Here is a 72089-nt window from a genome sequence, read left to right as displayed (position 1 = left end):
AAGTGAAATTATCTTGATCTCAAGAAGTAAATTGTTGGCGGTGATTGGTTCAGGATGGCAGAGTAGAAGGACATGTGCTCACTCCCTCTTGCAAGAGCACCAGAATCACAACTAACTGCTGAACAATCATTGCAGGAAGACACTGGACCTCACTGAAAAAGATACCCCACATCCAAAGACAAAGGAGAAGCTGCAATGAGATGGTAGGAGGGGTGCAGTCACAATGAAATCAAATCCCATAAACACTGGGTGGGTGACTCACAAACTGGAGAACAGTTATACCACAGAAGTCCACTCACTGGAATGAAGGTTCTGAGCCCCATGTCACACTTCCCAAACTGGGGGTCCATCAGCGGGAGGATGAATTCCTAGAATCAGACTTCGAAGGCTAGCGGGATTTGATTGCAGGACTTCAACAGGACTGGGGGAAACAGAGACTCCACACTTGGAGGGCACACACAAAGTAGTGTGCTCGTCGGGACCCAGGGGAAGGAGCAGTGACCCCATAGGAGACTGAACCAGACCTCCATGCTAGTGTTGGAGGGTCTCCTGCAGAGATGGGGGGTGGCTGTGGCTCACTGTGAGGACAAGGACACTGGCAGCAGAAGTTCTGGGAAGTATTCCTTGGCATGAGCCCTCCCAGAGTCCACATTAGTCTCACCAAAGAGCCTATAGCCTCCAGTGCTGGGTTGCCTCAGGCCAAACAGCCCAAGAGGGAGGGAACCCAGCCCCACCCATCAGCAGACAAATGGATTAAAGTTTTACTGAGCTCTGCCCACCAGAGCAACACCCAGCTCTACCCACCAACAATCCCTCCATTAGGAAGCATGCACAAGCCTCTTAGAGAGCCTCATCCACCGAAGGGCAGGCACCAGAAGCAAGAACTACAACCCTGCACCTGCAGAATGAAAACCACAATCACAGAAAGACAGTTGAAATGAAAAGGCAGAGGGCAGTTGTACTAGATGAAGGAACAAGATAAAACCCCAGAAAAACAATTAAATGAAGTGGAGATAGGCATCCTTACAGAAAAAGAATTCAGAATAATGATAGTGAAGATGATCCAGGACCTCGGAAAAAGAATGGAGGCAAAATTTGAGAAGATTCAAGAAATGTTTAACAAAGACCTAGAAGAATCAAAGAACAAACCAACAGAAATGAACAATACAATAACTGAAATGAAAAATACACTAGAAGAAATCAATAGCAGAATAACTGAGGCAGAAGAACAGATAAGTGACATGGAAGACAGAATGGTGGAATTCACGGCCGCAGAACAGAAAAAAGAGAAAAGAATGAAAAGAAATGAAGACAGCCTAAGCGACCTCTGGGGCAACATTAAATGCACCAACATTCACATTACAGGGTTCCCAGAAGGAGAAGTGAGAGAGAAAGGACCTGAGAAAATTTTTGAAGAGATTATAGTCAAAAACTTCTGTAACATGGGAAAGGAAATAGCCACCCAAGTCGAGGAAGGGCAGGCAGTCCCAGGCAGGATAAATCCAAGGAGAAACACGCCAAGACACATAGTAATCAAATTGACAAAAATTAAAGACAAAGACAAATTATTAAAAGCAACAAGGGAAAAATGACAAATAACATACAAGGGAACTTCCATAGTGTTAACACCTGATTTCTCAGTAGAAACTCTACAAGCCAGAAGGGAGTGGCATGATCTATTGAAAGTGATGAAAGGGAAGAACTTACAACCAAGATTACTCTACATGGCAAGGATCTCATTCAGATTCAACAGAGAAATTAAAAGCTTTACAGACAAGCAAAAGCTAAGAGAGTTCAGCACCACCAAACCAGCTCTACAAATGCTAAAGGAACTTCTCTAAGTGGGAAATACAAGAGAATAAAAGGACCTACAAAAACAAACCCAAAACAATTAGAAAATGGTAATAGAAACATACATATTGATAATTACCTTAAGTGTAAATGGATTAAATGCTCCAACAAAAGACACAGGCTCGCGGAATAGATACAAAAACAAGACCCATATATATGCTGTCTACAGGAGACCCACTTCAGACCTAGGGACACATACAGACTGAAAGTGAGTGGAAAAAGATATTCCACGTAAATGGAGATCAAAAGAAAGCTGGAGTAGCAATAGTCATATCAGATAAAAGAGACTTTAAGGTAAAGAATATTACAAGAGACAAGGAAGGACACTACATAATGATCAAGGGATCAATCCAAGAAGAAGATGTAACAATTATAAATATGTATGCACCCAGCATAGGAGCACCACAATACATAAGGCAACTGCTAACAGCTATAAAAGGGGAAATTGACGGTAACACAATAATAGTGGGGGACTTTAACACCTCACTTACACCAATAGACAGATCATCCAGACAGAAAATTAATAAGGAAACACAAGCTTTAAGTGACACAATAGACCAGATAGATTTAATGGATATTTGTAGGACATTCATCCAAAAACAGCAGATTACACTTTCTTCTCAAGTGCACATGGAACATTCTCCAGGATAAATTACATCTTGGGTCACAAATCAAGCCTTAGTAAATTTAAGAAAATTGAAATCACATTAAGCATCTTTTCTGACCATAACGCTATGAGATTAGAAATCAATTACAGGGAATAAAAAAACACAAAAACATGGAGACTAAACAATATTTTACTAAATAACCAAGAGATCAATGAAGAAATCAAGGAGGAAATCAAAAAACACCTAGAGACAGATGACAATGACAACACGATGATCCAAAACCGATGTGATGCAGCAAAAGCAGTTCTAAGAGGGAAATTTATAGCTATACAAGCCTACCTCAAGAAACAAGAAAAATCTCAATTAAACAATCTAACCTTACACCTAAAGGAGGTAGAGAAAGAAGAACAAACAAAATCCAAAGTTAGTAGAAGGAAAGAAATCATAAAGATCAGAGCAGAAATAAATGAAATAGAAACAAAGAAAACAATAACAAAGATCAATAAAACTAAAAGCTGGTTCTTTGAGAAGATAAACAAAATTGATAAACCATTAGCCAAACTCATCAAGAAAGAGAGGGAGAGGACTCAAATCAATAAAATTAGAAATGAAATAGGAGAAGTTACAACAGACACTGCTGAAATACAAAGCATCATAAGAGACTACAAACAGAAACTGTATACCAATAAAATGGACAACTTGAAAGAAATGGACAAATTCTTAGAGAGGTATAACCTTCCAGGATTGAACCAGGAAGAAATAGAAAATACGAACAGACCAATCACAAGTAATGAAACTGAAACAGTGATTAAAAATCTTCCGACAAACAAAAGTCCAGGACCAGATGGTTTCACAGGTGAATTCTATCAAACATTTAGAGAAGGGCTAACACTCATACTTCTCAAACTCTTCCAAAAAATTTGCAGAGAAAGAAACACTCCCAGAATCATTCTATGAGGCCACCATCACCCTGAGAGCAAAACCAGATAATGATACTACAAAAAAAGAAAATTACAGACCAGTATCACTGATGAACATAGATGCAAAAATCCCCAACGAAATGGTAGCAAACAGAGTCCAACAACACATTAAAAGGATCATACACCATGATCAAGTGGGATTTATCCCAGGGATGCAAGGATTCTTCAATATACACAAATCAATCGATATGATACACCATATTAGCAAATTGAAGAATAAAAACCATGTGATCATCTCAATAGAGGCAGAAAAAGCTTTTGACAAAATCCAACACCCATTTATGATGAAAACTCTCCAGAAAGTTGGCACAGAGGGAACGTATCTCAACATAATAAAGGCCATATACCACAAACCCACAGCAAACATCATTCTCAATGGTGAAAAGTTGAAAGCATTTCCTCTAAGATCAGGAACAAGACAAGGATGTCCACTCTCACCACTCTTCTTCAACATAGTTTTGGAAGTCCTAGCCACAGCAATCAGAGAAGAAAAAGTAATAAAAGGAATCCAAATTGGAAAAGAAGTAAAACTGTCACTGTTTGCAGATGACATGATACTGTACATAGAGAACCCTAAAGATGTCACCAGAAAACTACTAGAGCTAATCAGTGAATTTGGTAAAGTTGCAGGATACAAAATTAATGCACAGAAATCTCTTACATTCCTATACATTAATGATGAAAACTCTGAAAGAGAAATTAAGGAAGCACTCCCATTTATCATTGCAACAAAAAGAATAAAATACCTAGGAATAAACCTACCTGAGAAGATAAAAGACCTGTACTCAGAAAACGATAAGACACTGATGAAAGAAATCAAAGATGACGCAAATAGATGGAGAGATATACCATGTTCTTGGATTAGAAGAATGAATATTGTGAAAATGACTATACTACCCAAAGCAATCTACAGTTTCAATGCAATCCCTATCAAATTACCAATGGCATTTTTTTTTTTTACAGAAGTAGAACAAAAATCTTAAAGTTTGTATGGAGACAGAAAGGCCCAGAATAGCCAAAGCAATCTTGAGGGAAAAAACGGAGCTAGAGGAATCAGACTCCTTGACTTCAGACTATACTACAAAACTACAGTAATCAAGAAAATATGGTACTGGCACAAAAACAGAAATATAGATCAATGGAACAGGATAGAAAGTCCAGAGATTAAACCCACGCACCTGTGGTCAACTAATCTATGACAAAGGAGGCAAGGATATACAACGGAGAAAAGACAGTCTCTTCAATAAATGGTGCTGGGGAAATTGGACAACTACATATAAAAGAATGAAATTAGAACACTCCCTAATACCATACACAAAAATAAACTCAAAATGGATTAAAGACCTAAATGTAAGACTGGACACTATAAAACTCTTAGAGGAAAACATAGGCAGAGCACTCTTTGATATAAATCACAGCAAGATCTTTTACGATCCATCTCCTAGAGTAACGGAAATAAAAATCAAAATAAACAAATGGTACCTAATGAGACTTAAAAGCTTTTGCACAGCAAAGGAAACTGTAAACAAGACGAAAAGACAACCCTCAGAATAGGAGAAAATATTTGCAAACAAATCAGTGGACAAAGGATTAATCTCCAAAATATATAAACAGCTCATGCAACTCAATATTAAAAAAACAAAGAACCCAATCAAAAAATGGGCAGAAGACCTAAATATACATTTCTCCAAAGAAGACTTACAGATGGCCAAGAGGCAAATGAAAAGATGCTCAACATCAACTAGTTATTAGAGAAATGCAAATCAAAAGTACAATGAGGTATCACCTCACGACAGTTAGAGTGGGCATCGTCCGAAAATCTACAAACAACAAATGGTGGAGAGCATGTGGAGAAAAGGGAACCCTCTTGCACTGTTGGTGGGAGTGTAAATTGGTACAGCCATTATGTTGAACAGTATGGAGATTCCTTAAAAAACTAAAAATAGAATTACCATATGACCCAGCAATCCCACTACTGGGCATACACCCAGAGAAAACCATAATTCAGAAAGGCACATGCACCCCAATGTTCATTGCAGCACTATTTACAGTAGCCAGGTCATGGAAGCAACCTAAATGCCCATCAACAGATGAATGGATAAAGAAGATGTGATACACATATACAATGGAATATTACTCAGCCATAAAAAGAAATGAAATTGGGTCATTTGTAGAGACGTGGACAGACCTAGAGGCTGTCATGCAGAGTGAAGTAAGTCAGAAAGAGAAAAACAAATACCATATGCTAACACATATATGTAGAATCTAAAAAAATAGTACAGATAAACCGGTTTGCAAGGCAGAAATAGAGACACAGATGTAGAGAACGTATGGACTCCAAGGGGAGACAGTGGGGTGGTGATGGTGGTGTGATGAATTGGGAGATTGGGATTGGCATATATACACTAGTATGTGTTAAATAGATAACTAATAAGAACCTGCTGTATAAAAATAAAATAAAATTCCAAAAAAAAAGAAGTAAGTTGTAACAATTTTTTAAATTCTATCATACCCAAAGTAGTATTTCATTAAGAGGCAGAGGTGAATTTCAAATAGAAGTTGTGAACAGAATCTTGAATTGTTTTATTATCCAGCTGGTGAAAGGAGGTAGAGGTGACACATATTAAGCTCCTTGCTCTTTGGACAGGAGATATTAACATTGAAAATGAAAACATAAAACTCATAATATGTCAGTATAATTACAGAGTTGACAAACTACTTAATGATTCTCATCAACTCAAAGAATGTTTAAGATTGGTCACTGCATAAGAAAATGTAAAATGTCCTGAAAACTTCAACCTCACAAACGAAGAAACAAGAAGTTTTGCCATGCTTTACAATTACCTTAAAAATTTCCATGTTAGCAATAACAAGTTATGAAACAGGACAGTTTCTAAAGCATTAATTTAAAAACTTTGTTTTTGGTCAAATTTGCTGGAAAAGACTAAATTATCTTTTTATCCTCTGAATAGAATTGGTATGACAAAACTTTTGTCATATAAAGAGGTACTCAAGAAATGTGCAGCCAAAATATGTCAGAAAATACCATTTAAAGTGGTGTGTTAAACAGTTATTTCATAGAGCATGTTATGTTTTTCTGGATTTTCTGCTCTTTGTGATATTTGCCAGCTTTTAAACGTTTATATTTTAAAATATTTAACCTTATATTCATAATATTATATTCTTTTTGTTAAGGAAGACTCCTTCTATAACTTGCTAAAGCTTGGGACCCCCCAGAGTTCTGGGTCTACCCCTCGCTGGCTTGTTATAAATCCTCAGGGAAGAATTTTCCCTGTGCACACAGGGCCAAGAAGAGGCAGGCAAGCATCCTTGCTCTCTCCCTCTGCTGCAGATTTGCTTCTCCCTGAGATGAGACCTTTGCGATCCCTGCTTATGTCTCCGTCTCCTGTGTCATCATGAAATGCCTGATCTCCAAGGTCACCAGCAGACCTGGTACTTACTTATACCCCCAGATTTCCCCAATTTTTGTTTTTGCATTGTGGATTCCTTTCTTGCTTGCTAGTTCCACAATACATTTAGAAAGTTTTTTAACTCATTTCCCCCCTCCCCAGCATTTTAGTTGCCTTTAGTAAAAGAACCTTTTAGATATGTAATCCAGTATCCTTCCAGAAATGAAAATGCCTGCAAATCTAATGTTCAATACTTTATAAAATATTTACCTGATTTTCACCTGTATTGGCAGGCATTTTTTTCTTGATACATCACTATCTTTTCCTCTATAAGGTTATTATAATGACAATGTGCACTATACAATTTCCTTAATTCTAAGACAATATTTAACATCATTTATCACTTACGTCATGACTTTTACCTAATAGTGATCATCACCCCTTTGTAATAAGCCAAAGTTATGACATTTCTATCAGTTCTCAGCTGCCAGCAACCCATCAGAGGTAAATGGGGTGATTTTAGATATGAATCACTAAAAATATTAAAGAAGACAAATTATAGCACTCATGTTCACATTGAGGGACCCTTGGCAAGCTGATTAGTTCTCACCAGCTTTGCTGAAAAGAGACCAAGACGGGCAGGCTGCTGTCTCTTTAGCCCCCAGCCTTCACCCAGGACTGTGGCAGAGGTTACTGCAGTGATTATGACATTTAAGATTACACACACACATACAAACACAAACAGAATATGAAGGTGGATGAAATGAATGACCCAGATCCAAGGAGGGATTCAGGTTCTCTTTCCTTCCCTGTCAAAGGTGGGCTGCAGAAGGAATTCAATCTCCTTACTCCTTTATAGGTTGGGACAGGTATTTATATTGTGTTTAGCATCCAAATCAAAGAATAAAACATTTTCCCTTGAGGGGTTGCTTCAGTGGTCAGAGAAATCACAACTTCTACTTCTTTATTTTATTTTAATAGCATTTACATCATTCAAAGCATCACCTCTGCTTTTCTTCATGCCCCAAAGGACCATAGACACCTGACTGTCTGTTTGCATCCACTCTTTTGACTTACTTGCCTTTTTGTTCATAAATTGTGAAGAATAAGTGTACCAGAACATTTCTGGAATTTGTGTATAGAATTTTTTATCCTCAGAGGAGGTACTCTGTTTATTTAATAACTTCAGGCAAAAATTCACCACAGGATCTCACGGTGAACTGAGTTCTGGGACCAGGTGGAATTGAACGTGGCTCCCAGAGCACACCAGCTGCCTTCATGATAAATGGGATTTTCATGAAGTCTCCTTCCACATGTCATAGTCCAGAGGTGCCCAAGAGCCGTGCTTCAAAGCCTGCTGAAAGGGAATTCTATCTATCATGGCCACTGCCAGCCAATCACAGCACCATTGCCCTTTCAAAATGGTTGATGGATCAATGGTTCTACTAACTGTGAATATTTGCTTTATATTCTAGAGTCTGTGGATACAGAGATGACAGGGCATAATTCCTGCCCTACAAGAGTTTATTTTATAGTCCATTTCTAGTAGAAAGAAAAGGCAGCCAGCATTTACTGAGGGCCTGTCATGTTCGGCAGCTCACAAGATATTACTTAAATCTCATGGTAACTATAAATATCATGACTTAGGAGTCAAACCCAGTTTTGTCTGATTGCAAAGCGGATACTCTTGCCCCTACATCCTTGTGCATTGGTCAATTGCATACTTTGATTGCCAGTTCCTAAATTTTGGCTGAAAAGACTTTTTTTTCTTTTATCTTCCTTTCCTCTGAGCTTCCTTTCAGAAGCTTGAAAATACATATGTGTAATATACATTTGTATATGAAGATCACATACATACATGTATGTGTGTGAATACATAGTAATCATGGAGTCAAGTGACATTATTTGTGTCTTCAGTTAATTATTTGCAATTGTTATAGCAAAAGACATAGGTAGCAAACTTCTTTTATTATTCAACTTATAAATTAATGATGTCTTGGGAAGCATTTTCTGTTATGTGGATGTTATATTTTGAGGAATTTTTGGATCTATGTGATTGTAGAATCAATGAATTGTCAGCTGTAGTGGGCTTTATTTTACTTATTTTACCTGCGAAATCATAAAGGAAATGAGGTTTATGCTTAAGTTAACTGCTAACTCATTAAAATGAAGCTAAATAATCAGGTTTGTATTAACTGTTAAACCACTGGATGAAGACTGTACATGAGTTTTATATTATGTGCCAAGTTTAATTGGTTGGTGGCAGCTGTCTGGAGTAGGAAGATTTAAAATTTTATTTTATTATATTTTTCAGAAAAAATTTGAGGCCATGTCTTGCTCAGAGAGATAAAGTATACTGAGGGATTAGTCAGATGCCTGCCCTCAGGGCCTTGGTAAAACTACTAGTTAAAAAGTTTATAAATGTTTCGTTTGGAACTCGGAACTCGTGAATTATTTAGAAAGGACAGGTTGATCTGTTTATCTCTATTTCAAATACCATTATAGAAGAAAAAATATCTAAGGCAGCAACAGTATTCCTGCCTCTGAAGGACGTTGGGATAAGAATCTTGTTAATAAAATGTACTCATACGGTTGAAAAGCCAAATTTTAGATTCATTAATGATATTCCTGAAAAAAAAGACAGTTAAATAAATGTCTTTATGTGAGACTTTGATTTAAAAAATCAATATTATCAACTGTTTTATACTGATAATAATTCTTTAAAATGAAAATGCTGAGATAGTAAATAAATTAATTACTGGGTTATTTTCTTATCACCATGTATCTTCTATAAGCCCTCTCTGCGTATCACTTATGAATGCGTTCAGTTGCTAAGAACAGAAAATCTGATTTGGGGGCGGCTTTAATAAACAAAAGTTTGATTTTACTCATACAGTGAGAATTGGGTAGCTAAGGTTGCTGAGGTTGGCTCAGCCATTCCATAGGGCTCTGAAGAGCTCAGCTCTTCCTAGCACTCTGCTCCCATCATCTTGAATTCTTGTCCCCATATGGCTGTGACAAACCAAGACACCAAATCCACATTCCAAAGAATGATCAAAAGGGCAAAAGGCCTTCTCATGAGAAGCCTTGGTCTTTTTACTTGGTTTGGAATAGGATGCCTCTACCCAGCAAACTTTTCCTTACATCTCTTTGCCAGAAGTGGGTCACTTGTCTACCCTGCGTCCATCATTGGCAAATAGGACTCATCATAACTGGCTTGATCCCCAGGGGTTGGGAGAGGCTTCCCTTCCCAGCGATCAAGAGATCTCCACCCACTCCCTCAACATGAAAGTGGCACAGTGGCTGTGAGCAATAAACACCATCATCCACAAAGAGCAAACCTATTTTAGGGGATTTAGAATATCATTTGAATCAGAGCATAATTTCGTTTTTGAAATAGCTTGAGATAAATACTTGCCAAATTTGGGGGGTTTGAAACATAGACTTTTGTTCTTGCAAACAAAAACAAATAGGTAAAGAGATACCATCTTATCAAGTGATTGTTAGAAGAGATAAATCATATCATTAGTCTGTATCAGCCAAGAAATCCTGAACTACGTCTAAATAAAGCAAAGCTAAAGCTAAATTGGTCGGTTTCCATATAAAAAAATCTTGAAAAAACTCTTGGTTATGTTTGATGTTGTATTTTTCTCATAGTATAAGACACTATTTTAAAATTAAGAGTATATTTCACTGCAGTCCATATCACAGAGCTGTGTTTGTGAGAGAATGTGCCAGAATGATCCCTAATAACTTTCTTAGAATTTTAAAAACTGGGTGGTAAGTCAGATACAGTGAAATATTTGAGATGTTACCCCAATTGCAAACTAAGTTAGCTCGCCACGGTTTTGTATATTTATACTGCAGAAGACACCACACCGTTGGTCAGTTAGAGACACTCAACAGAAACAGCAGCCAAGCAGCATACCTGTATCCTGATTCCTGCAAGACAGTGTGATACTTGTCAGCTGTTTATCTCCACAGGAGAAGGGCCTGAAATTAGGAGACGAAGATTTTTATGGGGCTGCTAGCACATCTGCCTGTCTTACCCTTTGGAGAGAAATATCACTCAATACATGGGAATGTAAGCAAATCTCTCCAGAGAGGAAAGAGGAGCAGTGAATCTTTTCTGTGCAGGGATATCTCCAGATCTCTCCAGAGGAATACATTATCTCTAGTTTCCAAGGCTATTTGCTGTACAAACAAGCCACAAAGGAATATAACATTGTATTGATGTTCTGAAATCTTAGTTTCGATGGAAGTTAGTAACTTCCACAGACTAATGGGGTTTAGTATTGAAACCCAATGATAAGAAAGTAAACGACTTTAATCACTGTATATGATGAGACATCAAATTTTTTATCAAAGATTTTTCTTAAGTCAATGGGGAATTCCCTTCCACCTCTCTGCCAGTCCATTTTACAGTCAACACCACCAAGGCAAACCTCGAGAGGGGAAGGAGAAGGGAAAGTAAACTGTGTGTCTTTCTCTGTCTGACTTACTTCACTTAGTATGATAATCTCTAGGTCTGTCCACGTCACTGCAAATGGCATTATTTCGTTCTTTTTTTATGGCCGAGTAGTATTCCATTGTATATATGTACCACATCTGCTTTATCCATTCATCTGTCAATGGACATTTAGGTTTTTTCCGTGTTTTGGCTATTGTAAATACTGCTGCACTGAATACTGGGGTGCATGCATCTTTTCAAATTATGGTTTTCTCCAGATATATGCCCAGGAGTGGGATTGCTGGATCATCTGGTAGTTCTATTTTTAGTTTTTTAAGGAACCTCCATACTGTTCTCCATAGTGGTTGTATCAATTTACATTCCCACCAACAGTGTAGGAGGGTTCCCTTTTCTCCACACCCTCTCCAGCATTTATTGTTTGTAGACTTTTTGGTGATGTCCATTCTGACCAATGTGAGGTGATACCTCATTGTAGTTTTGATTTTCATTTCTCTAATAATTAGTGATGTTGAACGTCTTTTCATGTGCTTTTTGGCCATCCGTATGTCTTCTTTGGAGAAATGTCTATTTAGATCTTCTGCCTATTTTTTTGGTTGGGTTGTTTGGTTTTTTTGATATTGAGCTTCCTGAGCTGTTTTGTATATTTTGGAGATTAATCCCTTGTTGATCACTTCACTTGCAAATATTTTCTTCTACTCTGTGGGTTGTCTTTTTGATTTGTTTATGGTTTTCTTTGCTGTGCAAAAACTTTTAAGTTTAGTTAGGACCCATTTGTTTATTTTTGTTTCTATCTTCATTACTCTAGGAAGTGGATGAAAAAAGATCTTACTGCAATTTATGTCAGAGAGTGTTCTGCCTTTTTTCCTCTAAGAGCATTTGATCTTACATTTAAGTCTTTAATCCATTTCGAGTTTATTTTTGTGTGTGGTGTTAGAGAATGTTCTAATTTCATTTTTTTACATATAGCTGTCCAGTTTCCCCAGCACTACTTATTGAAGAGACTGTCTTTTCTCCACTGTATATTCTTGCCTCCTTTGTCAAAGATTAGGTGACCATAGGTGCGTGGGTTTACCTCTGGACTTACTATCCTGTTCCATTGATCTATATTTATGTTTTTGTGCCAGTACCATACCGCCTTTATTACTATAGCTTTGTAGTATAGTTTGAAGCCATAATGCTTCAATGCTACAAAAAAAGAAAGAAAGTAAACTGTGTGGTTTAGATTCATCTTACACAATGGAGACTCAGTTGATGCCTTTTTACTGTAATAGGACTTGAAAGGTTATACAACTTGTCTTAGTCTGTTCAGGCTGCTCTAACAAAATACCTTAGACTGGGAAGCTTATAAACAGCAGACATTTATTTCTCATAGTTCTGGAGGCTGGGAAGTCCAAGGTCGAGGTACCAGCAGATTTGGCATCAGGTGTGAACCCTCTTCTTGGTTTGCAGACAGCCACTTTCTTGCTGTATCCTCACATGGTGGAGAGAGAGAAAGAGAAGTTCTGGAATCTCTTCCTCTTAGAAAGGCACTGATCCCATTGTGTGGGGGCCCCTCCCTCATGACTCCACCTCAACCTACTCACCCCCCAAAGGGTCAACCTCCAAATACCATTATATTGGAGATCAGGGCTGCAGGTAATTTGGGAGCTATACAAACATTCAGTCCATAGCACTACTCTTTGCACAATGAGTCTTTTTTTTTTTTTTTTTTTGGGGTAAATTGTTTTCACCCAAAACCACACTAAATAAATATGATATAAGAAATAATATTTCCACATTGGATTTTCTAGTGAAGAAATCTCACCGATTTTCTTAATTGAAGTATTTCAAGTCGGAAACTATCAAATGAAGCAATTTGATATATGTCCTATCTTTGGATGTCCCCCAATATCTTGATTTGTTTTTACATGCCAAGCAGAAGGATGAAGGGTTAGCATTTCTGTGCCACTTTATGGCTATTTTACCATGTTTTGAGGCTCTCTTGTGTTTAGCTTACACATGTCTGTAAAGGTGATAGAACATTACTTTTAAGTTCAAGATAATTTTGAGCAGGCAAAAAGTTAAAAAGTTAATGAAGAAAGTGTTGTCAAAAAAGGAACGATTACAATAAACTTTCATGTCACACTTTTTACTCAAAATATGTTAATCTTTTTTTACCTACATTCACTTGTTTTCATTGATTAATTTTTATATTTTACTATCTGTAAAATTACTAGGGTATCTTGGGTTGTGATGGAACATATTATGCTTTTCTTCTATTAAAATTTAACAGTTTTTCTCTTAATGGCAAGGTTGTCAGGAATGAATTAAAGTAATTGAGCGGGAAATGGGTTTGTTTATCAGTTTGTGGAACTGTACTCCTATGAAATCTCCACCATCTCCTTCTCTCTCAGCCAGTTCTGAGAGTGAATGCGAGATGGTTCCCAGCTTTAGAATTATTATTGGATTCTCTCTTTAACATTTCCTCCCTGCTAAAAATTCTTTGAGTATACTGCCATTGTCCTGTCATCATTGAGCGTTGCTTTGATGGTGATGTCAAAAATAGAAAAGAGGATTGAGGACCTGAGTTACAATGAGGACTAGAGTTTGTTATAGAAAAGGCTTTTCTGTTTCATTTTAGGGAAGAAATATACTTGTTTATTCAGGTCTAAGAGGAGATGTGTGGGATCCCTGGACAGGCTAATAATTTTGATGCTTCATTATCCAACAAATGCTCCCTATTTGTGCAACTTTTATTAAAGGCTGTGAGGAAAAAAGGCGGGGAGGAAGGCCCCCTAGTGGCTGCCTCTTCATATCTTCTACTGGCCCCAGCCTTTCAGTTCTGGCTGCAAACTTGCACTATCAACTCAGCAAAAGAAAAGACCTGCCCTTCACAGGACCCACTGTCCCAAGAAAGCCATTTGGACTCACCCTTTGCTAATGAAGTCTGACACTTAAAGATCTCAGCACTCAACAAAACCATTTATCCAAGTATTTCTTCCAATCAAACACAATGCTCTCGCTGCGAGGATTCTGGTAAATGAGATTTTTCTCCATCTTGCTAGGTTTTGAACATCTTGTATAGATTGGCTCTCCATGCAGATGCCAAGTTGGCCTGCCTTTTAATCTGTCACTGCAGCCGCTCACTCAACACATTCTCCCCAAGCACCAACTCTGTGCCATGCATTGTGAAGGTATTGGAGTGTAGCCATGGCCCACTCGCACACAGAGCTTACAATCTAGCCTGGGAGGCTGACAGTGGAGCAGGTTCAGGCACAAGGTGTGTTCGGTGCTCTGAGGTCGAGGGAGCACTTGACCTGGTCTGAAGAGGGCAGGGTCAGGCTGGGGAGGGTAAGACTGATTCAGGCAGAGGGAACAGCTGAGGAAGGACCAGAGGTGAGAGAGCCAGAGAGAGAGAGAGCGAGCCCTCTAGGAACTGGAAAAGTCCAGTGGGACTAAGGTGTGGGAAGAAATGGGAGTGAAGGGCTATGTAGGGCAGGGTCTTAAAGGAACTCAAGCCCCATGCTAAGATGCCACGGTGTCCCTAAGAACAGGGGAGCATTCCTGAAAGGTTTGGAGCAGAGCAGTGTTGTGAACAAACTGCGTTTTTGGAGGGCTGCTCTTGTTATAGGGTGAACAAGAGAACGTGAAGGCAATGCTAGAGACCCAGAGACCTCTGGTGACTGTCTTTGTTACCAAACTCAGGTCCAGCTGCTCACCACTTGAAAATCAATATCCGAGAGGCAAGTGTTGGTAGAAATAGAAACCGTTGCTTTTAATCGGAAAGCCAGCAATCTCGGGAGAAGGCAGAATTGTGTCCCCAAAGACCAATTCCAAAGAATCTGCTCGGCAATGAAAGTTTTAAAAGGGAAAAAGGGAAGGAATCTCAGTTAATCATTGAGGTAGGGGGGTCAGAGTCATAGCCATCTCCCACTGTGTGCAGGTTTGTCAACTCCTTGTGGTCTTTCCTTAGATGGTATCTTGTTTGTACAGTTTGTTCACATGATTACTGAAGGGGAAGCCAGGGGAGAGATCTGGTCATCTGTTAATTACTATTCTTCATTTCTACTTCTTTGATGTATGGAAAGAACCAACAGGTTAGTTAGGCAAGGTATTGTGTGATCCAAAGATTTTAAAGGTGTGCTAGGGCCAGAGATGAGTAGGGCACGGGGGCGCCTGGTTAAGTTAGTTACAATGTAGCCTTGCTAAAGTGACAACACAAAAGGGGGTTTCCTGCTGAGGGCTATTTCCTGCAAAAGAGCTGCTTAAGTCTTAGGTCTGGACCCCAGAAGCTGGCTCAAAGGTGAGGACTTTGTATCAATGATTTGTGAAGGCAGTGCTGCCTGAGGAGACCTGTAAGGATGTTGGGGAAGCAAGACAGGAGGGAAAAGAAGCCTCGAGAGGGTACATGTTCAGGCAGAGTCCCAGGTGCAAGGCTCCCAATGGGAGCCTTGGGAGCAAACTGTACTTCAGTGTTTGACCTCAGAGCAAGATGGCTGGGCCCTCAGGCTCCTGCCAGCCAGTCATCCACCTGCTGCGGGTCCTCCCCAGAGAGATGTAACCCCCCTGGCACTGCCAGCTCTCCTCATCTGTGGGTGACACAGTCCAGCAGACCAGGGCAGTCCTCTGAAGACAGCTATCTAGCACAGCTGCAAGAAAGCATGCAGATGCTGAAAGAGGCACACCAAATGGGGGAAAGGACTCCAGGGGATCTGGGTAGAGCAGCAGCTGTGTCCCTACAGAGGCAGTTTTAGTAATTCAGAAGGCAGGAGACATAGCCAGAGAGAATGGTTTTTATGGCCATAGGGAAAGACACATTTGAAAGATATGGAAATATATGTGGCGACAGAATATAGGGATTGTATTAGTAATTAGCTTATCTGTTTAAAAATTTTATTCATAAGTATTGCATGCTCTTTTCTAAATGACAATAAGAATATATAATAAACAATAAATGTATAACAATTCTATTTAAGTAATTCAGAATAATATTTATGAAGAGAGTGCTGCAGTGAGCAGAAAGTCCAAGGCTCTTTTTCTATAAAATTTAAAAGAACATGTGGCACTAGCCATTTTGCTAAGGGTGATATACAGACGGCATATAAATACTTACCAATTCAAAAAAAGGGAGAAAATCAAGAGTGTAAAATTAACTGAGAGCAGATCAGTACTAAAGAGATAAACATATAATATGCCATTTCCCCAACGATTTCACATGCATCTTAATAATGCTGCTGCTTTTTGATGAGTCCTGAACAGTGGATTCAGTCAGGTTACCCAGTGAGATTCAGAAGGTAGAGCTGGACTTCTCTTCCATAATGCTTTTTGGCTAATTGCTCAGAGTTGATTTAATAAAAGGAAGACAACATACTAAATTTTTTTGAAAGTCTGTTTGGTTGAATTTCCTTGGAAAAAGCAAAGAGATGAATTGAGAAATTCATTTCATTAGCCGATATTAAAATTCTCCTATCTCACTGAAATATTTCATTGGCTTTCAAGTTGATTTCCCTAATGGAGAGCCCAGCTAGAAGACCATGTAGGAAAACTGATATACTGTTATAATATAAAACTGAATTATTGAAATAATTCAATAATTTCCCCTAAAGCTCCTTGGAGAAATGCATATCTGGAAAAGGGAGTTTTTATTTAACGTTCTCAAAATAGCACTCAAATAACTCAGAAAACGGGTTTATCAATGAACTGCTTGCCTAATGTGCATTTTACAAAAAATGGGCAGCATTGGCTGAAAAACATTCCTACATCTCTGGGAACCAGTAACATTTCTTTAGAAAAAGGGAATCAAGTTCTAGGAGGAGCTAGCACAGTTCTTAGGTCCATTGGAGGAAGTCCGTGTTGCCTAGAAAAAGACATGCAACGTGGAAGGAGACTAGGTCTCTTACTTAACCATCCATCACGCTCAGACGGATCAGTATTTTCTCTTAGCCTTGACTTCATTAACCTTGGAGAATGGGAAGACGCCCCCTTGTGGTGTGTGATATAATCGGACTGTTGCTTACAAGGTAACTGGATTCAACCCTCGTGGTTAGTCATCGTCCTGAGCTTCGAGATGCGGTAGTGGGTGGGGCTTGAGGGGCTGGAAGCCCCCTGGAGTCCCTTCTGTGGCAGAGTGGGGAGTGAGACGAGAGACTAAAGAGGGTAGATAGTTGTGGGCAATCTAAGCTCATGCAGAGGCTTTTCTGGGGATTCTTTCCCAGCCTCCATGTGACTCTGTTATTTAGAGGATCGATGAAATAGCATTGCTTTATTCATTGGCGGGGGTGGGGAACGAGGAGTATCTGCACCATCAAAACAGCTGCCTCCGAAGTAAGATGCTGGCTATCCAAAATGTCACCTACAACAGCGGTCCCCAGCCTTTTTGGCACCAGGCACCCGTTTCATGGAGAACAATTTTTTCCGGGAGGCGGGGGATGGTTCAGGCGGTAATGCGAGCGATGGGGAGCCGTGGGGAGCGCCAGATGAGGTTTCGTTCACCTCCTGCTGTGCGGCCTGGTTCCTGACAGGCTGTGGGCCGGGGGTTGGGGACCCCTGTCCTACAACACACCAAATTCTCAGTTTCTTAAAAAAATGGAAATAGCTGATTACTTGGGTGTCAATTACTATAAGTTCAAGATACTACTGAAGTTATAAAGCAGTTTTATCTTAAATTTGTATAAAGCAACCCTATTTAAAAATCTGTGGCCACTTAACCTGAATGGAAGCCTCATTGGCACCTGTCTGTCTGTCTTATTCTGTGCCAACCATTTGTCCAATTTCCCTTAATTATCAAATGACAACATTTCCTCATTCCTCTTAAGCCCCTAATTCAACCAACACCCATCGTATGTCTCAGACCTTGCTACCAACGGCGGGTTATCATGTGTGAGCTCCCTCTCCTTCCTGCCCCCCGTGCTACACATTTTTCTTTTTTTTCTGGGCACAGTGTGCAGCATGTGAGATCTTAGTTCCCTGACCAGGGATTGAACCCACGCCCCCTGCATTGGGAGCACGGAGTCTTAACCACTGGACCACCAGGGAAGTTGCTACACATTTTTCTGTACACAGTTACCCTTTCCTTCTTTCCTCCATGCTCAAAGGAAGAGTCTGCCTCTTCTTCTCTTCAAGCCCATCTTTGCATCATTACCTTTCTGCCAGTAGTATCACAGAAAATGTGGTTAGAAAGCCTTACCCATCATTTCTATTAAATATTGTAAACTGCTCCACGTTAGGAAAAATGTTCTCTAAGTTGCTTGAAAAGCTGACTGATCTCTCCTTGGATAGTACCGGAGGCACCTGGAATTATTTTAGCAATCATTTTTCTCCGTGCCACATTTCTACATTGGTCCTTAGATTTGTGTCATATTTTCCATGGTGTAGTCTATTTTCCATGTTTGCAAGTGAGGTTGCATCAGCTATATTTAATGTAGATGTTTCCCGGGGACGTGGAAGATAGCAGAGGTCTATTTATCTCATTAACTGTTGCATTTCCTCAAAGTTTAGGACTAGACTATCTCCTTTTCTCACCTGTATCCCCTCCCTAGCCCATCTCATTGACACTGGACGACTCGGCTACTAACTGTGTGCTGACTGCCCACAGACAGTTATCTCTACCCTGAAACCCTCTCAGAACTCCTCCTTACATATACAGTGGTTTATTTGATGCTTGGTTTGTCATTCATAAGTGTTGAATGAATAAACGAGCAAACCAGTTACATGTTCTTAAATCCCACTTTGGGGGAAGCGTGAAGAGAACCAGCAAATTATTTTAAACACATTCCGTGTACTCAAAACCCTAGGACCTAGCTCACCTTCTGTCTGAACTTAAACAATTTTTATTTTTATTTTTAGATTTGTGACTTCCACAGATTCAAGAATGTTTTGCCCAAAAGTTGCCTCTGGCCTTTCACTGTAGGTTTTGTGTGCTGTAGTAACTACTGTGGAGCCCTCTGTGTCATGGAGTGAAACAGTCTTGGGGTGGATGTAGATTTGCCTTTCTACCTGCCATAACTCCAGCACCACTATCCATGGACTGCCTGAATGCCATATACCCTCATGATATTGTGTGATGTTCCAGATGAGGAACTGACTTATAGCAAGAGAAGAAAAGCAATGGGCTGATGCATGTGGGATTCACTAGTCTGATCATGCAGTCTGTTTCCCATGTAGAGAATGTGCCCTTAATGGAATGACAGCATGGTTTGCTGAGAACCATTATGGCACCAGCTGGGAGACCACACACTGTGGGATTGCATGCTGTCTTATAAAACAAGTATGTGTGAGTGACCTATATAGGATGCAGGGTTTTTTCATAGCCTACATGTGGGCTCAAGAACCAAGTGATGAAAGGGGGAAGTGTGCTCATCACTATTTTTCCTAATGAATCAATTGGAAAAGATGTGCTCTCTTTTCCTGTTTCTCTAGGATCTGCCAGTATGAAGGTTTTAACACTTTAGAAGTGAAAGCTTCTATACCAAATGCTTCCCTTGAATTGTAAGCTGAGACTGCCCCCTGGCTCTTTGGGGCTTCTGTGGCCTTTGAGTGAATGGGTCAAAGTTGGTCGCAGCGTTGGCTTTGATAATGGGTACTGGCCATCAAGGAGACACAGGGCTACTACTGTACAATGGGGGCTGGAGGAGTGAGTGTGGTACTTGGGGTATCCCTGTGATGGTCAGAACCCTCAGAGATGGAGGTCAGCCATGTCTCCATTTACAGATCTGCTGAGGTCATAATAAATGGGAGTGAGGCCCAGGAGAAAGAAGTCACAGATATCAACTATTGCCAAGGGACTAGTTGTAAAAATGAGGGCTGTAACCCTGTAGTTTCTACCCATACTTCCTTCCTTGCAATGATTTGTTTGTATGTAAGCCGGTTTTAAAATTTATACTATGTATTACCTTAATTATCTTTCTTTTCCTGTATGCCATCGTGGTATACAGCGTGTGTTAGACATGGTTCACTCTCTGGTTGAGACCAAAGGAGAATATGGAGATGGAATCATGGCAGAACAGGAAGCACTGCCATCACCCAGGGGTCCTCAACTAGATCTGGGTGCTGTGAACAATGAAGATTTTAAGTTTTCTCACTTTGGGAAGAGTACTTTAGAAAGGAGAGGTAAATGCATTGCACCAACCAGGGGCGATCTCAGAGTTTGGTTTGGGAAGTAGGGTATTGAGCAGTTGCAGGAGAGGACCAGGCCGGTCATCTGTGTTTTCTGTTTGCTACTTGGCATCCTAACCCTGCTTCTATGTTTGGCAAGTCCCCTTTGATAAGTGCTCATAGGAGGCAGATTCTATTTCTACTTAGAGTTTCCGTTTTTTTTTTTTTTTTTTTTTTTTTTTGAGGTACGCGGGCCTCTCACTGTTGTGGCCTCCCTTGTTGCGGAGCACAGGCTCTGGATGCGCAGGCTCAGCGGCCATGGCTCACGGGCCCAGCCGTTCCGCGGCATGTGGGATCTTCCCGGACCGGGGCACAAACCCGTTTCCCCTGCATTGGCAGGCGGACTCCCAACCACTGCGCCACCAGGCAAGCCCTCTACTTAGATTTTGAAAAGGTTTGGTGCTCTGTTGTACAGCATTCTTGGCCCCAAGAGGCAAGCACCCGGATTAGCTGTGGCCCATCACACTTACTTGGTCTGGATTTGAGTCAGTGAAGAAGAAATTTTGCAACTGAGCAGCACCCAGAGGCTGCCATCTGAGTGGAAGGGAAAGTGTGGTCCCTTCCAGACTGGATCTGTGCAAAGGTGTGGCATGGCTGCGGCCCACCTGCCCATGTTACCTGCTGCTTTCTGAGCTCTGTTCCCTGGCCTTCGCGGTAATTCTGGAAGCTACCTAATATCTTTTCAATGGATTATTTTTCTGTTTACATCATCCAGAATCACTTTCTGTTTCTTCCAACCAAGAAGCTTGCGTTCAGGACCCCACAGGAGCACTTTTTTTTTTTTAAATTGGAGTATAGTTGATTTTCAATGTTGTGTTAGTTTCAGGTGTACAGCGAAGTGCTTTTTTATACATATACATGTATCTATTCTTTTTCAGATTCTTTTCCAATTTAGGTTGTTACATAATATTGAGCAGAGTTCCCTGTGCTGTACAGGAGGTCCTTGTTGGTTATCTCTTGTATTATATATAGTGGTGCATATCCGTTAATCCCAAACTCCCAGGAGCACCCTAAGCCCCATCTCTGAGGCTCTGGCATTCTGAACCCACGCTCGTGTGGGAGGCAGTCTACATCTCCAGAGGAACCCAGGACCCAGCTCACTGCAAAGCCTCCAGAAAGGCCCGCTGGGTTGCGTAAAAGAGGCATTTGTGAACAGCTGCTTCTCCTCAGTGGTGGAGGAGTGTGGTCGGTCCTGCGGTTGCCTGAGGACATGATTCACAGAGACTGTGTCAGTGTTCTGAGTCACAGGAAACCTCAGGTGGGCTGTGGAGGCCCAGGAAATGTTTGTGGTATTTCCATCCTGATGTTGCAATAGGAATACGATCTATAAATCCTGCCTGCTGGCCTCAAAATGCCAAAGAGGCATTAACATAAACGTTTCAAAAAATGAGTGAGTGAACCAAAGAGGGGTTAAGTAGAAGGAAGAGAGGGCCAAAAACATGTGGCTGTTCTCTCATTCACTAAGGTGAAAAGGATCGAAGGGTGGGTAGGGGTTTTGTTGGTTCCTTAGAGTGAAAATCAACAAGAGCTTATTACACAAAAAGGAAGAAAAGTTTCCAAGTTAGCAAAAAATGGATGAATCCTCTTCTGAGCACCTTGTGAGGTCACTAGCTAATCACAGGGCTTGGCTAAAATGGGCAATGTGAATTATCTAGTTGTTTATTGGAAAAAAGTTAAGTAGAGCTTGCTTATCTGTTTTTTAATGTGAAGAATAGGTGGTTATTCAGAATTCTCATGAATAGGGAAGAACTATGGAAAATGTAACCACCATGAAGGCAAATCAGATAGTAGAGGTGAGAATGGGGAGTGTTTATGGTCTTAGGAAGACAAATGAAAACGATTTTAGATTGCCTTGAACCTGAAAGGTGCAGAAGTTCAAGCTTTAAAAGGGGAATTCTGTGACACAGTCAGAGAAAAAGCCAGCATTGAAAATGTATATATCTAAAGATATATTGTGAAGTACATACTTTACAAGGGTAATTCTACCAAAGCCTAAGACTCATTTTGGCTCTTGAGGTGCAGAAAGAAATTATAATGAAAATAAAAATAAGGATACAAGACTTTATGCTCATCCACAGTACTAGCTAATATAAAATAGTTTATAGTCCCAGGATTAAGCTTGTGGTGTGGCTGAGTTAGCAAAAGCTTGAAATTGCTCAGGCCTGGGTCTGAATCCTGGTTCTGTCACCTTGGGTTTGCTAGGGCTGCTGTAACAAAGTACTACTGACTTGGTGCCTTAAATAGCAGAAATGTATTTCTCCCAATTCTGGAGGCTAGAAGTCTGAGATAAGGTGTCAGCAGAGTTGGTTCCTTCTAGGGGTCACATGGGAATGGTCTGTCTAGGCCTTTCTCCATGGTCTGTAGATGGCCGTCTTCTGCCTGTGTCTTCACACCATCTTCCCCCAGACATGTCTGTGTTCAAATTCCCTCTTTTTATAAGGACACCAGTCAGATGGATCAGGTCTACTCCAATGACCTCATTTTACTTTAATTTCCTCGTTAAAGACCCTATCTCAAGATACCATTATATTCTGAGATACTGAGGACTTCAACATGTGAGTTTTTAGGAGACACAATTCAGCCTATTACAGTCACTCTGTATTCTTGGACAAGTCACTTAATTCTTCTGAGACATTTTGCTTATCTTTAAGATAGGGATAAAAGATTGTTGTAAGATGAGAGGTAAACCACCCAGCACAATGGCTGGCACATAATAAGAACTAAAAAAAAGTCAGCAAATATTACTGCTATTATTGTTGTCATAAAGTATATTCTAAGTGTTGAAAGCACAGAAAAGGAAACTCCCAAATCTATCTATCATCTATCTTTACCTATCATCTTTCTATCTATATCCATGTATATACGTCTATGTATGTATCTGTGTATGTATGTGTCTATCTATTTATCTATATTGTAAGCAGTACTGTTTTTTTTAGTTGTAGATTTATTTTTTGAGGTAACATTGACTTATAACATTATATGTTTCATGTGTACAATATTATATTTCTATTTCTATGTACCCTACAGCATACTTATCACCAGAAATGTAGTTTCCATCCATCACCACACAGTTGATCCCCTTTACCTATTTTACCCTCTCCCCCACCGCCCCTTCCCCTTTGCACCAGAACTATATAAAACAATTATTCACAGACATAAAGGGAGAAATATTTTTAAGTTATATTACTCCAGCACTTTCAGTGAGTTCAGAAAATCTCTGTACTCCGCAGTACTTTTCTCTGACCCTCACAATCGGGGTGTCTTTGAACAGATATATATATTTGGCCATGCCACGTGGCTTGCAGGATCTTAGTTCCCTGACCGGAGATTGAACACGGGCCCTCGGCAGTGAAGGCACAGAGTCCTAACCACCGGACCACCAGGGAATTCCGCGGATGTCACTCTTTTTCTCCTCCTTCCCGACCCACCCAGGTCATCCATATCTCTTTCTCAGCCAAGAAAATAGGCATCTGGCTAGGGAAAAAAAAATCATATTTCCAGCCTAGATACTGTTTCAGGTGAAAAACAAAAACAACGAAGTAAAAAGGGAGCGTTAGAGTAGAACACATTTCCTGGGTATGTGCCCCCGGCTTTTCTAACCACTGTTAAACCAGAGGATTCTGTTGCCGGTGAGTCGGAGGGACGCCAGCAGAGGGCAGCAAAGAGCCAGGCAGTGGGACCTGCAGACGGGCTGGTTTCCAGGTGTAGGAGACACCTTGGCAGGTGTGTTTCCCTCTAGGCCAGTGGTTCTCAAATTTTGCTGCACATTAGAAGCACCTGGGAAACTTTAAAAAAAACTCCTGATATCCTGGTCAAAGTCCAGACAGGCTGATTAAACCAGAATTTCTAGAACTGGGCATCAAGCGTCAGTGTTCTCTTAAAGAGCCCCTGTCGTCCTAATGTGTAGCCAAGTGCGGGGATGTCTGCTGTGGGTGGAGCTAACAGAGGAAAAGAGGTGACACTGGAGCGGTTGTTGGGGCACGTGTACCAGTCCACCAGGAGCCCAGAGTGGCCCAGGCCACCCTCCCCACCAATGGGGCCCGGGAACGCCTTTGAGTGTACATCACTCGGTGGAAGGAGAGAGGTGGGTGGAACAAGGCTCCGAGAAGTATCAATACTTAAGAACCCTGAAGTCTAAGGAAGGAACAGAGAGAGGTTTTTATAGAGTTTTGCAGAAGGAGAATTTACAGATCATAGAATTAAACGTTTAGGGAGAGAGGAGAAATTCTTACGGAATTTGAATGGGAGAGCTTAACATATCTGAGTAAAGACAGTTGTGACAATCGTTTCTGTATGTTCAGAGTGTGACTGCTACCCAAGTAGGTAGGTTTTTTCAAAATTTTTAATTGGAGTAGAGTTGAATTACAATGCTGTGTCAGTTTCAGGTGTCCAGCAAAGTAATTCAGTTATACTTACACATATATACATTCTTTTTTAGATTCTTTTCTCGTATAGGTTAGATTCTTTTCTCATATAGGTTATCACAGAATATTGAGCAGAGTTCCCTGCGCTCTCCGGTAGGTCCTTGTCTTTTATCTATTTTATATATAGTAGTGTGAATATGTTAATCCCAAACTCCTAATTGCTCTTCCCTCCTCTCCCTGCTATCCCCTTTGGTAATCATAAATTTGTTTTCTATGTCTGTGAGTCTATTTCTGTTATTTCTGTTTTGTAAATAAGTTCATTTGTATCATTTTTTTAGATTCCACAGATAAATAATATCATATGGTATTTGTCTTCCTCTGACTTACTTCACTTAGTATGATAATCTCTTTGTGCATCCATGTTGCTGCAAATGGCATTATTTTATTCTTTTTTATGGTTGACTAATATTCCATTATATATATATATGTGTATGTGTGTATATATATATATCTTTCTCCATTCATCTGTGGACGGACACTTAGGTTGCTTCTGTGTCTTGGCTATTGTGAATAGTGCTGCTCTGAACATAGGGGTGTGTGTGTCTTTTTGAATTAGAGTTTTCATCTTTTCTAGATATATGCCCAGGAGTGGGCTTGCTGGATCATACGGCAACTCCATTTTTAGTTTTTTAAGGAACCTGCCTACTGTTTTCCATAGTGGCTTCACCAACTTACGTTCCCATCAACAGTGTAGGAGAATTCCTTTTTCTCCACACCCTCTCCAGCATTTATTTGTAGACCCTTTGATGATGGCCATCCTGACAGGTGTGAGGTGATGCCACATTGTAATTTGATTCACATTTCTCTAATAATTAGTGACATTGAACATTTTTTCATGTGCCTCTTGGCCATCTGTATGTCTTCTTCGGAGAACTGAGTAGGTAGTTTGAGGTGGACGCATTAAGAACCTATTTGTCAACCATTTGAAGAAAACGATTTTTTTTTTTTCTGGTGTGACTCTAAATAATATTGCCGTTTTCAAGCCCTGTTGTTCTAGTATTTTAATAAATAATCCATTACGGAGTTCTGAGAGTTGACAGAACATGGACATGTTTCTCTGAAACAGCGACCCTCAAAATTTAGTGTATGTCGGGTTTGCTGGAACACAGATAGCTGGGCCTCCAGAGTTTCTAATTCAGAGGGACTTGTGAATTTGCTTTTGTCAGATGTTCCCAAGTGATGCCAGCACTGCTGGTCTTGGGACTACCCTTTGAGAGCCACTGCTTTAAAGGAAAACATTGTTATTCTGAAGAGGATGATTCTTGTTTTTTCTTTTGTTTTTTTGCGGTACGCGGGTCTCTCACTGCTGTGGCCTCTCCCATTGCGGAGCACAGGCTCCAGACATGCAGGCTCAGCGGCCATGGCTCATGAGCCCAGCTGCTGTGCGGCATGTGGGATCTTCCCGGACCGGGGCACGAACCGCGTCCCCTGCATCAGCAGGCGGACTTCTAACCACTGCACCACCAGGGAAGCCCGAGGATGATTCTTGATGGCAGAGCCACGTGAAGAATGCTTACCTCTGTTTAGCTCAGTGATGTCGGCTTTGTGCACTGGGATCAACTGGGGAGTGGTAAAAATACTCATGACTAGATCCTCCCCACACCCACACCCCTAGACAGTCTATCATAAGGTAAGTGGCCTGGGCCTCAGGATGTTGAAATCTGTGGATGACTCAAATATGCAGCCAGGGTAGAGAGCCGTTAGCTAGCCAGCCAACATCCCAGCTATAGTTGTTCTTTGCTTATGTGTCTGGATAGTTATACAGTCAAGATGATGAGCAGTCCCAGCTGACGTTTGTCAAATGCTTTTTATGGGTCTGCACAGTTTGAAGCATTTCATGTGTACTATCTCATTTAAACTTCACTGTAAGAGATGTATTTTCGGTTACCCCTACAGCAATAAAGTCTAGGGCTCATGGCTCTGCAACAAATTGTAAAAAGGGTTGAGATTTGGCAAAAATATATTGGCTCCAAACACAAAAGAAAAACTGAACTGAAATTAATATTAATCACTTTGACAATAAAATGATAAAACTCTCTTAAATATATTTTTTAAATTAATTAATTTATTTACTTTTGGCTGTGTTGGGTCCTCGTTGCTGCGCGCGGGCCGCCTCCAGTTGCAGCGAGCGGGGGCTGCTCTCCATTGCGGTGCGCGGGCTTCTCATTGCAGTGGCCCCTCCTGTTGTGGAGCGTGGGCTCCAGGCAGGAGGGCCTCAGCAGCTGTGGCACACGGGTTCAGTAGTTGTGGCTCGCGGACTCCAGAACACAGGCTCAGTAGTTGTGGCGCACAGGCCCAGCCGCTCCGTGGCACATGGGATCTTCCCGGACCAGGGCCTGAACCCGTGTACCCTGCATTGGCAGGTGGACTCTTAACCACTGCGCCACCAGGGAAGCCCTCTCTTAAATATTATAAAAATGATTTCTTATAGTTAATAAGGAGTATAAGTGCTTTTAAAAATGTGCTTTACCATTTCATTAGGTAAGACTGCCAAAGGGTTGGTGCCTAGGATTGTCTTCGAGTGGCCTGCTCACCATAACTTTCATGATAGAAATGATGATTAACTGCACTTGGTAGAGGATACAGTTGAGGCACAGAGGATTTCAGTAATTTGCTTTAAGTCACACAGCTAAGTAAGGGATAAAGAAAGAACTCAGAGACTCTGACTTCATAAGTCAGTGTCATGCAGTGTATCTATCTCCCGTACACACGCACAGACAAAACCATGCTTTTTGAAAAACTTGCCCAGGCAAGTTGTAAAGGAATTGCAATTTGGGGTTGTTTTAAAGGCTTTCGGAGAATGTGTGGCTCGCTAAATTACCTGGCCTGAGTTCAGCAGGGCAGGGGCAGCTGAGATCAGTTCCTGGGGAAGCTCAGTGCAGGCTGTGTGACAGAGGCACCCCTGGAGGTGGCCGGCATGGCAGCCCTGCATCAGGACCGCTGATTCACGCATCTTGGTTGGCAGCACAGGCCTTGGGAAATATGGCATAAAAAGAGGAAAAAGTTAGAAAAATATTCAGAAGACTCCCTTGGTTCACTTTAAAACGATAAGCTCTTAAGCATTATTTAGGATTTGATCCCCTTGCTTTAAAATAAGAGGAAATTGGTCACCTGCAGCCCCGAGCACCTAGGCCATCCTCCTGTAGGTGCCGGGGACCAGGACCGGCTGGCAGCCCCGAGGAACCCGGGACTATGAGACTGATACCTCCTAGTGTTTGTTTTCCACAAGACAAATCAGTGAAGAGATGTGTCCTGTGTCCACTGAGGAGGTTTTTTGCAGGATGCCCTGAACCTTGACCTTTATGTTGGAGACTGCATACGCCCGCACAACAGGGAGAGGGGAGGGGTATTACGCGGAGGGCTTAGCAGACAAATATTATTTTTAAACATTGTCACCCTCTGGCACGGAAGCTGATCATCGCCCCAGCGTTTGGGATTCTTTCTCCTCTTCTGCCATCTGGTGGTGCTTCTGACACACATTTCCATTCCAGGGTCCTGGACCCCAGCAGTTATTTCTATGGCATTTGTTCCCTTTTCCAGGTCATTACCACTCAAATCATCAAGTCACATTCTCAAGGAATTTGGAAATTTTGATTTGGTGTTCAGGTCAGAGTGATAGCTTATGATTATTTCTATACACTGGAGAGTTTCATTTCTGTTAAATATTTTGCTTCTAAAATTTGAGCTCATTCTTTGACATTGTTAAATACTATGAATGTGAATCTGTACAAATCGGCACTCTAAGTAGAAGAGAAAATCAAGACACAGCGATTTTATTCAACTGGATATTTATTTAAACCTAGGAGTCACTAGTTGCTGTGGTATCAGGTATTGAAAGAGAAAATACTGTTTAAAGAATTGCCTTTCGAAATGAGTACCTGCCTGCAGCTTGTGGCTGATTTTCTGGTATCAGTAGGTCGTTGCCACGATTACACCTGGAATTAATGAAAAGGAATTCAGGCTTACTCATATTGTTAAAAATTAAATTAAATCCATATCTCAAATAATCTGAGATTTTTTAAAAATTGCCCTTCCACCAGCTTTGGAGCTTTTATGTAAAATTCCAGATCTCCACCTTCTCCGAGAAATAAGAGAATCTGGCAGCTATTGGCCTAGTCCTGCAGCTGCCAACTTCTCCATAAGGGGCTCTATCTCTAGAGTTTCTCTCCTCCTCCTGAAACTCCAGTCCGGCAATTATGCTTCCGCCCCGAACCCAGGGCAAGTCACAAAGCAGTGGAGGAAAACTTCATCGCAGAAAAATCAAACACAAAATTATAAATAACGAATAAAAGGCCAAAAGAGACTCCCTGTCATTGTATCCATATCTTCAAGTGAAATCAGCAATTTGAAAAATGAAGAATAGCAAAGTAAAACGCACACTTTGGAAGAGTTAAATGACTGTTTTGATTTACTGAATGTCAGCATGTAATTAACTCATGTGTTTTCTCAATGCACAATGGCAGCCAGTGCACACAAGAAGCATGATTTGTTGATTAAAGGCTACAATGACTATTAAAGGCTTGAAAATTAGTTTGAAAATTCTTAGTTGAAAAAACGTTTTAAAATACTGATATTGTTAGTCAAAAGTTTGTGGAAATACTTGAAAATTATGCCTGCTAAAATAAAACTGAACAAATCACAGAAGACAATGATTACAGAATGCTTGAAAATTGTTAGTTTTACCTTATCCATGTCATTTTTACCTACTCTGAATTTCCAGCTCACTTTCTCAGTCCTATTTGTATAGATAGAATGGAAAAAATGTGACATCCTGAAGTCTTTCATGGCATTGGAATAATTGCTTCCACTGTTCTTTCTGGGCTAACGTACATATTTTTGTAATGCCTTATTCCAAAGCTCCTAGCTTCTTAAGCAAAAGATGTTTCTTCAAGCTGACAGCCAGGCTACTGTTTTCTCCTTCGTACTGTCAAAAAAGAAAAAAAAAGGGGGGGGGCTTCCCTGGTGGCACAGTGGTTGAGAATCTGCCTGCCGATGCAGGGGACATGGGTTCGAGCCCTGGTCTGGGAAGATCCCACATGCCACGGAGCAACTGGGCCTGTGAGCCACAACTACTGAGCCTGCGTGTCTGGAGCCTGTGCTGTGCAACAAGAGTGGCCACGATAGTGAGAGGCCCGCGCACCACGATGAAGAGTGGCCCCCACTTACCACAACTGGAGAAAGCCCTCGCACAGAAACGAAGACACAACACAGCCAAAAATAAATAAATAAATAAAATAAATAAAAAGAAAAAAAATCATCTACCCTATGACAAGAAACAAGGACAGAGAAGGGTCTTAATTTGCCCAAGATCATAGCTAAGAAAAGAGATGAAGTCCCAGGTTTGTGGTCTCTAATTCTCAGTCCACTGCCTTTTACAGTTTTAGAGGAATTTCAGGTGTAATCAACAATGTAAATTTCATCATTTACATGAATATTAAGTCAACTTCTAAAATTGGCCCATTTTCTCATGAAGCTGCTTAGGTGGGCACATTTTGCTGTGATTTATAAACTGACTCACTAAGGTACCAGCATTGGCAGCCCAGGAAGATGGCAGAAACTCTCCTCTAAGGATTACACACCTTGGACGTCTTTGTGAACTCACTGCTAGATCCAGAGATCCCAGACACCTACCTGGTGAATTCCCCAGGTGCTGCAGCCTCTCCCTGGATCGTGTGGAGGACAGGATGCTTGGGGAGACCCACAGCCAGGAGCCGGGACAGGGCACATGCCTGACTCCGAGATCCCCAGAGTGGTCTGTCTCTGTGGATAAAGGGCGACATTGTATAGGGGTTATTTTTATATGTTTCTAACTCTTTATTTTGCAATTGCCTTTTCCACCTGGTGTCCCAAAACAATGTCAAGTGAGGATTTTCCAAGTCTCTGGGCTGTGGATTGAGATCAGGGACAGTTTGAAGCTGTGAGTTACTCTCTCACCAAAGCTTACAAAGCCCCTGGTTTGCATGTGTATTTTTGACACCGTGGACAGAAATAATGTTTTTAAAAATAAAACATTAAATGACTTGTCCACTTTCTCACCAGCATATTGTTTTTCAGCAGATAACTTTGGCTTTTAGTTGTGAATTTAATGTAGTTTAAAGTAGAAAGCAATCCTTTAGAAAACACACACAGCTCAGTCAAATACATTTGCTCATAAAAACTTCTGACCCTTCAATAAGCACTGAACCAGAGATAGGTATATTCTCAGTGCTTGTCACTAAAAACGCTCATATAAACCTCCCTCTAGCGATTCAAGTTTAGACCTATGTACAATGTAGCTCTTATTCAGCAGTTTTATTTTCATCTAAATGTGCAAAGACTTTCAGCAACCGTTCTTTATGGGCCTACGTGCCACATAATGTTGACAGACCAGCATTTTATTGACACGTAAAAGCCTTTCCAGTCAAACAACTAGACGTAGCTATCTATTTTTCCTCTTAATATGAATATGAATCTTGTGCTTCCTGGTCCAGGTATTTTGAAACCTGAGGACAGGTGGATTCCCCTGTGCTTTCTATAAAATGTACCCAGTTTGACACTGCAGCCTGTCCTCTGCATCTGATGCAGAAGTGCATTCATCCTCCATCCCATCCCACTCCCCACCCCCTTTTTAAAAAATCAGAGCCGTTTCCCAGTTATGGACAGTTGGGTTGTATTGCCCTAGATCTGGAAACTCAGAGGACTCCTGAGAGCCAGCTGCCGCGTAAGATGGGTTAGTAACCATGTTGAGACTGCCGCACCAGAGAGGACGCACAGGCCCCCTGGCGGACAGCCCAGCTCAGCCCCAGTTGGTAGCTAGTGTAACTGCCACGTGGGTGGACCTTCTTGGGCGTCCGGCTCAGTGGAGCCCTAAGAAGACCACAGCTCCAGAAGTGATCCACTGCTGACACATGAGAAATCCCAGGTGAGAATTGCCCAGCCCAGCATTTTGCCCAGAGAGAATTTTATAGGGCGATTGGACAGGATACTAGTTAAAAGTCGGTGAAGGATCCAGGGAGCACTGATGTTAGTGGTAGAAACACTTACATCTTATAAACCCATAATAATCGCAAACATAACTCTTACATTTCTACCTTTTAAAGCAAAATCAGTGGGACTCCTCTTCCCCCAGTCTTTTCCCTCTGTCTCTTTCCCCTTGGTACATAACCCTATCAAAGTGTCTGTTGTCATTGTGTGATTTTGGCTTTCCTGTGAGGCATCACTCTAACTGAGGTATCCCATGAATGTCTCTGATACTGCCAGTGCCCCTCTGTTCCCGCACATCCCTGGAGCCGACACCATCGTTATCTCTGTATTTCTCTTTCACTCGCCTCACTTCTTGGGCCTGAATCCACCCCCGTTCTCTTTGCTGTTCAGTGATGCTTTCCCTCCCGTTTTTTTGCCACGTTTATTTCTCTTTTCTCAAAACATACCAATGCCACCCACTCCCTTTTAAATTGCATCAGTTATGGACATTTTATTTAGAAGAAATTTGGAGAATGGTAATTGTGGAGAACATCCAGAAGAAGAGAACGAACTTAAAATGATTGAATTTGGAGAAAGTATTGTTTAGTAAATTTCACATCTGTGAAATAGAAAAGCAGTTGACTTCAGTTACATAATAAGGTGGATGCAGCTAAGAGAGGGGTAGGACGTGGGGGGTGGCTAACCTCATCCAGCAAGGCTCATCCGGGTCTCTACAGTTGCCTGGCAGTCTTCCCTTCGTTCTTCACGTGTCTCGTTTATATTCATCTTCGAAATCTCCGTTTAAAGTCATTCTGTCTAAAGTAACACTCTTTCCGTTTTGAAAAAAATCTCAGCAATCTGTTTCCCTCACAGCACTAATTTCAATTTTGTAAGTGCGGTAATTTAAAATTTTCTGTGATTTCATAATTACTGCTTTGTGATTACTGTTGTTTATTTGGTTGCTAGCCCCACTAGGATGTAAGCTCTTTGGTGCAGGGGGGACAGCTCTGCTATCTTGGCTACTGATTCACAGACGTCAAGCATAGCTCTAGGCATACAAAGTAGTTGCTCAATAAAAACTTATCAGTGAACTGCTGGTAATGCAGTGTCAAGACCATTATAGCCTCATTCTCATAGCTGAAGTAACAGTACACACTATTGCTGCAGAAATTGAAGGTATAATATGGGAGGTGAACCACCAGAATTATTTCACTGGTGTTATTTAGATAAACACGGAAAGATGGTTGTGGGTAAGTTTATCAAGAACAAAGCTTGGCTGTGGTAATTCCCCTGTCATATTTCTTCTTTCTCATTTCTAGACACAGCAGAAATATTTGAATTTTAATAAGGACAACTCTGAAAGTACCCCCTCATACATACACACACACACACACACACACACACACACACACACACACACACACACACACATATATACATATACACACACACACCTTTAAGATCCCAAGGAGTTAATTGATTTTGCAAGTTGTGTTTAGGATGTCATGACAGGCAGGCAGTGGCCAGGGATTGGGATGAGTTTTTTAGATGGTGATATTTTCTGGCATCCCTCAAATCACACCATGTGGGATACTAACTTCTCTGCTAATTCATATTATTGTCTCGAACAAGTGCTTTTGGTTTCCAAAGGAGGGTGATTGGTTTATGTGAATGTGTCTGACCCCATTTTCTGGACATCTGGAAGAACCCCCTCTTTATAGGAAGGGGAATCAGTGGCATATGAGTGGATTCCAGCAAAGTAGAACTGTGGAGTGTGGAGCGAATAGAACAGAATGACGTGGAGACGGCCAGTCTGAGGCTAAATCTCCATCCTGCCACCTACCAAATCAGTGACCTCATTCAACCATTGTAGGGTTTATTATTTCTTTCTTTTTTCTTTTTCTTTTTTTTTTTCTGTAAATTGAAGACAATAACTGTGACGTTTCAAATAAGTTACATACAAAATACTACCATATAGTGGGAAATCAACCAATTCCAGTCACCTGATGAATAATCTAGGGAATCATCATTCTGTGATTCTAAGGCTCTGATTGTTATAAACACAGTATAAGCCTTTACCCTAAATTTTACATAGAGCTTGGTATTTACTTTAAATTTGTAAATTATACATGATATACAAGAACAGATTAAACCTTTTATTCACTTTTTACTTCCTTTCAAGGTATAGCTTATATGCAATAAAAGTGCACAATTCTTAAGTTCATAGCTTGATGTATACACCCATGTGACCATTCGTATCGAAGCCGAGGACATTTCCTGCACCACAGATGGCTCCCTCCTGCTCTCTGCCCCGTCAGTACTTTCCTTCAAAAGTAACTGCTAATCTAACCTCTATCTCCATCAAATAATTTTATCGAATTTTAAATTTCATAGAAACGGAATGAAATTTATCTATGTTTTTATGCGAGCAAAAAACATTATTTTAAAGCATAGTCCCGAACTTGGCAAGGGATGAATTATTTTCAGAAATAAAAATATCACCACATCCCCCCTGAAAACTATCCATTTTCGCCCCAAACATACTCTACACACATGCTCTACACTTCGCCCCAAACATACTCTACACACATGCTCTACACTGTTCTTCGTGTCCTTTCTGAATAATCTTACTCTGTGTGTTACATCCATGATGCATTTGGATGGCCTGCTCATCATATCTAATTACACAATCAGATTCTGACTCCACTTCGTAGTGCTAGTGGATAAATAGTGATGCTTTAGATTTTAGCAGTCCAGTATAAAAGAGCCCAGGGAACTGAAATTCTCACAAGTCCAGGGCAAGGGCTTCCTGGTATCCTAAGGGTGAAAGGGCTTCATTTATTTCTGCTTCACTGGTTTCATCATTCTGTTTGATATCTTCAGGGAAACAGAGTGTTGACTGTCTCTCAAGTCAGGTTATGGAATATTTTTAGTTTAATTACTACAGACAAGAAAGAGGAAGTGAGAACACCTAAAATATAGGAGAAAGAAATTTAACTGCTCCGTAATATGGCAGACATGACACTTTTATTACAGTAAAGACCTGGCCCAGATCTGACTCTAGTCTGCTCTGTGGATGTTGGCCATTCGACATCCAAATTATGTGACTGATTGTGCTGCTTCTGTTCCCACGCTACGCAAGAAGTTTCTGATTATAGATTGGCAACCCACCGCTTTTCCTTGACAGATATGTAGCTCACTGCAAATGAATTAATTGGTATGGAAACTGTATATGTCAGCCTTTGTGAGCCTTGTGCAGTTGAGTCCGTATCCTTGGTCAGAACAACTTTGTTGCACTGGAGTTTCTTTTTTTGCGGTATGCTGGCCTCTCACTGTTGTGGCCTCTCCCGTTGTGGAGCACAGGCTCCGGACGCGGAGGCTCAGCGGCCATGGCTCACGGGCCCAGCCGCTCCGCAGCATGTGGGATCCTCCCAGACCGGGGCACAAACCCGCGTCCCCTGCATCGGTAGGCAGACTCTCAACCACTGTGCCACCAGGGAAGCCCTATTTTATTTATTTTTTTATACAGCAGGTTCTTATTAGTTATCCATGTTATACATAATAGTGTATATATGTCAAGCCCAATCTTCCAATTCATCTCACCACCACCACCCCCTTCTGCTGCTTTCCCCCCTTGGGGTCCATACGTTTGTTCTCTACATCTGTGTCTCAATTTCTGCCATGCAAACCGGTTCATCTGTACCATTTTTCTAGGTTCCACATATATGCTTTAATATACAATATTTATTTTTCTCTTCCTGACTTACTCAACCCTGTATGACAGTCTCTAGATTCATCCATGTGTCTACAAAGGACCCAATTTCGTTCCTTTTAATGGCTGAGTAATATTCCATTGTATATGTGTACTACATCTTCTTTAACCATTCATCTGTCGATGGGCATTTAGGTTGCTTCCATGACCTGGCTATTGTAAATAGTGCTGCAGTGAACATTGGGGTGCATGTGTCTTTTTGAATTATGGTTTTCTCAGGGTATATGCCCAGTAGTGGGATTGCTGGTACATATGGTAAATATATTTTGAGATTTTTAAGGAACCTCCATATTGTTCTCCAGAGTGGCTGTATCAATTTACATTCCCACCAACAGTGCAAGAGGGTTCCCTTTTCTCCACACCCTCTCAAGCATTTGTTGTTTGTAGATTTTCTAATGATGCCCACTCTAACTGGTGTGAGGCGATACCTCATTGTAGTTCTGATTTTCATTTCTCTAATAATTAGTGATGTTGAGCATCTTTTCATGTGCCTCTTGGCAATCTGTATGTCTTCTTTGGAGAAATGTCTGTTTAGGTCTTCTGCCCATTTTTGGATTGGGTTGTTTGTTTTTTTAGTATTGAGCTTCATGAGCTGTTTGTGTATTTTGGAGATTAATCCTTTGTCTGTTGATTCGTTTGCAAATATTTTCTCCCATTCTGAGGGTTGTCTTTTCGTCTTGTTTCCTTTGCTTTGCAAAAGCTTTTAAGTTTCATTAGGTCCCATTTGGTTTTTTTTGTTTTTATTTTCATTACTGAAGAGGTGGATCAAAAAAGATCTTGCTGTGATTTATGTCAAAGAGTGTTCTTCCTATGTTTTCCTCTAAGAGTTTTATAGTGTCCCGTCTTACACTTAGGTCTTTAATCAATTTTGAGTTTCTTTTTGTGTATGGTGTTAGGGAATGTTCTAATTTCGTCCTTTTACATGTAGCTGTCCAGTTTTCCCAGCACCACTTATTGAAGAGGCTGTCTTTTCTCCATTGTATATCCTTACCTCCTTTGTCATAGATTAGTTGACCATAGGTCTGTGGGTTTATCTCTGGGCTTTCTATCCTGTTCCATTGATCTGTATGTCTGTTTTTGTGCCAGTACCATATTGTCTTGATTACTGTAGCTTTGTAGTATAGTCTGAAGTCAGGGAGTCGGATTCCTCTAGCTCCGTTTTTTTCCCTCAAGACTGCTTTTGCTATTCAGGGTCTTTTGTGTCTCCATACAAATTTTCAGATTTTTTGTTCTAGTTCTGTAAAAAAAGCCATTGGTAATTTGATAGGGATTGCATTGAAACTGTAGGTTGCTTTGGGTAGTATAGTCATTTTCACAATATTGATTCTTCCAATCCAAGAACATGGTATATCTCTCCATCTGTTTGCATCATCTTTGATTGCTTTCATCAGTATCTTATAGTTTTCTGAGTACAGGTCTTTTACCTTCTCAGGTAGGTTTATTCCTAGGTATTTTATTCTTTTTGTTGCAATGATAAATGGGAGTGTTTCCTTAATTCCTCTTTCAGAGCTTTCATCATTAATGTATAGGAATGTAAGAGATTTCTGTGCATTAATTTTGTATCCTGCAACTTTACCAAATTCATTGATTAGGTCTAGTAGTTTTCTGGTGGCATCTTTAGGATTCTCTATGTATAGTATCATGTCATCTGCAAAGAGTGACAGTTTTACTTCTTCTTTTCCAATTTATATTCCTTTTATTTCTTTTTCTCTTCTGATTGCCATTGCTAGGACTTCCAAAACTATGTTGAATAATAGTGGTGAGAGTGGACATCCTTGTTGCTGATCTTAGAGGAAATGTTTTCAATTTTTCACCATTGAGAATGATGTTTGCTGTGGGTTTGTGGTATATGGCCTTTATTATGTTGAGGTAGGTTCCCTCTATGCCCACTTTCTGGAGAATTTTTATAATAAATGGGTGTTGAATTTTGTCAAAAGCTTCTGTATCTATTGAGATGATCATATGGTTTTTATTCTTCAGTTTGTTAATATGGTGTATCACATTGATTGATTTGTGTATATTGAAGAATCCTTGCATCCCTGGGATAAATCCGACTTGATCATGGTGTATGATCCTTTCAATGTGCTGTTGGATTCCATTTGCTAGTATTTTGTTGAGGATTTTTATCAATATTCATCAGTGATATTGTTCTGTAATTTCCTTTTTTTGTAGTATCTGTGTCTGATTTTGGTATCAGGGTGATGGTGGCCTCATAGAATGAGTTTGGACGTGTTCCTTCCTCTGCAATGTTTTGGAAGAGTTTGAGAAGGATGAGTGTTAACTCTTCTGTAAATGTTTGATAGAATTCACCTGTGAATTCACTTTTCTTTGTTGGAAAATTTTTAATCACAGTTTCAATTTCAGTGCTTGTGATTGGTCTGTTCATATTTTCTATTTCTTCCTGGTTCAGTCTTAGAAGGTTATACCTTTTTAAGAATTTGTCCATTTCTTCCAGGTTGTCCATTTTATTGGCAGAGAGTTGCTTGCAGTAGTCTCTTAGGATGCTTTGTATTTCTGTGGTGTCTGTTGTAACTTCTCCTTTTTCATTTCTAATTTCATTGATTTGAGTCCTCTCCCTCTTTTTCTTGATGAGTCTGGCTAATGGTTTATCAATTTTGTTTATCTTCTCAAAGAACCAGCTTTTAGTTTTATTGATCTTTGCTATTGTCTTCTTTGTTTCTATTTCATTTATTTCTGCTCTGATCTTTATGGTTTCTTTCCTTCTGCTAACTTTGGGTTTTGTTTGTTCTTCTTTCTCTAGTTCCTCTAGGTGTAAGGTTAGATTGTTTATTTGAGATTTTTCTTGTTTCTTGAGGTAGGATTGTATAGCTATAAACTTCCCTCTTAGAACTGCTTTTCCTGGATCCCATAGGTTTTGGATCATTGTGTTTTCATTGTCATTTGTCTCTAGGTATTTTTTGATTTCCTCTTTGATTTCTTCAGTGATCTCTTGGTTATTTAGTAACGTATTCTTTAACCTCCATGTGTTTGTGTTTTTTTACATTTTTTTCCCTGTAATTGGTTTCTAGTTTCATAGCATTGTAGTCAGAAAAGTTGCTTGATATGATTTCAATTTTCTTAAATTTATCAAGGCTTGATTTATGACCCAAGATGTGATCTATCCTGGAGAATGTTCCATGTGCACTTGAGAAGAAAGTGTAATCTTCTGTTTTTGGATGGAATGTCCTATAAGTATCAATTAAATCTATCTGGTCTATTGTGCCATTTAAAGCTTGTGTTTCCTTATTAATTTTCTGTTTGGATGATCTGGCTGTTGGTGTGAGTGAGGTGTTGAAATCCCTCAGTATTATTGTGTTACTGTTGATTTCCTCTTTCATAGCTGTTAGCAGTTGCCTTATGTATTGTGGTGGTCCTATGTTGGGTGCATATATATTTATAATTGTTAATATCTTCTTCTTGGATTTATCCCTTGTTCTTTATGTAGTGTCCTTCCTTATCTCTTGTAACATTCTTTATTTTAAAGTCTATTTTATCTGATATGAGTATTGCTACTCCAGCTTTCTTTTGATTTCCGTTTGCATGGAATATCTTCTTCCATCCCCTCACTTTCAGTCTGTATGTGTCCCTAGGTCTGAAGTGGGTCTCTTGTAGACAGCATATATATGCGTCTTGTTTTTGTATCCATTCAGCAAGCCTGTGTCTTTTGGTTAGAGCATTTAATCCATTCACGTTTAAGGTAATTAGATATGTATGTTATACATATGTATGTTACTTTTACCATTTTCTTAATTGTTTTGGGTTTGTTTTTGTACGTCCTTTTCTTCTCTTGTGTTTCCCACTTAGAGAAGTTCCCTTAGCATTTGTTGTAAAGCTGGTTTGGTGGTGCTGAATTCTCTTAGCTTTTGCTTTTCTGTAAAGCTTTGGACTTCTCCATCGAATCTGAATGAGGTCCTTGCCAGGTAGAGTAATCTTGGTAGTAGGTTCTTTCCTTTCATCAACTTAAATATGTCATACCACTCCCTTCTGGCTTGTAGTTTCTGCTGAAAAATCAGCTGTTAACCTTATGGGAGTTCCCTTGTGTGTTAATTGTCGTTTTTCCCTTGCTGTTTTCAGTAAATTTTCTTTCTCTTTAATGTTTGCCAATTTGATTACTATGTGTCTCAGCGTTTTTATCTTTGGGTTTTTCCTGTATGGGACTCTCTGTGCTTCCTGGACTTCGGTGGCTATTTCCTTTCCCACGTTAGGGAAGTTTTCGAGTATAATCTCTTCAAATATTTTCTCTGGTCCTTTCTCTTTCTCTTCTCCTTTTGGGACCCCTGTAATGCAAATGTTTTTGTGTTTAATGTTGTCCCAGAGGTCTCTTAGGCTGTCTTTATTTCTTTTCATTCTTTTTTTTTTATTATTCTGTTCTGCAGCAGTGAATTCCACCATTCTGTCTTCCAAGTCACTTATCTGTTCTTCTTCCTCAGTTATTCTGCTATTGATTCCTTCTAGTGTATTTTTCATTTCAGTTATTGTATTGTTCATTTCTGTTTGTTTGTTCTTTGATTCTTCTAGGTCTTTGTTAAACATTTCTTGAATCTTCTCGAATTTTGCCTCCATTCTTTTTCCGAGGTCCTGGATCATCTTTACTATCATTATTCTGAATTCTTTTTCTGTAGGGTTGCCTATCTCCACCTTCATTTAGTTTTTTTCTGAGGCTTTATCTTGTTCCTTCATCTGGTACATATCCCTCTGCGTTTTCATCTTGTCTAACTTTCTATGAATGTGGTTTTTGTTCCACAGGCTGCGGGACTGTAGTTCTTCTTGCTTCTGCTGTCTGCCCTCTGGTGGATGAGACTTTATAAGAGGCTTGTGCAAGTTTCCTGATGGGAAGGACTGGTGGTGGGTAGAGCTGGCTGTTGCTCTGGTGGGCAGAGCTCTGTAAAACTTTAATCTGCTTGACTGCTGATGGGTGGGGCTGGGTTCCCTCCCTGTTGGTTGTTTGGCCTGAGGTGACCCAACACTGGAGCCTACCCAGGCCCTTAGGTGGGGCTTATGGCAGACTCTGGGAGGGCTCATGCCAAGGAATACTTCCCAGAACTTCTGCTGCCAGTGTCCTTGTCCTCACGGTGAGCCACAGCCACCCACCGCCTCTGCAGGAGACCCTCCAACACTAGCAGCGAGGTCTGGTTCAGTGTCCCCTGGGGTCACTGCTCCTTCCCCTGGGTCCCAACGTGCACACTACTTTGTGTGTGCCCTCCAAGTGTGGAGTCTCTGTTTCCCCCAGTCCTTTCAAAGTCTTGCAGTCAAATCCCGCTAGCCTCCAAAGTCAGATTCTCTAGGAATTCCTCCTCCCGTTGCCAGACCCCCATGTTCAGAAGCCTGACGTGGGGCTCAGAACCTTCACTCCAGTGGGTGGACTTCTGTGGTATAAGTGTGCTCCAGTTTGTGGGTCACCCACCCAGCAGTTATGGGATTTGATTTTATTGTGATGGCGCCCCTCCTACCGTCTCATTGTGGCTTCTCCTTTGTCTGTGGATGTGGGGTATCTTTTTTGGTGAGTTCCAGTGTATTCCTGTCGATGACTGTTCAGCAGTTAGTTGTGATTCTGGTGCTATCTCAAGAGGGAGTGAGCGCACATCCTTCTACTCTGCCATCTTGAACCAATCTCCCATTCATTTCTAGTTTAATGTTATTTTCAGAGAACATAAGCATTACGATTTTAGTCCTTTGAATTTTACTGAATTTTTTTTAGTGGTCTGTCTTGGTAAATATAGCCTGTACGTTTGTAAAGAATGTATGACTTCTACAACTTTTGGATGTAGTGTTCTATCAATACCAACTGGGACGAAGTGGCTAGTAGTGTTGTTCAGATCTTCTCTTTTTTTTTCTGATGTTTTTATCTAGTTCTATTAGTTTCTGAGAAGAGGTGTTATAATCTCCAGTTATGATGATGGAATTGTTTATTTCCCATTTTATTTCTGTCATTTTTTCTTCATGGATTTTGATGCTGTGCTGTTGGGGACATACATATTTGTGATTGTTTTGTCTTTCTGATAAACTGATCCATTTATCATTATTTCTTTTCTCTGTCAAAAGTTTATCTGATATTAGCATAGTCACTTCAACCCTCTTAAACTTACTGTTTTCAAGGTATATATTTTTCCATCTGTTTACTTCCCACTTATCTTGGTCACACTTTTTACATTCATTTGAAGTATTTTTCTTTAAAGTGTTTATTTCATTGATATTTAAAGCTAATTATTGATATCACTAAATTTGTCTACTATTTTATAATTTAATTTTAATTTATCTCTTCTGTATTGTTTCTGTTTCTCCTGGTACTTTCATTTGGATTAATTGAACATTTTTATAATTCCCTTTTGATTTACTCACTGATTTTTAAACTATATCTGAATTTTATTTTGTTGATTGTTCTAGGGATCAGAATAAACAACTTTAACTTGACACAGTCAATTTAAGGTTGATGTTGCATCCGTTTATGTAAAATGCTAAAAAACTTGTAACCATTTATGTCCATTTACCCCTTCCCCAATCATTCATTGTATATTTTTCATATGTACCACATCACATTATATTAAAAGCCCACTATATAGATAATTGTGGCTTTAAACTGTTGTATGTATTTAAAGTTATTAAAGGGGAATTGTTTTTTATAATTACTCATTACATTTACTATTTCCAGTGTTCTTCATTCTTTTTTGAGGAATAACATTTCTATTTGATGTCATTTGCATTCAGCCTGAAGAAATTGCTTTAGCATTTATTGTAGTACATTCGGGCCTGCTGGTGATAAAACCTCTTTGTTTTGTTTTGTCTGGAAATATCCTTATTTGACATTCATTTCTGAGGGATATTTTGGCTGCATATAGGATTCTGCACTGACAGTTTACCTTTTTTTTTTTTTTTTTTTTTTTTTTTTTGCGGTATGCGGGCCTCTCACAGTTGTGGCCTCTCCCGTTGCGGAGCACTGGCTCCGGACACGCAGGCTCAGCGGCCATGGCTCACGGGCCCAGCCGCTCCACGGCATGTGGGATCTTCCCAGACCGGGGCATGAACCTGTGTCCCCTGCATCGGCAGGCGGACTCTCAACCACAGCACCACCAGGGAAGCCCGACAGTTTACCTTTTACTTTAGCTCTCAGAGATTTATTTCACTCTCTTCTGACTTTGTTTCTAATGAAAAGGCAACAGTATTTTGAACTGTTTGTTATATGTAACATCATGTCTCTGACTGGTTTTAAGATTTTTCTCTTTGTTTTTAGAATTTAACGGTTTGACCAAGATGTACCTTGGTGTGGTTTTCTTTGTATTTCTCTTGTTTGGCCTTGCCGAACTCCTTGAATCCATATATTTATGTATTTCATCAGATTTGGAAACATTTTTGCCATTAATTCTTCAATTATATATATTTTTTGCTCCATTCTCTCTCTCCTTTCCTCTGAGCTTCAACTATAAGAAGCTAAATATTTGGTTCATAGTCCTGAAATTTAATTTTAAAACTATGTTCCTTTATTATAAAATTATTTAAAATCTTAAAGTTTGAGTTGGTATGGAATTCAGTTTCTTAATTTCCTTTCCAAGAGTTAATGTTCCCAAGCATTGTAGACTGAGTGAGTATAATGTCTGTTTTCAATGCATATTTTTTAATTCTCTTAAAGGGATTTCCCATGTTCTTCACAAACAATTATCTTACCTTTGGACATTTTCCATGTGATTATAAGATTTTGAGTTCTCTTGGGAATCTTCATGTGTAGGTGGATATGTTATCAGTAGTCATAAGTAGGAGATTAAACAGGTGTGATCTGAGACCTGTAGCGGATTTAGACAGTACTTTTGTTATGTAACTCATAACTCATTCATATAACCAGGTGAAAGCATCTCAGACCAGAGGAAATTCTACTGTCTCTTTGTTTAGGGAGTTAGAGATTTGATATTTTATCTCCTCCTCAGAAGACAATGTTATCTTATTTCAATGTAATACTTCCATTTCTGGTCAGGGATAAGTAAATCCACAGCATGTGCTGAATGTAGCACCAGAAGGTTTATGGTAGTGTTATTGTACAAAGAAACCACAGAGAGATTCATAGAGGTATGGAACTGTAGGACAGTTTTTGTAACATCCTATGGCTTCAGTTTTAAACCATGCAGACAAGTATGGACCTAGCTCAGTTTACTGAATTTTTTAAAGGAAATTTCCTTCATCAGTATTTTTTAGGATATTTTTCTCAGGATTTAACAGCTTATCCTCAGCTGATATTTCTTTTTTAACATAAAAACTAAATTTATTTTGCCCCAAAGGCAACAACAAATAATCAACTTTTGATGACATGGGAAGATATATACGTTTGCAGTTTAACATAAGTTTTATCTTTAAACAGGCAAGTACCCTGGGAAAAATTAATATCATTACAAACCAGCAAGAAATAAAAATTCTATCTTGTGAAATACCAATTGCTTCAGAGTAATTATTGCCATAAGGTATGCACTATAATTTGGGAATATGCCTTCGTCTCCACAGCCAGGCAGAGTACCACTCCCTTTTTTGATCAAAACTCCTCCTGAGACCAAAGCTGAGGCCACACAGAGAAAGAAAGGAGCAGGAATGTAGCTAAGTATACATTCCTGTAGCATCAGAGCTATGGCTGCATCAGGCAATGGAGGGATTAGGTGAGGAAGGAAAGGAACAAATACTTGGGATTGCATCTCTGACCTCTTTCTGCTTCCTTTTTAATGCCTGGGTGTGGGGTGGGGTTGATATGGCCACATAAGTAGTAGGTGATAACGTGTTATTTTAATATTCAGTAACTTTGGGGGAATTTTTATCAAGTGATTTATATTTAGTGTTTCTGAATTATTAAGGCTAATGAGTACCTTTATTATATGGGCATGTTAGAATGGCAAGTATATTTGAAATTACTGGATATAACTTTACCTACATTAACGTAAATCTATCTGAGCACACTTTGACTCGTACTTTTCAACCATGAGTTTGGATCTTCTACTTCTTTCAACCCTTAGTGTGCTGAGCATTTGAGAGTTTACTGTGCTCTTATTGTTCTGTCCTCCCTCAAGCCCAGAGAACAGCTCACTAACCATCGCCTCTGACAAAGAAATGGTAAGGACAGTCCCTGCCTCAAAGGGTTTGCAGTCCAGCTGGGTAGACAAATGCAGAGTAAGACACCGATGCGATGCATCACATACAAGCACCACACGTTGAGAGGACCGTCTTATTCAAGTTGATCCTAAGCAACTCCAAGACAAGAGTAGGCTCTTGTACCTTTGGGATCTGACATGCTGTACAGCAGGGTTTCTTAACCTCAGCACTGTTAGGTTTAGGCCAGATAATTCTTTGTTGTGAGGATATGTCCTGGAAGGATGTTTGGAAGCATCCCTAGCCTCTACCCAGTAGATGCCAATAGAACCCATGCCCAGCTGTGACATCCAAAAATGTTTCCAGATGTCCTCTGGGGGCTAAACTGACCCCAACTGAGAGCCCCTGCTCTAAGGGCTTAGCAAATATCACACAGAAAACTCTTTGAATTTTAACCATATGTTAAGATAAAGCAAGTATTTTAAAATTAAAAAGCAGGCAGTGGTATCATTCTTTTGAGCAAGAGGACATTCGACAATTTTGAAATTTCTGAAGTCAAATAATAACACTTCTAAGAAGCCATTTTATTAGGTTCCGAAATAAATAATGTGCCATTAAAAGTGAACGGGGTAAAAGGATCTTTCACCTGCCTGTACCCACAGGTATCTGTTTTAATTTGGCCAACACTTTTGCTATTCCTCCAAAAGTTTTAGATCATTCACTCAGAAAGTTTAGCCTTTTAATTCAATCCAATCCTATCCTAGTAAGGCCAAGATCTATTGACAGATGAACAGTACCAGGTTGATAACATTCCAAAAGCCCTTTCTGGTTCTAATGAAATTGTACAGCATTTTAGGAAAATAACAAGTTGCATGTGGCTGTCACAAGAGAAGAATTTTATAGTATGGAATGAAAAACATAGAAGAGACATTTACAACTTAACAAAAGTCATCAGCAAAGGGGAGTGAAAATGATGGGTAGGGTGAATGATGCTATATATCACCAGTATTTCTTAGTGCTTGAAGAGGCTTAAATTCCATCATCATTATCTAGCTGCATCAATATCATTTAAATAAAATTGCTCATACATAATCAGGATTGTGTCTTTGGAAGTTCTAGCGTTCTATTTTAGGTTGTTTATTTTCTACTTTATAGAATTTTCAGTGATATCCCGTGGTCTTAAGCAATCTCCTCAGTCAAAAGACCTTTTTAGATTCTACTTAACCTATTATTTGCACCAAAGAGGCAACGCCTGTTAAGTGGTATAAGGTATTACCTGCCACTAAGGTATTTGTATGAAGACAAATTACCAAAGTAAAAGGTTCTGTACCCAGTTCCAGTGGGAGGTGGGGTGAGTTTCCGACACCCACAAGCACTTCTTGGACACTGACTGGGTGTCCTACAATTCAGCTTAGGCCTGACGCTGTCATTATATCCCACATTATATCCCACAGGTTAAAGGCTCAGTCCTACAAGGCTGCCCCACACTCCACTTTAGATACCAGGTCACCTGTGCTTCTGACAGACCGGCTATGCCCCCTCTTTGGGTTCCATTAATTTGCTAGAGTGGCTCACAGAACTCAGAGAAATATTCTGCTCATGAGATTAGCAGTTTATTATGAGTGTAACCCAGGAACATCCAGATGGGAGAGATGCATATGGCAAAGTGTGGGGAAAGGGCTCGGAGTTCCCCTGCTCTCTCCAGGCGCATCACCCTCTCTCCCAGAGTCCCCACATGTTCGCTCACCTGGAAGCCCTCCGATCCCCTTCCCTTTGGGTTTCTATGGAGGCTTCATTACACAGGCCTGATTGGTTTACCAATGGCCATTGGCGATTAAGTCACCCTCCACCCATCTTCCGCTTTCAGGCGGTGGGACTGAAAGTTCCAACCCTCTAATCACATGGTTGGTTCTCCTGGCAACCAGCCCCCATCCTTAAGTGTGGACCAGAAGTCACCTCTTTAGCATAACAGAAGACAATTTCATCCCTCTCAAGACGGAATGATGACCAAATATGTATCTCTTATTGTAAATCACAATGTCGCACAAAGGATGGAGCAGGAATTGGGGATAGAAGGATCTTCCTGAAAATCAGACCATCTTAGGTACAAGGGAATAACATAAAGACCCACAAGCATTAGCATGAAAGATGCCCAGGAGAACATAGGTAAGGTTTAAAATTTGGGCAAAATGGAGGAAAGCAGACAGATAATGTCTCACTAGCAGTCGTGTGCATCTGTGGTCAGTTCCACAAGTAAAAACATTCGTATTAAAACAGCCACTGCAATTAGTGTGTGCTTTATCAGTAAAGAAAGGGAAAAGTAAACACAGAAGGAATTATTGAGGGATATTGGCGATTGGTTCTAACAAAAGGAAAAGTCTCTAGCAAACAATGTAAAAATACAGAGTGTTACTAAAAGACATTTCAGGAACAGTGGTCTCTTGGGTACCAATAACTCAGACACTCCTTTTGTTGCCTATCAGTCAAAATGCATGTGCAGTAGACACACTAATAATGATGGCTAATCCGTATTGAGTCCTTACTTTGTGTCAGAAAATTATTTAATCCTTGCAACAATACTCTGAGGCGTTTCCTTTGTTATCTTCATTTTGCACATCAGGAAATTGAGGCTTAGAGACGTGAAGTTACTTGCCCAAGGTCACACAGCAAGGATTTGCACCTAAGCCTGACAGACACCCGTGCTTAAGTATTTATCTGCTCTACACCATGGTGCTTCAGTGCAAATGAATTAGATGCTTTGCATCCAAGTGAAGGGCCAAACCAGCTGTGCCCCTCTTGGGTCGACCTGCTTTCCCCTGTCTCCCTGGGTCTCCAAGTCCCCCAAATAGATTTCTTGGGAGATTTGTCTTTAAGGTTTGGAAACCAATGAACTTGATGGCCACTAAGTTTATGCCAACTGTCTTGTCAAAGCCAGAGTGTGTTAGGAGTTGCATTGGGAGGACTAGGGTATAAGGCGGAGAGACTTGTAACTAAGTGTGCCTGGTATGGTTCTGGCCCTCAGTGAAGGGTAGAAATTCCTTAGCAATTCTCAGTAAATGTGGGCAGAACCAGCCCATCCAATAGGGATTCTGAACCACAGTGGAAACAGGCCCATGTTGCTGGGCAGGAAGGGTGGAGGATTCCAGACCTGGCCCCTTTTTCCCCCATGTTGTGACCTGCAACAACCAATTTATTTTCCTTTTTCAGGGCCCCTCACGGCATATGAAATGATTGGGTAAGAATATAATCTGTAAGGGCCTTCCAGAAATGCTTGATCCTGTGAAATCTCAAGAAGGATGAAAAGTTACTGAGAAGGGAGGTGTGTTATGATAAGTAAATAATCATGGTGCACTGTCAATGAATGTCTGTAATATGTCCCTTTTGCAAGTAAGGAAACATACCAGACCTCCTTCCCCATCTCCATCGCACTACATCTTGCATATGGAACCATGCGAATCCGGAGACTGAGTTCTGTTAATAAGCTGTTATTGTCATGGATTCATTTGCCCTTTCTGTTTTATTTGCCCCCCATGTGGGTGGCAGTGTGAGTAGTGGTTAGAACCTGGCATTTGTAGCCATGATGAACCATGTTCTAGTTCTTGATTCTGTCACTTACTAATTGTGTGACCTTGAGATGTGACCTTGGGAGAGTTCACATAGTGGGAGACAGCCCCTATTTACCAATTGCTAAACCTCTAAATCAGAAAGTTAATAACTGCTACCTGAAGATGTTAATTAAATGTGATACTGCACATGGCATTCATTAGGACTTTTCCGTTGAAAATAACAGAAACTGAACTCAAACTGGCTTAAGGAAAAAAGAGATTTTAACAAGTCTAAGACCAGTCTCACTTCAAACATAGTTAGAGCCAGGTGTTCGAAGGGTTTCATCAGAATCATTCTCCCAGTTTCAAGTCTGCTTTTTCATTCTAATTCTCAGGCAAGCTCTTCTCAAGGGGAGACAGAGGTGGCCAGGAGCAGCTCCAGGCTTAGTCAGCTCAGTGAGAAGAGGGATCTTCTTTGCCAAGAGTCCTAGCTAAGTCCTCAGCTTGGGTCTCATTTCCATTCCCAAACCATTCATTGTGGTGAGAAGGATGGGGCTTGATGATTGGCCAGGTGTGCCAGCAGACTCTTAGAAAATTTGGCTTATAAACACCACAAAGAGGATTTTTTGGACTCATGCTATGTGACAATTCTCCTTAGGCAGAAATTTAAAGGAGTTTTCTTGAAAACCCCCCTTGAAATATTTCTGATTGCTCACTTCACTACTTTATGAGAGAGCCATTCCATTAATTAGAGCTGGGCAGAAAATTTACTCTGAATCTTGGTCAGAGTTGCTTAAAATACCAGCCTTTGTTCATATACTGCTCCTCAGAGCCTAGAGTGGGATCTGCCCTATCCAAAGAACACTAATCAAGGACGTGGGAGAAGTGATTTCACCAAAGGAATACCAGGGTGAATTTACCAGAAAGGGGAAATGGACGTTTAGGCAAAAACAAGCTGTACCTGATGTTTATCATACCACCTGACACACAGAGCATGATAAATTTTATGTCTACACAATGTTCAATAAATATTTTTGAATACCTGAAGCAGATAAGGGACTGTCTAAGGTACCGGAGATATAGTAACAGTGTCCTCAAGAAGCTTAGGGTTTAGCAGAGAGAGGAGAAAATTCGGAAAGTAGACAAGAGATTTTATTTCTGTTAAGCAGGTCATAATAGAAGCAGAAGAAGTTGCTATGGGAACTACAGCAGGGCAGTAATAACAGTCTTGAAGCAGGAAGAAACTTCCCAGGGAAGGCAACATGTACACTGAGACTCCAGAGGAATGGCAGGAGTTAGTAAGATAAAAGAGGGGGACTCCTCCAGGTCTGTGTCCATTGGCTATCTGAGCTTAAATTTTATCATCTTGTAAAAGGCCAATAAAGATTGGATATCTTTAGCCCAGCTTGAGGGATGTTGAATTCAAAAGAGAGAAAGAGAGCAGCTGGCTGAAACATTCTGTTGAAATTTTGGGAACCTACCAGCAGAGTAGAATATTCTTGGTATGAGTATTCATTTTGGAGACACCATGTAAAAAACATATTTTTAAACAAGAGGAAATCGAACAAAAACTTTAATAACCTGTATATGTGGGAGAGACCCAGGAAAACTGATAACTCCCCCCCAAGATATTAATTTTAAGAAGACTACCATTATAACTTAAAATCCAAAATAAGATTTATTTTGTATGTTAAACAAAATAAAGATTTGAATAAATAAGCAAGTAAGATTTATTTCCAAAGAAAACATGAGATTTCCTGGACAATGGGTTTAGCCAAGACTCTTACCCACCTGGACAGGACCAGTTGGGCAATCATAAACCCAGGAGCTGGCCCAAGGAGCAGGTGCTTGGGGTAGAGGAAATTCAGGCAGAGCTAGGGTCGGGAGCATGAGGACCATGCCTACCCAAGCTTGAGCCAGGCAGGTGGGAAGGCAGGAAGGGAGGAGGGAATGGCATGTTCATCCACACTTTCGTGGATCGTGGAAGTACAAGCATTAGATGGGTCCTGAAAACTCAAACCGTTGTGCCCCAGCATCCCATGCTTCAGAAAACCCATGCTTCCAAAATTCTATTACATGTCATAGAATCCAACTTAAAGTGGCTTATAGTAATTTGAACAAGAAAGTTGGATTTGTTAGAAGGATGCTGGATTGTTTCAGATTGGGGAACATCTTAGAAACCAAGCTTTCTGACTCCTAGTTTAGATACTCCATTTCTTATATATTAAAGCAACTAATACACCACTGGCCATGGGGATATTCTGGAGACATGGGCCCAAGGCTTGCTTTACTTTGACCTGTCCTTCTGCCTTTTGTAGTTTCTTTTACTATTTCCATGGTGCCTAGAGTTAGAACTTTCTATACTTTGAGTTACTGGAAGGAAAATTTTGTGAGGATAGAACCAAAAAAATAATCAAATGAAATTATTTAGGAAAATTCTACAATCCTGCCATAGAAAGAAATACCCCATGGTATTTGGGGAAGGGATGGAAGTGATCTACTTTAGAAATGTGTAATGTTTTCTGCAATAACAAATGCTCTGTCTTGGATTACATCTGGAAATCCAACCCTGAACGCATCTGTAGGTTTTGAGAGATGGGAAGCATTTACAAGTTTGGGGGTTCTGTGTGGAAGCAGTGACACTGCTTTCGATCTTGACAAAAGGATCAACCCAGCTGTGGACCCTAGAATCTTATATCTTCAGCTCTTCCACCTTCCACTCTTGAGTTCTTCATCCTGATCTTAGAGGAAAAGCTTTCAGTTTTTCATCATTGAGCATAATGTTAGCTGTGGGCTTGTCCTCTATGGCCTTTATTATGTTGACATATGTTTCTTCTATATCCAATCTGTTGCGGGTTTTTATCATGTAAGCGTGTTGTATTTTGTCAATTGCTTTTTCCGCATCTATTGAGATGATCATGTGATTTTTAACTTTCATTCTATTAGTGAGGTGCAACACATTTATTGAGTTGTGTATGTTGAACCACCTTTGCATTCCAGGGATAAATCCCACTTGGTCATGGTGTATAATCCTCCTGATACGTTCTTGAATTCAGTTTGCTATTATTTTGTTGAGGACTTTTACATCTATATTGATCAGGGATATTGATCTATAGTTTCCTTTTTCTTGTAGTGTCCTCATCTGCCTTTGGTATCAGGGTAATGCTAACCAGGTTATTCTTAACACAAATGTCATCTACTTGAAGAGGCTCCTCTGACTACTGTCCTTAAAGTGGCCATAAACTCACTAGAATAGTTTGATTTCAAAATGTTAGTAATTTTTCATCCCGGTCTGTATCCATACCTCTTAGCTTTTTAACTCCTCCCATTAAGAGGTGGAATCTTGTAGATTTGATCTGCCCGATAGGATGAAACCAAAGTGACATTAGAATAAGCATGGCCTGCTGGAGGATGACAGTCCATGTGGAGGAGAACCCAGGTGCCTCAGCATAGTTCAGCTGATCCCCATACATGTAAGAGACTCAAGCCAAGGTTAGTAGAGCCATTGACCGAACGTGAAGCTGTTCACTGATAAGTAAGTGAGGTTGACTGAGTGCAGGAGAATCGTCTAGCTGATCTGTAGCAACAATAAATGCTTATTGTCTTTTTTTTTTTTTTTGCAGATAGCATTTTTAATTTAGAGAGGGGTTTGCCTATTTTCACTTTTTTTTTTTAACATCTTTATTGGAGTATAATTGCTTTACACTGGTGTGTTAGTTTCTGCTTTATAACAGAGTGAATCAGCTATACATATACATATATCCCCATATCTCCTCCCTCTTGCGTCCCCCTTCCACCCTCCCTACCCCACCCCTCTAGGTGGTCACAAAGCACCGAGCTGATCTCCCTGTGCTATGCGGCTGCTTCCCACTAGCTATCTGTTTTACATTTGGTAGTGCATATATGTCCATGCCACTCTCTCATTTCATCCCAGCTTACCCTTCCCCCACTCCATGTCCTCAAGTCCATTCTCTACGTCTGCGTATTTATTCCTGTCCTGCCCCTAGGTTCTTCAGAACCATTTTTTTTTTTTAGATTCCATATATATTTGTTAGCATATGGTATTTGTTTTTCTCTTTCTGACTCACTTCACTCTGTATGACAGACTCTAGGTCTATCTACCTCACTACAAATAACTCAATTTCGTTTCTTTCAATGGCTGAGTAATATTCCATTGTATATATGTGCCACATCTTCTTTATCCATTCATCTGTCGATGGACACTTAGGTTGCTTCCATGTCCTGGCTATTGTAAATAGAGCTGCAGTGAACATTGTGGTACATGACTCTTTTTGAATTATAGTTTTCTCAGGGTATATGCCCAGTAGTGGGATTGCTGGGTCGTATGGTAGTTCTATTTTTAGTTTTTTAAGGAACCTCCATACGGTTCTCCATAGTGGCTGTATCAATTTACATTCCCACCAACAGTGCAAGAGGGTTTCCTTTTCTCCACACCCTCTCCAGCATTTATTGTTTGTAGATTTTTTGATGATGGCCATTCTGACTGGTGTGAAATGGTACCTCATTGTAGTTTTTTGTTTTTGTTTTCGTTTTTTTTTGCGGTACGCAGGCCTCTCACTGTTGTGGCCTCTCCCGTTGTGGAGCACAGGCTCCGGACACACAGGCTCAGTGGCCATGGCTCATGGGCCCAGCCGCTCCGTGGCATGTGGGATCTTCCTGGACCGGGGCACGAACCCGTGTCCCCTGCATCGGCAGGCGGACTCTCAACCACTGCGCTACCAGGGAAGCCCCCTCGTTGTAGTTTTGATTTGCATTTCTCTGATGATTAGTGATGTTGAGCATCCTTTCATGTGTTTGTTGGCAATCTTTATATCTTCCTTGGAGAAATGTCTATTTAGGTGTTTTGCCCATTTTTGGATTGGGTTGTTTGTTTTTTTTGGTATTGAGCTGCATGAGCTGCTTGTATATTTTAGACATTAAGCCTTTGTCAGTTGCTTCACTTGCAAATATTTTCTCCCATTCTGAGGGTGTCCTTTTGTCTTGTTTATGGTTTCCTTTGCTGTGCAAAAGCTTTTAAGTTTCATTAGGTCCCATTTGTTTATTTTGGTTTTTATTTCCATTTCTCTAGGAGGTGGATCAAAAAGGATCTTGCTGTGATTTATGTCATGGAGTGTTCTGCCTATGTTTTCCTCTAAGAGTTTTATAGTGTCTGGCCTTACATTAAATCTTTAATCCATTTTGAGTTCATTTTTGTGTATGGTATTAGGGAGTATTCTAATTTCATTCTTTTACATGTAGCTGTCCAGTTTTCCCAGCATCACTTATTGAAGAGGCTGTCTTTTCTCCATTGTATATTTTTGCCTCCTTTATCAAAAATAAGGTGACTGTATGTGCATGGGTTTATTTCTGGGCATTCTGTCCTGTTCCATTGATCTATATTTCTGTTTTTGTTCCAGTACCATACTGTCTTGATTCCTGTAGCTTTGTAGTATAGTCTGAAGTCCAGGAGCCTGATTGCTCCAGCTCTGTTTTTCTTTCTCAAGATTGCTTTGGCTATTCGGGGTCTTTTGTGTTTCCATACAAATTGTGAAATTTTTTGTTCTAGGTCTGTGAAAAATGCCATTGGTAGGTTGATAGGGATTGCATTGAATTTGTAGATTGCTTTGGGTATTATAGTCATTTTGCTTATTGTCTTAAGTCACTGAATTTTGGGATAATTTATTACATAGTAATAGATGGTATATTCACTGCTTTATAGTTCTTATCACTATCTGAAAATATCGTGTATATTTATTCATTTGTTAGACTCTACCACTATAAAGTAAGCTCTCTCTTGGCCCTAGTAAGCCAACACCTAAACTAATATATGATAGTTACTCAATAAATATTTGTTAACTGAGAATAAACGGGAAGTAATACTCAAGTACCATTATGTATAGGTCCTTTATCTCCCTCTTCCTTATTTTAGTCTTCTGAAGAGCCCTGTAAAGAAGATATTATTATTATTAGTTTTCAAATGAAAGGCAAAAAAGTTAAGTAACGTGCACAAGTCCAATAATTACAAGAAATAAGAGTTTATTAATGTATATATAACATCTATGGGCTAATCAAACTATTGACATAGGAAGGCACGCATTGCTTGGGACCAGTTGCTATTACTTTTGGTGGTATATTAATATAACAGCCTGTTTCTAAAGATACTTCAGATCTATATAATGCAAACTAAAAAGAAGTCATAACTGCAAGTTATTTATATGTGCCAACGATTTACATTTACTGACTCAGTTCACAGGTAGGTATTTGACAAGTTCTTAACTGCATCCATTGACAAGCAGTACAACCCATGGGTGAGTCTCAGAGCTGCTGTGTTTTTCTGTGGGACCTCACACAGAAGACACTGTCACAGGGTGAATCTCTGAGAGCCCCTGTGTCCCAGTTGGGCTGGAACCTCAGGTCCCTTGGTTTCAGGCTAAATAGAACTCATTTCCCATCTTCTTCAGAGATGGGAACCAGAAGAATCAAGGTCCTCAACAGGGTCAAGCCTGAGGATTAAGAGTGGTGAGAAAAAGAAATAATCTGTCACACTCAAGGAAAAATTTGCTATGGCCCCAAGGGCACTGGGGCTGTGCGTGGGCATTTTGGGGACAGAAGTGAAGCAGGTTATGGAAACTTTTTTATATTGTTATGTTATTTACACACTAAAGGGAAAGCCCTTGCAATGTAGTTGCTTTGACAACAAGAACAACAAGCAAGGAACTGAGCTACCATGGGCCAGACAGAGGACTGGGCTCATCACCTGGGGAATCTCATTTAGTCTTCTCAAGAGCACTGCCAGGCATGCCGATGGAACTATACTTTCACGCTGCAAGACATGGAGTCTCAGAAAGGTTGTTTGGCCCAAGGTTATCCATCCTTGCCAAGGTCAGACTGATAATTATTTCCTCCTTGTATCAAATGGGTCCTGTAGAATTTGCCACATGGTTTTAACAGTTTTCTGTAAATACTCAAACTCTTTTGACCTCATCCTTCATTTCATATGTAGTTTTGAACAAAATACCCATCTGCAGTAATAAAGGCATTTTGGCTTTTCTGATGGCTGATTACCATATGCATAATAGTATCTATACTAATTTCGAGTTAGATTTTCTTGTCTAGCAATATATGATATGAAATATTATACTAATAGGAGCAATACTCATCAGAAATAGCAACTTCAGAGGTGTTGGCACCTATCTTCCCTTGGAGCAAAAATGATGCCCACATTGGCTCTCATGAGATTCTCACACTGAAATAAATCTGACTTTGCCATATAGTTTCCATTTAAAGTCACTTTATTCTATTTAAAAACATAGCCATTCATTTCTTAGTTTCCCCAGGAGGAAGGAGAAAGGCAAGGGCAAATATCAAATCAACAAGAAAAGGGGTTTTGGCCATATGGTTATTTTAAATAACTATTTGGTTTGAAGAATGGGTAGCATTTGAATCCATTGCTATGTTTCCTCTAACTGCTTTTCCTTGCCAAGAGAGGAGAATTAAATTTGACCAGCTCATGTTTATCCTCCAGCCCTGACGATTTCCTAGGTTATTTGCTGTTTGTGGCTTTGATGGCATAGTCTTAGCCCTAGGAGACCTTATTCCAGAGGAGAGAGCTATAATTTAAGTTGGTTTGATTTCTCTTTAAGTTGGTTCGTATTTCTCTTACTTAATATCATTAGCAAAGAGTTTTTCTCCAAGTAATTAGCTGTTCTTTCAGTTCCTTCTCTCTTGGTGATCATTGACTGTTTTCTAGTGGACAAACCCAGACCAGAGAATTATTTTCTCTAAAAACAAATAGGAAAAAAATGAGTGTGTCCACATGTATTAGCTTCAAGAATGCCTCTTTCATGTCAGTGAAATGTGGGTTGGAATAGCTAAAAGATTGGATCTAACTTTTGCTTTAATCCTGATAAAATAGGGCAAACTCTAAATATTTTAAACTCAAGAATTAGGGCAAGATGGGGAGAAATGCACTGTGTGTTTTTGTGAAATCAGGTCAAAATGCTGCATTGTTGTAAACAAGGGGAACCAATATGGACACGTTTGCCTCCCAAGCCTCAGTGAGATTGAAAACATTGGTTATGGGGTGGCAAACAGAGCAATCGGAACTATGGAAACCTGACTGCTCCCAAACAAACTCTTTGCAGTTACAAGCCCAGAGAACACCCATGGAGCTCTCAAACTGGGTACCAAAGAAGGCGGAGGCTGCTAACTTCCAAGCAAGCAACAGTAGGAAAGGAACAACCCAGTCAGGATGAGCTTGCCCTTCTCAGGTGGGCCCAGAATTGCTCGAAGAAAGCAACATGAAGCCTGGCAGTCAGGGAGCCACAAGTAAAAGCTGTATTCTAGCAAAAGCAGGGGAAAAGACAAAGTCTTTATTAGTTAAAGAAACTATGTGTTTACAGTGTTATTAATGGGCTGCATTATGTCAAAACCGTCTCTTGCCAGCCAATGCAGAAGTAGATGCTGTAGCCACACGTATGGTAAGGTGTTTTAAAACACTGGCATTTCTCGGTAGGCTGAGGATTTACGTGCCGGCTTAGCTGTGTGGGGTCATTTTAAGATGTTACTGATTTTCCGAATCCTAGAACAAAGCTTCTCAAACTTTAATGTGCACAACACAGTCACCCAGGGTCTTGCTGAAATGCAGGTTCTGATTCAGCAAATCTAGGTGAGGCCTGAGACTCTGCATTTATACCTATTCCCAGGTGATGACAATGGTACTGGCCCATAAATCACATTTGGAGTTGCAATGTTCTAGACCACATTATGTCAACATAATGAGAAAAGGGGAGGGCGGTTTGGAACAAATTAGGTTATATACACAGGATATCGTAGAATAAAATGACGAACTTTAATTAGCATTTGAATGTGCCTATTGCAATATGAGATTAAAAAAGACACTTGCGGGCTTCCCTGGTGGCGCAGTGGTTGAGAGTCCGCCTGCCGATGCAGGGGACACGGGTTCGTGCCCCGGTCTGGGAGGATCCCACATGCCGCGGAGCGGCTGGGCCCGTGAGCCATGGCCGCTGAGCCTGCGCGTCCGGAGCCTGTCCTCCGCAACGGGAGAGGCCACAACAGTGAGAGGCCCGCGTAACGCATAAAAAAAAAAAAAAAAAAAAGACACTTGCATTTAGAAGACTCATTTCTTTTTTCCCACTGAGCATAGCAGTTACAACAGAAGCAGAATTTGGTAATATACTGTTATCTTTGCGTCAGTAGAGACCTCAGAGCTGAACAAGCAGGTAAGCATCTTGCCTCCACACCCAGTGCTGCATCCACAGTGTCCAAAGGGCCCCCTCCTCGTGTTCAGCATCAGGGCAGCTGCCGCAAACCCCCTCGCATCCCGCTGTGTTAGTTTCCTGTGGCCGCTATAACAAATTATTACAAATGTGGTGGTTTAAAACAACAAAAATGTATCCTCTTCCTGTTCTAAGGGCCAGATTTCCAAAATCCTTATTATTGGGCAGAACTCAAGGTGTCCACATGACTATGCTCTCTCCAGAGGCTCTAGGGGAGAATCTGTTCCTTGCCTCGTCCAGCCTCTGGTGGCTGCCAGCCTTCCGGCACTTGTAGTCACATCGCTCCAGTCTTCAGAGCCAGCTCTGTCTTCCCATTGCCTTCTCTGAGTGTGTCTGTGGGGAATCTCTGTCGGTCTGTCTCTTATAAGGATACTTGTGTGCATTTAGGGCCCACACAGAATATCCAGGATGATCTCTCCCTGGAAGATCCTTACTCACATCTGTGAAGACCCTTCTTCTGCACTAGGTAATATTTCTGGGGATTAGGACCTGATATTTTGGGGGGCTTTTATTCAGCCCATCACACACAGCTAACTACTTTTGCACAATTCCTGAGGTATGCTCAGAAAGATTTACTAGTGTAGCAGGTCAGAGGTAAGACATGCGGTCATGGGACAATTGTCTGCTGAAGTACTGAGACACCCATTCATGTAACACAGGGTATCAGGGCAGATCCGTTTCTCAGAGGTGCATGAAGCCTTACTCCATTTAGAGGGCATTTATAGATGACATCGTCTGCCATGGAATTTAGGTTGTTGGGCAATGTATCTTCACAACCTGCTTCTTAGATCTCAGGTAATAAGCACTGCCCTGTTTTTGTTGTTGTTTTTCAAACGTTTAACACGCTTTATTGACATAGTTAGAGATACACAGGTCATTGCAAAGATAAGTACACAGAGGCCTCTTACACCTGTCACCCAGTCTCTCCCTAAAGTAACATCTTGCATCACGATAGTATAGTATCAAAACCAGGAAATTGACATCCATATAATTTGCAGAGCTTTTTCGGAAGGCTCATATTTGTAACTGATTAAATAATAACACAGGACTTTAAAATTTTTTAATATTTATGTTACAAATAAATGTCCTTTATTTAGTCCAAATGTCATTCTTACAGCCTGTTCCAGCACACAATTAAAGGTAAAAGACATCCGTGGTTTAGAGGTATAGGGGCACTCTCGCCAGGAGATGGCACCTGACATGTATGTTATGAACCTCAGGAACCAGCAAACTGCTGCAATGCCTTCTCCCTGCGGCTTCCTGGCATTTCATTTGCTACCGTAGAGCGAGTAATGAAAGAAATTTAAAGGCATGAATCCGACATCATACTCCGCTTAGAGCCTGTAGTCGTTCGTTTACATGTATTGTTAGAGCTTTGGCGTGATGGGGTTTTGATTTTCATAGTGGACCTTCATGAATTGTAATGAATTGTGCAATATTTTTAGGGAAGTTTATTATTTTCTGTGAAAAGGATCTTATACTTTGAATGTTAAGGTCTATGCACTCTTCTTTACTTCACATTTTCTACTTCTGATGTTGTCAGCCTGGGTATATGAGAAAGCGCTAAGGAAATAGGTGAAAATGGGACAGCTGCGTGGGTGCACTTCCGGGAGAGGACCATTTGGAAACCAGGTGGAGCTGAGGAAACAAGACAATGGTAGGCCAGGGAGGAGTTTAATTTCTGTGAGGCAAAAGAAAACCCCAAATCACACCTTCTCCCTCAAAGAGGGGGGAAACATCTCGAGGGGAGTGCTGACGCATGTTACATCTGAAAGTAGTGCTGGGTGGAACCACATCGGAAGTTGAGGTATTTATTTATTTGTAAAAATACTGCATTGAAATACTATTTATTTTGCCAAGTGTTTTGGCGCCCCTTAACTTGCATTCCGCCCTCACCTTACCCTTGTTCTTGTTCTGACCATGGCTCCTGAGTAGAGGCTGGGAGCTGTGGCTGTCACTGCCAGGACTGCCCCGGGAGCTGAATGTCTCCAGACTTCCAGCTCTCTGCCAATGCTGGGGAAGCAGCTCCAGGAGCACCCCAGATTTTCTGAGGATGAACCGTAGGTGCTGGCTGTTGGATGGGAGAGCACAGCAAAGGGTTGGGGAGAGGTACCCAAAATAGTAGAGAAGAATTGATGGAGATCTGGGGACAACACCCACATAATTTGCTATTATTTCCAATAATAATCTCTCAAAAACCCCTCAGCTCAATCCCTGCACCAATCTCTATGTCCTCATTCGCAATTGTTCTCTTGACTCAGTGACCTGTTATCCCAATTGTAGTGATACAATTGGAGTGATACACACGTACTGTCGGCAGACTCCCTCACCGGGGCCCTTGACCTAGAAGGAATGCTGTTTGGGATGGCTGCCCAGGGTGGGGTGGGGCTGACAGAGAAAGCAACCCTTGTCTTTTCTTTCCCAGACTTCATTAGAACCACTGACCTCAATGAGTTATGGATTTTTCTCTCTGTTTTCTCTTCATACAGGGGATCTGGCAGGGACAAGAGCACGAATCAGCACAAATATAGAGCCATGATTGGAGAACACATTCGAAGTCAGTAATACACTGGAAGTAGATAAAAGGCATAATCTTTGCATTTGAACATTGTCACGCATTTCCTATATGGAATCTCTGTAGCTCTTCTGTAGTATGGGAGACTGTCTATCAGTGAAGATAACCAGCAAAAATCCCCCTGCCCTATGAACAACCACCGAATTGGAGGAGGAACATAATCATATTTTTTTTGTGGAAGTAAATGACAGATTGGTATATGGCATGCATTTAGAAATGTGCAAAAATTATAAGTGTACAACTCCATATATTTTCACAAAATTACCCGTATGGCCAGCATCTAGATCAGGAATGACCACCAGAAGCCCCCTGTCACCTCCTCGCAGTGAGCAGGCAATCACTCTGCCTACATCTAATCCCATAGATTAGTTAGCCTGGGTTTGTACTTCATATAAATGAAATTGTACAGTATGTCCTCCCTTCTGTCAGGCTTCTTTTGCACAGATATTTTTTTTTTTTTAACATCTTTATTGGGGTATAATTGCTTTACAATGGTGTGTTAGTTTCTGATTTATAACAAAGTGAATCAGCTATACATATACATGTGCTCCTATGTGTCTTCCCTCTTGCGTCTCCCTCCCTCCCACTCTCCCCCTCCCACCCCTCCAGGCTGTCCCAAAGCCCCGAGCTTATATCCCTGTGCCTTGTGGCTGCTTCCCCCTAGCTATCTACCTTACTACGTTTGTTAGTGTGTATATGTCCATGACTCTCTCTCGCCCTGTCAAAACTCACCCTTCCCCCTCCCCATATCCTCAAGTCCGTTCTCCAGTAGGTCTGCGCCTCTATTCCTGTCTTATCCCTAGGTTCTTCATGACATTTTTTCCCCTTAAATTCCATATATATGTGTTAGCATACGGTATTTGTCTTTGTCTTTCTGACTTACTTCACTCTGTATGACAGACTCTAGGTCTATCCATCTCATTACAAATATCTCAATTTCATTTCTTTTTAAGGCTGAGTAATATTCCATTGTGTATATGTGCCACATCTTCTTTATCCATTCGTCCGATGATGGGCGCTTAGGTTCTTTCCATCTCCGGGCTATTGTAAATAGAGCTGCAATGAACATTTTGGTACATGACTCTTTTTGAATTTTGGTTTTCTCAGGGTATATGCCCAGTAGTGGGATTGCTGGGTCATATGGTAATTCTATTTGTAGTTTTTTAAGGAACCTCCATACTGTTCTCCATAGTGGCTGAACCAATTCACATTCCCACCAGCAGTGCAAGAGTGTCCCCTTTTCTCCACACCCTCTCCAGCATTTATTGTTTCTAGATTTTTTGATGATGGCCATTCTGACTGGTGTGAGATGATATCTCATTGTAGTTTTGATTTGCATTTCTCTAATGATTAATGATGTTGAGCATTCTTTCATGTGTTTGTTGGCATTCTGTATATCTTCTTTGGAGAAATGTCTGTTTAGGTCTTCTGCCCATTTTTGGATGGGGTTGTTTGTTTTTTTGTTATTGAGCTGCATGAGCTGCTTGTAAATTTTGGAGATGAATCCTTTGTCAGTTGCTTCATTTGCAAATGTTTTCTCCCATTCTGAGGGTTGTCTTTTGGTCTTGATTATGGTTTCCTTTGCTGTGCAAAAGCTTTGAAGTTTCATTAGGTCCCATTTGTTTATTTTTGTTTTTATTTCCATTACTCTAGGAGGTGGGTCAGAAAGGATCTTGCTGTGATTTATGTCATAGAGTGTTCTTCCTATGTTTTCCTCTAAGAGTTTGATAGTTTCTGGCCTTACATTTAGGTCTTTAATCCATTTTGAGCTTATTTTTGTGTATGGTGTTAGGGAGTGATCTAATCTCATACTTTTACATGTACCTGTCCAGTTTTCCCAGCACCATTTATTGAAGAGGCTGTCCTTTCTCCACTGTACATTCCTGCCTCCTTTATCAAAGATAAGGTGTCCATATGTGCGTGGGTTTATCTCTGGGCTTTCTATCCTGTTCCACTGATCTGTCTTTCTGTTTTTGTGCCAGTACCATACTGTCTTGATTACTGTTGCTTTGTAATATAGTCTGAAGTCAGGGAGCCTGATTCCTCCAGCTCCTTTTTTCGTTCTCAAGATTGCTTTGGCTATTCGGGGTCTTTTGTGTTTCCATACAAATTGCGAAATTTTTTGTTCTAGTTCTGTGAAAAATGCCAGTGGTAGTTTGATAGGGATTGCATTGAATCTGTAGATTGCTTTGGGTAGTAGAGTCATTTTCACAATGTTGATTCTTCCCATCCAAGAACATGGTATATCTCTCCATCTATTTGTATCATCTTTAATTTCTTTCATCAGTGTCTTATAATTTTCTGCATACAGGTCTTTCGTATCCTTAGGTAGGTTTATTCCTAGATATTTTATTCTTTTTGTTGCAATGGTAAATGGGAGTGTTTTCTTGATTTCACTTTCAGATTTTTCATCATTAGTATATAGGAATGCCAGAGATTTCTGTGCATTAATTTTGTATCCTGCTACTTTACCAAATTCATTGATTAGCTCTAGTAGTTTTCTGGTAGCATCTTTAGGATTCTCTATGTATAGTATCATGTCATCTGCAAACAGTGACAGCTTTACTTCTTCTTTTCCGATGTGGATTCCTTTTATTTCCTTTTCTTCTCTGATTGCTGTGGCTAAAACTTCCAAAACTATGTTGAATAAGAGTGGTGAGAGTGGGCAACCTTGTCTTGTTCCTGATCTTAGTGGAAATGCTTTCAGTTTTTCACCATTGAGGATGATGTTTGCTGTGGGCTTGTCATATATGGCCTTTATTATGTTGAGGAAAGTTCCCTCTATGCCTACTTTCTGGAGGGTTTTTATCATAAATGGGTGATGAATTTTGTCAAAAGCTTTCTCTGCATCTATTGAGATGATCATATGGTTTTTCTCCTTCAATTTGTTAATATGGTTTATCACATTGATAGATTTGCGTATATTGAAGAATCCTTGCATTCCTGGAATAAACCCCACTTGATCATGGTGTATGATCCTTTTAATGTGCTGTTGGATTCTGTTTGCTAGTATTTTGTTGAGGATTTTTGCATCTATGTTCATCAGTGATATTGGCCTGTAGTTTTCTTTCTTTGTGACATCCTTGTCTGGTTTTGGTATCAAGGTGATGGTGGCCTCGTAGAAGGAATTTGGGAGTGTTCCTCCCTCTGCTATATTTTGGAAGAGTTCGAGAAGGATAGGTGTTAGCTCTTCTCTAAACGTTTGATAGAATTCACCTGTGAAGCCATCTGGTCCTGGGCTTTTGTTTGTTGGAAGATTTTTAATCACAGTTTCAATTTCAGTGCTTGTGATTGGTCTGTTCATATTTTCTATTTCTTCCTGATTCAGTCTTGGCAGGTTGTGCATTTCTAAGAATTTGTCCATTTCTTCCAGATTGTCCATTTTATTGGCATAGAGTTGCTTGTAGTAATCTCTCATGATTTTTTTTATTTCTGCAGTGTCAGTTGTTATTTCTCCTTTCTCATTTCTAATTCTATTGATTTGAGTCTTCTCCCTTTTTTTCTTGATGAGTCTGGCTAGTGGTTTATCTATTTTGTTTATCTTCTCAATGAACCAGCTTTTAGTTTTATTGATCTTTGCTATCGTTTCCTTCATTTCTTTTTCATTTATTTCTGATCTGATTTTTATGATTTCTTTTCTTCTGCTAGCTTTGGGGTTTTTTTGTTCTTCTTTCTCTAATTGCTTGAGGTGCAAGGTTAGGTTGTTTATTCGAGATGTTTCCTGCTTCTTAAGGTGGGCTTGTATTGCTATAAACTTCCCCCTTAGAACTGCTTTGGCTGCATCCCATAGGTTTTGGGTCATTGTGTCTCCATTGTCATTTGTTTCTAGGTATTTTTTTATTTCCTCTTTGATTTCTTCAGTGATCACTTCATTATTAAGTAGTGTATTGTTTAGCCTCCATGTGTTTGTATATTTTACAGATCTTTTCCTGTAATTGATATCTAGTCTCATGGCGTTGTGGTCAGAAAAGATACTTGATACAATTTCAATTTTCTTAAATTTACCAAGGCTTGATTTGTGACCCAAGATATGATCTATCCTGGAGAATGTTCCATGAGCACTTGAGAAAAATGTGTATTCTGTTGTTTTTGGATGGAGTGTCCTATAAATATCAATTAAGTCCATCTTGTTTAATGTATCATTTAAAGCTTGTGTTTCCTTATTTATTTTCATTTTGGATGATCTGTCCATGGGTGAAAGTGGGGTGTTAAAGTCCCCTACTATGAATGTGTTACTGTCAATTTCCCCTTTTATGGCTGTTAGTATTTGCCTTACGTATTGAGGTGCTCCTATGTTGGGTGCATAAATATTTACAATTGTTATATCTTCTTCTTGGATCGATCCCTTGATCATTATGTAGTGTCCTTCTTTATCCCTTTTAATAGTCCTTATTTTAAAGTCTGTTTTGTCTGATATGAGAATTGCTACTCCAGCTTTCTTTTGGTTTCCATTTGCATGGAATATCTTTTTCCATCCCCTTACTTTCAGTCTGTATGTGTCTCTAGGTCTGAGGTGGGTCTCTTGTAGACAGCAAATATATGGGTCTTGTTTTTGTATCCATTCAGCCAATCTGTGTCTTTTGGTGGGAACATTTAGTCCATTTACATTTAAGGTAATTATCGATATGTATGTTCCTATTCCCATTTTCTATATTGTTTTGGGTTCGTTATTATAGGTCGTTTCCTTCTTTTGCATTTCTTATCTAGAGAAGTTCCTTTAGCATTTGTTGTAAAGCTGGTTTGGTGGTGCTGAACTCTCTCAGCTTTTGCTTGTCTGTAAAGGTTTTAATTTCTCCATCAAATCTGAATGAGATCCTTGCTGGGTAGAGTAGTCTTGGTTGAAGGTTTTTCTCCTTCATCACTTTCAGTATGTCCTGCCACTCCCTTCTGGCTTGTAGGGTTTCTGCTGAGAGATCAGCTGTTAACCTTATGGGGATTCCCTTGTGTGTTATTTGTTGTTTTTCCCTTGCTGCTTTTAATATGCTTTCTTTGTATTTAATTTTTGATAGTTTGATTAATATGTGTCTTGGCGTATTTCTCCTTGTATTTATCCTGTATGGGACTCTCTGTGCTTCCTGGACTTGATTAACTATTTCCTTTCCCATATTAGGGAAGTTTTCAACTATAATCTCTTCAAATATTTTCTCAGTCCCTTTCTTTTTTTCTTCTTCTTCTGGAACCCCTATAATTCGAATGTTGGTGCGTTTAATGTTGTCCCAGAGCTCTCTGAGACTGTCCTCAGTTCTTTTCATTCTTTTTTCTTTATTCTGCTCTGCAGTAGTTATTTCCACTACTTTATCTTCCAGGTCACTTATCCGTTCTTCTGCCTCAGTTATTCTGCTATTGATCCTATCTAGAGTACTTTTAATTTCATTTATTGCATTGTTCATCGTTGCTTGTTTCATCTTTAGTTCTTGTAGGTCCTTGTTAACTGTTTCTTGCATTTTGTCCATTCTACTTCCAAGATTTCGGATCATCCTTACTATCATTATTCTGAATTCTTTTTCAGGTAGATTGCCTATTTCCTCTTCATTTGTTAGGTCTGGTGGGTTTTTATCTTGCTCCTTCATCTGCTGTGTGTTTTTCTGTCTTCTCATTTTGCTTATCTTACTGTGTTTGGGGTCTCCTTTTTCAGGCTGCATGTTCGTAGTTCCCGTTGTTTTTGATGTCTGTCTCCAGTGGCTAAGGTTGTTTCAGCGGGTTGTGTAGGCTTCCTGGTGGAGGGGACTAGTGCCTGTGTTGTGCTGGATGAGGCTGGATCTTGTCTCTCTAGTGGGCAGGTTCACGTCTGGTGGTGTGTTTTGGGGTGTCTGTGGCCTTGTTATGATTTTAGGCAGCCTCTCTGCTAATGGGTGGGGTTGTGTTCCTGTTTTGCTAGTTGTTTGGCATAGGTTGTCCAGCACTGTGGCTTGCTGGTCGTTGAGTGAAGCTGGGTGCTGGTGTTAAGATGGAGGCCTCTGGGATATTTCCACCGTTTAATATTATGTGGAGCTGGGAGGTCTCTTGTTGATCAGTGTCCTGAAGTTGGCTCTCCTACCTCAGAGGCAGAGCCCTGCCTCCTGGGCTGGAGCACCAAGAGCCTTTCATCCACACGGCTCAGAATAAAAGGGAGGAAAAGTAGAGAGAATTATTAGAAGTATGAGGAAAGAAAGAAGGAGAGGAGGAAAGGAAGGAAGGAAGAAAGAAGCAAAGAAGGAAAGAAAGGAGGGAGGGAGGGAGGGAGGAAGGAAGGAAGGAGGGAAAGAAGGAGAAAATGTAGAGAGAATTAGTAGAAGTATGAGGAAAGAAAGAGGGAAAGGAGGAAAGGAAGGAAGGAAGAAAGAAGCAAAGAAGGAAAGAAAGGGAGGGAGGGAGGGAGGGAGGAAGGAAGGAAAGAAGGAGGGAAAGAAGGAGGGAAAGAAGGAGAAAATGTAGAGAGAATTAGTAGAAGTTTGAGGAAAGAGAGAAGGAAAGGAGGAAAGGAAGGAAGGAAGAAAGAAGCAAAGAAGGAAAGAAAGGAGGGAGGGAGGGAGGAAGGAAGGAAGGTAGGAGGGAAAGAAGGAGAAAATGTAGAGAGAATTAGTAGAAGTATGAGGAAAGAAAGAAGGAAAGGAGGAAAGGAAGGAAGGAAGAAAGAAGCACAGAAGGAAAGAAAGGGAGGGAGGGGAGAAGGAAGGAAGGAAGGAGGGAAAGAAGGAGAAAATGTAGGTAGAATTAGTAGAAGTTTGAGGAAAGAAAGAAGGAAAGGAGGAAAGGAGGAAAGGAAGGAAGGAAGAAAGAAGCAAAGAAGGAAAGAAAGGAGGGAGGGAGGAAGGGAGGAAGGAAGGAGGGAAAGAAGGAAAAAAGACAGAAAGAAGATACAGTAAAAATAAAATAAAGTATAATATAGTTATTGTACTAAAAAATATTTAGAAAGAAAGAAAAAAAAAAAGAATAGATAGAACCCTAGGACAAATGTTGGAAACAAAGCTATACAGAGAAAATCTTACACAGAAGCATACACATACGTGTTCACAAAGAGAGGCAAAGGGGGAAAAATCATAAATCCTGCTCCCAGAGACCACCTCCTCAACCTGGGGTGATTCACTGTCTAAAGGAGGGAAGGAAGGAAGGAAAGAAAGAAAGAACGAAGGTAAAGTACAATAAAGTTATTACAATTAAAATTAATTATTAAGAAAAAAAATTTTTTTTTAAAAAAAACCATGGACGGATAGAGCCCTAGGACAAATGTTGGAAGCAAAGCTATACAGAGAAAATCTTACACAGAAGCATACACATACACGTTCACAAAGAGAGGCAAAAGGGGGAAAAATCATAAATCCTGCTCCCAGAGACCACCTCCTCAACCTGGGGTGATTCGCTGTCTAAAAGAGGGAAGGAAGGAAAGAAAGAAAGAAAGAACGAAGGTAAAGTACAATAAAGTTATTACAATTAAAATTAATTATTAAGAAAAAAAAATTTTTTTTTTAAAAAACCATGGACGGATAGAGCCCTAGGACAAATGTTGGAAGCAAAGCTATACAAAGAAAATCTTACACAGAAGCATACACATACACGTTCACAAAGAGAGGCAAAGGGGGAAAAATCATAAATCCTGCTCCCAGAGACCACCTCCTCAATTTGGGGTGATTTGTTGTCTAAAGGAGGGAAGGAAGGAAGGAAAGAAAGAACGAAGGTAAAGTACAATAAAGTTATTACAATTAATATTATTAAGAAAAAAAAAATTTTTTTTAAAAAAAACCATGGACGGATAGAGCCCTAGGACAACTGTTGGGAGCAAAGCTATACAGAGAAAATCTTACACAGAAGCATACACATACACGTTCACAAAGAGAGGCAAAGGGGGAAAAATCATAAATCCTGCTCCCAGAGACCACCCCCTCAACCTGGGGTGATTCGCTGTCTAAAGGAGGGAAGGAGGGAATGAAAGAAAGAAAGAAAGAACGAAGGTAAAGTTCAATAAAGTTATTACAATTAAAATTAATTATTAAAAAAAAAATTTTTTTTTTTAAAAAAAAAAAAACCATGGACGGATAGAGCCCTAGGACAAATGGTGGAAGCAAGAGTATACAGACAAGATCTCACACAGAAGCATACACGCACACATTCACAAAAAGAGGAAAAGGGAAAAAAATCACAGATCTCGCTCCTAAATTCCCCCTCTTCAATTTGGGATCACTCCCTGTCTATTCAGGTATTCCACAATGCAGGGCACATCAAGTTGATCGTGGAGCTTCAATCCTCCGCCTCCGCGGCTGCCGGGAGAGACCTCCCCCTCTCCTCCCTGCTCTCACAGCTCACAGGAGCTCAGCTTTGTACCCGGCCCTGCCCCTGCGCGCAGATCGCTGGAGGGCGTCTGTTTTTTTGCTCAGACAGGACGGGGTTAAAGGAGCCGCTGATTCGGGGGCTCCGGCTCACTCAGGCCGGGGGTTGGGGGATGGGCCAGGAGGGGCACTGCGTGCGGGGCGGGCCTGCGGCGGCAGAGGCGGTGTGACGCTGCGGCAGAGGCCGGCGTGACGCTGCACCAGCCTGAGACCCGCCGTGCGTACTCCCGGGGAAGTTGTCCCTGGATCCCGGGAACCTGGCAGTGGCGGCCTGCACAGGCTCTGCGGAAGAGGGGCGCGGAGAGTGACCTGTGCTCGCACACAGCCCCCCTGGTGGCGGCAGCAGCAGCCCCAGCGTCTCCCGCCCGTCTCTGGGGTTCGCGCTTTTAGCCGCGGCTCGCGCCAGTCTCTGGAGTTCCTTTAAGCAGCGCTCTTAAACCCCTCTCCTCGCGCACCAGGAAACAAATAGGGAAGAAAAAGTCTCTAGTCTCTTGCCTCTTCGGCCGGTGCAGGCTTTTCCCCGAACTCCCTCCCGGCTAGTCGTGGCGCACCAACCCCTTCAGGCTATGCTCAAGCCGCCAACCCCAGTCCTCTCCCTGCTCTCCGTCCAAAACCGAAACCCGAGCCTCAGCTCGCAGCCCCGCCCGCCCCGGCAGGTGAGCAGACAAGCCTCTCGGGTTGGTGAGTGCCGGTCGGCACCGATCGTCTGTGCAGGAATCTCCCCGCTTTGCCCTCCACACCCGTCGCTGTGCACCACTCCGCGGTCCCGAAGCTCCCCCCTCCGCCTCCCGCAGTCTCCGCCCGCGGAGGGGCTTCCTAGTGTGTGGAAACTTTTCCTCCTTCACAGCTCCCTCCCACTGGTGCAGGTGCCGTCCTTATTCTTTTGTCTCTGTTTTTTCTTTTGCCCTACCCAGGTACGTGGGGAGTTTCTTGCCTTTTGGGAGCTCTGAGGTCTTCTGCCAGCCTTCAGTAGGTGTTCTGTAGGAGTTGTTCCACGTGTAGATGTATTTCTGGTGTATCCGTGAGGAGGAAGGCGATCTCCACGTCTTACTCTTCCGCCATCTTCCCGCCGACCTCCTAGATTCTCTTGCACAGATATTATGTTTGTGAGATTCAGTCACATGTTGTTTATAGCGATAATAATTTGTTTATTTTCATTGCTGTGAAATATTCCCTTGTATGAATATACTCCAATTTATTCCACTATTTACAGTGGATGGACACTGGTTTGTTTTTGGTTTGGGGCTGTTAGGAATATGGCTGCTATGAATATTCCTGTGTGTGCACATTCTTGCATTCTAGGACATGTCTGGGGACATACAAAGACCTGCTGGGTTATACATAGGAATTAAATTGCTGTGGTTTACGGGACTTTATTGACATTTGTATGTTTATGAGTAGAATTGTTTATGTACAACTCAGGACAGGATTGCTTAAAACAGGCAAGATGCCTCCTCTTATACCATGGGTATCATTTAATTCAAATTCCATTTTCAGGAGAGCATTTTCTAATATGGTAACCCCTTATGCTGGTGGAATTATAGTCTGTCTATTATACCTAGCATTTATCTTGTTAAGCAATTTAAATGATTTCTTCTCCTATACATGGACACGTTATGAACCCATTTTCAAAAGCAAGGGGGGCAATGTAACAAAGTAGCACCTGATCCATTTCTAAAAGGTGCGCAGGTAATCCCTAAGTCTTGTCTGTTATGCCCACATTAAATAAGATAATAGAAACTGTGCTCACCTATTCAGAACTCTCTATTCTTCATATTTTTAATCTGTTGCAAGGTATGACATGTCACACCTCTTTTAAGAGTAGCTTTCAAATGTTTTGCCTTATTATAAGACTTACCCACAAAACTTGTTAAAAAATAGATTTCTAGTCCAACTAGATCAGATGCTATGAGGAGGAATCTGGGAATGACTTTTTCAAAACTGATTTAATGATCAGGCAAGATTTGGAAACAGTGAGAAAGAGTATTACAAATTGTTGCATATTTGGTACATTCAAACAATGATATGTGTAGAGTCATGATTTCTGAGGCTCCCTTTAAAAAAAGACTTGGGCACCCAATAAATGGCATGGTGGGTGTGTGTGTATAGAGGTAATTACTAACACTTATATTTTTTTCAGTTCTTTGATATTACTGGTCATTCGTGTAGTGTTTTCATTCATTTAACAGATCTGTTGAGTGCCCACAAAGAACTGTATTTTTTTAAAGTTTTACATAATATGACTCCTGCCTGAAAGAATTCTAGGTATGACACTCACAAAAGTAGCTAAATCATAAAGCGTGATGATAATGTATAAATAAAGTTCCATAGGAGTGTTCAGAAGAGGGAAATAATTCCGAACAACTTTTTGCCTTTTCTGTTTCAATTCCACCTCTCCTCCATGCACACTGGAGAAAAAATCACTCGAATTCATGGGGACCCACATTCACCATTACCATTTATCAAAAACGTACATCCACGTGTTGAAGTTAACACATATACAGATCAAATTAGGAAACAGAAATATGAATAACAGCATACAATGCTGGTTTGTCAGCTTTCCACTTAATTTTAAGTTTTTTCAAGACAAGAAAGTGTGCTATTTGCCCACTGCTCTTTCTCCAAATTCCATAACAGTGCCTAGAACATGGCAGGGGATCAATAAATATTTTCTGAATGAAGGATAAAAAGATATAGTAGGGGGCTTCCCTGGTGGCGCAGTGGTTGAGAGTCCGCCTGCCGATGCAGGGGACGCGGGTTCGTGCCCTGGCCCGGGAAGATCCCACATGCTGCGGAGTGGCTGGGCCTGTGAGCCATGGCCACTGAGCCTGCGCGTCTGGAGCCTGTGCTCCGCAACGGGAGAAGCCACAGTAGTGAGAGGCCCGCGTACAGAAAAAAAAAAAAAAAAGATATAGTAGAACTTAACTACATTATTGGTAACAGTAGATTTATATGACCCTAAACATGGATCTAATCTTTGACCCTGTAATTCTACCTTTGAGGAAAGAATCTAAGAGAAGAAAATCACTATGTAACATGTAGATAATGTGTGGCTATGCTGGTATCTTCGATGGTCACTAGAATTATGTATGACATAAAGTTTAATACTTGGATGGACTTAGGCTTTGGAATCAGAAAGAGCTTAAATCAACTCTCACCCTGCCACTTGCTCCCTGAGTGAACTAAGGTTTCAGTTTCTGTGAAACGTGGTTGACAATAACAGTTTCTATACTCATGGAATTGTTGAGAGGATTGCATGAGGTAATTCGGGAAATGCTAGTTGAACAGAGCCTGGCACACAGTACAGATTTCATAAATAAGAGCAGCTTGCCATTAGTCTCACCCTGTGCGTTAGAGAAACTGAGTCCTTACCCCAATAGTTTCCTGCAGTCTGTTGGAATATTGGCATAAGAAAAGGATAAATCTGTGGTGATTTTAGAAGCGTCAGTGGTGGCCTTTAGAGCAGTTCCACATCTGACCCACACAAGCGTATGTGGCAGCTCTGTCTGTGAAGCACTGTTATCCTTCTCGTTATTATTACTAATGTTGGTCTATTTCTCAAAATGGTATCCTTAGAGGGAGAAAGTATCCCAAGTATTCCAAAAGCTGGGTAATCTACTTGCTGCCTAAGGTATGGCCAATAAGATTAGTAAATGTTATTGGGAGAAATTTTATGTGGAAATATGTATAATACAGTGTTACATATACAAAGAGAACCCC

This window comes from Phocoena sinus, chromosome 4 (assembly GCF_008692025.1).
Source record: "Phocoena sinus isolate mPhoSin1 chromosome 4, mPhoSin1.pri, whole genome shotgun sequence".
Lineage (NCBI taxonomy): Eukaryota > Metazoa > Chordata > Mammalia > Artiodactyla > Phocoenidae > Phocoena > Phocoena sinus.
This window is presented reverse-complemented; position numbering follows the sequence as displayed.